A 66,729-nucleotide genomic window follows, 5' to 3' on the forward strand; every position below is an offset into this window, starting at 1 on the left:
CAAGAGAGGCACTGAGTGGCAATCATGTTTGGTCTATAGATTACTTTTAGCAAAGCATGCTTAATAAATTCTTACATTTCAAAATTTCTTCAGATGGCTGGAGCAGTAGCACAGTGGGTAGGGCATCTGCCTTGCACGCAGCCAACCTGGGTTTGATTCCTCTGCCCCTTTCGGAGAGCCCGGCAAACTTCCGAGAGTATCCCACCTGCACAGCAGAGCCTGGCAAGCTACCCATGGCGAATTCGATATGCCAAAAACAGTAACAACAAAGTCTCATAATTTGTTGGGAGATGTTACTGGTGCCCACTCCAGTGAGCAAATTGATGAACAATGGAAGGACAGTGCTATAGTACAGTGCTACTTTTGTGTTCTTAGGATGGAACCACTGAGACATACAAAAGGTAACATGGTTACAGTTTTTACTTTTTTTCCACAGGTTTTACTTTTCTGAGATATATCCAAACTCTTTACAATAGTGGCTGAACCAGAAAACATTCCCACCAACACTGAATGAGGTTCCTTATAATTACCATATCACTGACAAATCCTGATGAGCACTAATCTTTTGTTCTAATCTTTGTTATTATGTCCCATTCTCACTTGTATAAGAAATCATCTAATTGTTAATTTGATTTGATTTCCCTGATTAAAAAAAATTTCTTAGAAACACTTTTTAAATTCTTTTTGTTTTTGGTTTTTGGTGCTCAGGGCTTAATCCTGAATCTATGCTCAGGAATCATTCTTGGTGGGCACCATATGTGATGACAGAAATCAAACATGGGTTGGCTGTATGCAAAGCAAGTTCCTTGCCCACTGTACTATCACTCTGGCCCCAAGGAAAAATTTTTTCATATGCTTACTGGCTGTCCATATCTGTACTTTGGGTGAAGTGTCTGTTCATCTCTGTACATTTTGGGGGGAAGTTGGCAGATTTTTTTTTGGTTCAGTTTTATGAGTGCTTTATATATCATAGATTTTCTGTAATTCTTTGTCTAGCTGAATACTTTTTCCCATTACTTAGGGTGTAATACCATTTATTTATTTTTGGTTTTGTTGTCTTTGCTAATGGAGTCAAATCATTAAAGACACCTCTGAGGTTTCTACCCTGGAAAGTTCTCCTTATGATTCCTTTAATATATTTTGAGCTGAATTTCAATCTTTCACTGTTGAGTTTGATGTTAGCTGTGGGACTTTTTTATATGGTCATGACTCAAGATAGGTTCTTTGTATTCCTACTGAGTCTTTCCATCATAAATTTATATTTAATTTTTTTGGTGGGTGTAGAGTTGAGCTACACGCAACTATCCCCAGGGCTTACTCCTGCCTTGGTGTTCAAGGATCACTCCTGATGGTGGTGCTAGGGATCAGATTTGGATCAGTCACATGCAAGACAAGTGCCTTATCCATTGTATTATCTCTCCAGCCTTGATCATTTCAGTTTTATTTTGTTTCTTGTTCATGTGGTACGCTACATTAACTGGTTTGTAAATTTTGAACCATCCTTGCATCCCTGGAGTGAAACCACTAGTAATAGTATATGATTCTTTATTGAATACATTCTTGGATTCAATTTTCTAAGATTTCACTAAAGATCTTTGTATCAATGTCCATCGGGTATATTAGATTGTAATTTATTTTAGTTATGTCTGCATAATTTTGCTATTAGGGTACTATTGGTTTCATAGAAGCTGTTATGAAGGACGCCTGTTTCTTCAATATTTTGAAAGAGTTGAGTACAGTTATTAGTCTTTTCTGAAGGTGAACTCTATAGTGAAACCATCTGGACCTGGGATTTTGTTCTTTGTTCTTTTTCTTTTTGGATCACACCCAGGGTTACTCCTGGCCCTGCACTCAGAAATCACTCCTGGAAGTGCTTGGGGGACCATATGGGATGCCAGGGATTGAATCCAGGTTGGTCTTGTGCAAGGCAAACACCCTACCCACTGTACTATCACTCTGGCCCCATGGGCTTTTGTTCTTGAGAGAGATTTTTAATTACTGTTTCCATTTCCTTACTTGTTATTGGTCAACTCAGGTTTTCTACCTTTCCCCGATTCAGTCTTTGGAGGTTATATTGATTGAAAAATGCATTTGTTTTTTCTAGATTCTCTAGTAAAATAAATGTTTTGTCCCATGACAGAGCAAACATCTAATTACTAAATATTTGCTTTTCCTATCCTGTGAATTGCCCTTCTTGCCATTAAAGTTCTAAGTCCTTGTCCCACTCTTTAAATCAGTATTGTAAATATACCTCAATTTACCTATATTTACCATGTATGTGGGTACTCATACATAAAAATAAAATGTTTCCTCTACTAATGCCTTCCTCAATTTAATTATTAGACCAAAGAAAAATTTTGAAGGCTTTAGGAAAGCTTACCTCCCTGACAGTCTTATAATCACAATCTTATGGAACTAAGTTATTACTTCCAAAGATTTTGTAGTAGGGACCTTTGTTTTGTTTTGTTTTCCACTCCTGACGCTGTGCCCAGAGAGCACTCTTGGTGGACTCAGGGGACCATATGTGGTGCTAGGGATTGAACCTGGGTCAGCCACATCAAGGCTAGCACCTTACGCGCTGTACTATCTGGCTCCTGCAGTAGATTCCTTTGGGGCCAAATAACTTTTAAATATAAGAGGACAATCACCATTATAACGAAAGCAAAGCAATCGAAAGTAAAGTGAGGCAGTCATATCCAATGTTGTCATCTCTACAAACTCAGCCAGAAAAACAAAGTAGGGGTGGAGAGATAGTACAGTGAGTAGGTCATTTGCCTTGCACTCAGCCAATCTGGGTTCAATCCCCAGGACTCCATATAGCCCCCTCAAATCCTGCCAGGAATGATGCATTCTGAGTTCAAAAAGTGGTAAAGAGCCGTCTCCCCATCCGGGTCAGCTGACAGTGATGGGTGCGTGAAGGAGGAAAGTCGGGGGGTAGGTGGTGTGGGTGGGTAGGCTGGTTGGTGATCAGTCACTGTTTATTCCAATCTTCGTCCCCATATCAGACTCATACTGCCCCACCCCCCATTCCAATCTCCCACTGCCCCTCATTCCAGTCTTTCGCACCCAGTCTCACTGCCTCAGTTATATGGCAAATCCTTAGAGTTGGTGGGAGCAATACACATAGGTGTGGTTGTATAATTAACATATGGAAAGCCCTTTTTGGGGAGTGGGGAGAAGTTTCTTTTAGGACAATCTCATCCTGCTAGGAGATCTGCCCAAGGGTAGAATTTCGTCTAAAGGCGTATTTCTGCTTTCCTTAGTCCAGATCCTCTTTTTTTTTTGGTCTTCATCTTTATTGAATCACTGTGAGATACTCAGTTACAAAGGTGTTCATGGTTGGGTTTCAGGCATACAGTGTTTTAACACCAATCCCTCCACCAGTGTACATTTCCCACCAATGAATGTTCCAGGTTTCCCTTCTGATCCCAGCCTACCTCTATGGCAGGATGGCAGGTAATGTCTCTCTCTCTCTCTCTCTCTCTCTCTCTCTCTCAGTCCAGATCCTCTTAAACAGTCATCTGAATGAAGAGGCTGGTTGTGAGTTAAGTGGGGTTTCTTGGGGCCATAAAGATAATACAGTGGGTAAGTTGCTTTACCTCGCTTGTAGCTGACCTAGGTTCGATCTCTGACACTGCATATGGTCCCCTGAGTATCACCAGTATTTGATCCCTGAGCACCACTGAGTATGGGCCCCAAACAAAATAGGATTTCTTGAATTTAAGGAGTAAGTGAGCAGTACCATGTGTGCCTCCCCTGCCCCAAAAAATTATAATGTAATTTTTTTTAAATGCATATGGGGGCTAAAGCAATAGTACAGTGGGTAGGTTCTTGCATTATACGCAGCCAACCCAAATTCAATCCTTGCACCCCATACAGTTCCCTGAGTACCAGCAGAAGTGATCCCTGAATGCAGAGATGGGGTAAGTCCTAAGCACCACTAAAACAAGACAAAGGGAAAAAAAAAGCAGACAGGATACTTGGTGATACTGTGGGGTTATTATTTCATAGGGGAAGGGAATGGCACTGACTCCTGACTTTGTGCTTAGGGATCACTCCCGGGGGAGCTTAGGGGATCATGCAAAGCAAGTGCTTCCCCCACTATACTATCTCTTCAGTCGCTTTTTTCTTTAATTTACAAAAAAAATACTGGGGATCACTCCCTGTACTGCTCAGGGGGTCATTCCTGACAGTGCTCGGGCAGTGCTCTGAAAATTTGTTTTCAGAAAAGCTGGAAGAATTGCTCAATAAACACACACACACATACACACACACACACTTAGTACTTAGTCTTCCTAAGTACTGTACACTCTCTCGCCTTGGGGTGGGGTCACACAGTTTGAAGGATCTAGAGAGCTTTAATTTAATAGCCTTGTGTGCAATAGTGGAATGATTTCTGCTTGACTACTTAAAGAATGTAATTTCCACAGGGTCACAAATGTTGTTTTTGGGTTTTATTTTTTTTTGGTCTGAAAAGGGGACAGTAAGCCAAATAAATTTGAAAGCCTCTTACCTACATTCACTATTTCTTAATAATAATTTGGCTACATTTCCTCTAAACATATTTCTGAGTCATTTGAAAATAAGTTGTAGTTAGGCCTTGTCCTGAAATAGTCTAACACTGATGTCCTAGAAATGAGGAGATTCTTATTGTGTAATCACCGGGTGGTTGGGGAGACTCCCGGCTCTCTCTCACCGCCTGTGTTCGGTGGTCTTGTGCCACTCCGTCACCCAGGAAGGCTGATGCCATGAACGGACGAAGGAAGAAACAAGGGCCAGGCTGATTGGTGATCAGTTTTCCTTTATTCCATTCTCCCCACGTGCCAAGTCCCCCATTCTAGTCTCACACTGCCCCTCATTCCCGTCTCCTTCTGTTTCTCAAGTTCATCTCTCAGGGCTCCATCCAGCCTTGGTCTCTCTCTACTCTCTCTCCGACTCCTCGACTCCTCACATTGGGGGTAGCCACCACACTCAGGTCCAATCAACATATGAGAGCCTTTCTTCTGGTCAAGGGCAAAATACCACTTCAATACCACTACAGGGTGTTTCTCCTCTCCTTAGTTCAATACCTTAATTAACATCTTTTTTTTTTTTTCTGCTTTTTGGGTCACACCCTGCTATGCACTCAGGAATTACTCCTGGCAGTGCTTGGGGGACCATATGGGATGCTGGGACTCAAACCCAGTCGGCCACATGCAAGGCAAACGCCCTACCTGCTGCTGTGCTATTGCTCCAGCCCCCTTAATTATCTTAATTCTACTTCTTAATATTAGCTATTTTGTATGGACACAGTAAGAGATACATTAAACTTGTAGGGTGGCTGTCCTGGCGACATCTCGCTATAGATCTGAGACTACAGTGCTCATGCCAGATTAATCTTTCCTAACCCTAGCAGGGTCCTATCTAGTTGTTATTTTTTGGATCATGACAGAATTTGTCCATGACCATGCTCATAACTCATAGCTAAGTATTATGGCACTTGGGCCTGGCCCATTTTGATGCCAGGGTAGTTCAGTTTGCCCTGGGTCCATCCAGTCCCTCATCAGGACCCCGCTTTTGGGGTGCTAGGAAGTAAGGGCAACTGAGGCGTAAGTTGATAGAAGAGATCCCTGGAGTGAATATTATTTGGAGTCATTTAACTGCCAAGTTACAAAAGCATAGCATTAACTGCCTTCCTGTGTCTGTACAAAAAGGATATTGCTCTGAATTAACTATGCAAAGGACATAAGGAGAAGACAAAAGCAATATTTATAAGTTAACAGAGTCTGATTGGTAGATAAAGGTAACTGACCAGTGGAGAAGCTGAGCACAAAGAAAGAGTTTACGTATAAACACAGAGGAATGGGAGCACAGTGATAGGAGTAAAACAATAAACCTAAGCTCCCTGTGGCAAGGCAGAAAGGACAAACTAATGTTATCCTACACTCATAAATACCCATTGTTGGGGCAAAGAGAAAGCCCAAAAGGCCGAGCACATGCTTTGAATGCTTGATGAGGTCCAGTTTGATCCCAGCACCACAGGATCCCCCAAGCACTGGGCATGGAGAAGTTCCTGAGCACTGTTGGGTATGGCCCCAAATAATATATTGGTATAACCATTGGTGTAACATGTAACCATCATTACATGTTGCCATTGTCAACATGTAATGATGGTTCAATAAACTAATATAGATTCCTCATACAGAGCTGATTGTCTCTTAAATCTCTTTTATAACTTATTTTCTTCAACTTGATCAGTCAACTTGTTCTCTGAGTGTCATTATGGTCTCTGTCATTTGCAATGATTTTACCTTTGTTTTTCTTCATATTGTCTTCAAGTTCAGTGAAGTTGTTTTGTAGAATGCCCCTCAATCTGGCTTTGCCTGATTTCCCCCAGTGAATAATTTCAAACATTTCTGATGCATGTACCTGGAAGATTTAAAACCCCACTTTTGACATTCAGCATGTTACGGAGACACTTAGAGTAGGATTGGTCCTTATGTCCTAGGAGAGTGGTCCTTTCTTTTGTTTGGGCCTCACAGATGCAAGGCAAGTAATCTACAGCTGAGCTATATTCCTGGTCTGTGGATCTTTGTTTTGTTTTTTGTTTTGGGGTCACACTCGTGATATTCAGGTCTTACTACTGGGTCTGAACTCAGGAATCACTTCTGGCAGTGCTCAGGGGACCACAGATGCTGAGAATTGAACTCGGGTTGGCTGCACGCGAGGCAAGCACCCTACTCACTGTATTCTCTTTCCAGCCCCTCCTGTAGATCTTTCTCAGGCAGCAGTCTGCCCTCCCTGACCCTTATTTTCTCAAAGTGCCCAGTGACCATAACCAGAGGCAAAACAGGGATCAGGGCTTCAGTCAGTGGTGGTGGGGCAGGCAGATGACGACCCTTTGGATTTTTGTTTTGTTTCTGGGCCACATCTGCTCCTGGGTGGACAAGGAACCATGAAATGAGAAGGTTCAAACCTGGCCTTTCTACATACACACATGCACATGCTCAAGCCCTTTCAGATCTCCTAGCGCTGAGTTTGAAGGCTTTTGAAAATGGTTCTACTACGGAGAAAGAAAACAGACTACCCGGTGTATTGTGGCTAGAGAGGCCAGGGGTGCTGCCTAATTGTCTGGGATGCTCAGGAAAAGCTCCCTTAAAAAAAAAAATTAAAGGCTCCCTAGGGTGGGTCACCACCAAAAGCCCAAGCACCCACACCTCCAGCAGATCATGACTGGGAGTGGTCCCCTTTAATCAAAAACAATAGTCTGATCCTAAATTTCAACATTGAGCTGGAATTTAGTATGTTTTCTCAGACCATCCCACTCAGCGCAGTCCTGGCATCTGGCTGCTTCTCCACACGGTCATTGTCTGCGCAATAAAAGAGAACCACTTCCCAGTGCTCTTGCACAAGTTAGCAGAGGACACGGAGTTCTCTACACTGGCCCTCCAGTTGGCCTTAAGAACTGCCATGGACTGCCAAGTGTGCCATCCGAGAAGCGCTCTTGGCTTTGTTAGAGCAGGCACCTATCAATCTTACTTGCAGGAGGAGGGAGAGGAGTGGGTGAAGAGCCAGTAAAATCCCAGAGTATCTAGGCGTCTTTTTTGCATGCATGCAAACAACTCTGGTTAAATCCCTGGCACCACAGGGTGCTCGGAGCACCGCCCAAAGCGAAGCCGGGGTAGCGCCAGTTGTGACCCCACTCTCCACTCCTCCTCCTCCTCAAAAAAAAAAAGGTGGGGGGAACCCCCAGCAATTGCGCAGTTTAGTGTGCATTGCTTTCCAATAACATGCTCCGTAATTTGACCTGACTCTTGGGGACACGCGCTTTCGGAGACACGCACCTCCGCTCTCGAGGAACCTGGTCATTCTAGTGACCCGCTGGGACAGCCGGCGAGGGGGTGAGGGTCACAGACCCTGATCTCCGTTGGCTCCTTCTCTCCTCCTCCTGCAACCCCACAAAGCATTCAAAGGCCATCTTGGGTAAGAGAGGAGTGAATTTCGCGACCGCTCGGCCCTGCAAGCGCCAGCGCGGGAGGCACCGCCGGGCCCGCCGCGTCCTGCAGGTGGGGCAGGTGAGCGGGGCGGCTGGCGCGCGCGGCGGTGGCGCAGTGCGGCGTTGGGGGTCCGCGCGGGAAGCGGGCGGGGCGCGGGGCTGGGCACCGCTTTACGGTCACGACGGCGCGTGCCGCAGGCCGGCGAGCTGGTTAAACCGAGAGCAAGGGGTGGGGGGCCGGTCACTCCGCAAAGAAAGTACTCTCCCCGAGTGAAAGGAAACTTCCCAGGATGCCTGACTTCCGGCACGAGCCAGGATCCCGGCGCCCGGACGTCATCGCTCCCTCGCCGCTCGCACCTGGGGCTCACCGGCCTGGCCCCGCCCGCCCGAGCCCGCCGGCAGGTGAGCGCAGCCGGGCCGTGCCCCACCCCGCCCGGGCCTTCCCGCCCCCTGGCCCCGCCCACCAGCCTGGCCCCGCCCACCCCGCCCGCGGGGCCCGCCGGGTGCCGGGGTCAGCCCCGCCGCCAGGTGAGAGCCGAGCCGATCGGCCCCGCCCTCCCCCGCCAGGCCCCGCCCCGCCGAGAGGCCCCGCCCCTCGCCGGGGCGCCTGCGCAGTGCGGCCCGCGGGCCGGGGCCTGGCGGCTCGGCCGGCGCAGAGGGGCGGGAACAGTGCGCGTGCGCCGTGCGGCGGGGGCGGGCGGCGCCGCGGCGCGGGAGCGGGGGCGGGGTGGCGCCGTCTGGCTCGGTTGGGCCGGGGCGGGAGCGCGGCGCGGGACGGCGGCCCTGCGGAGCTGCGGACGGCGGCCGGCAGGTGAGGCGGCGGGGCGGGGAGCGGCGCCGGCCGGGGGGTGGGGGCGGCGGGGCGGCGGCACCCGGGGAGCTGCGGGCCGGGTGCGCATTGTCCGGCGGCGGCGGCGGCGGCGGCGGCGGCGGCGGCTCCCGCACAGCGCCCCCTGCCGGCCGGGCCCCGGGGCTGGGGGGGGGCTCGGGCCCCGCGCCTTTGTTCGCGCCCCCGCCAACATGGCCGCCCCCGCCGCCTGCGCTTTGTTTCGGGCCGGCGGGGGCCGTTGCATAATCGGGGGGTGCAGAGCGGGCTCCCCAGCGGCGAGGGGGCGGCCCGGGCGGGGGTCGGGAGGGATGTCTGCGCGGCCGGGGGAGGGAGCCGGGACCCCAGGTCGGGGGAGGGGAGGGACCCCGGAAGATGGGGCAGTGGAGGCGGGGCGGGCGCGCGGGGCGGGGCGGGGCGCCGGGTCTCCCCGCGTCCCTCGCCGTGGTGGTCGGACGCCGGCCTGGGGGGGCGTGGGGGGTCCGTGTCTGCGCTCCCGCATCCCCTCCGCGCGCGTGGTGACCTTGGCCGCGCGCGCTCGTGCGCGCGCGTGGACGCTCCCGCCGGGAACTGCGCAGCGCCCCGCGGCCTGCGGCGCCGGGGCCCCAGTTTCCCGGGGCTGGGGGCGGGGGTCGCCTGACGCCGGCGGGGGGTCCGGGGAGCGCTGGCGCGGCCCAGCCCCGCGCTCGCGCCCGCGCCGCCGCCGCTACCTGCTGGGGCTCCGGTGTCCGCGGGGACGCCTTTGCGCATGGCCAGCGCGCACGCACGGGGCTTTTTTTTTTTTTTTTTTTTGGGCCATGCTCGCGGTGGACCGCGGGAGGACCGGTGTGTGAAAGGGTTACACTGTGACGTGACCCGTGCCAAGGACGGCAGACATGCCCACATGCCAAGACCTGACAAACTTCCCTGTGCTCGAAGCTTCTGGAAGCAGCGCTTGCAGCCTCCCCCCGGGGTGATGGACGCACCCCACCGACGGCGGCGGTAGCTGCTTCTGCAGGGCGCCGAGGGCAGGACCCCGGCCCCGGCCCGGGGGTGGCGGGGGAGCTGCGGGCACAGGTGGGGCGGGAGCGCGGTGCCAGGGCCCCAGCAGGACACAGGCTTGAGCCGCCGGAATTCGAGGTCTAGGCGACTGGACCGTTCGTTCACCGGGCTCGGGCTTTTCCACCCAGGTGGTGCCATCCCGGTGTGCAGAAGCCGATGCGCGGGGATGAACTTGGTGAGAAATGCCATCCCTGGAGTTGTGGCGGCGGGTTCACTGTTAGGACGCTTGGGAACCGGGCAAGGCCAGATGGCTTCTGTGAAATGCCTCTTAATGTGTTGCCCATTAGTGGCGTTTCCGAAAAAGCACGGACCCGCGTATGGCCCCTGGAGAGCCCCCCAGTATTTACTTTGTTTTGGAGCACGTGAAGCGATGTTGCATAAGGTAGCGGCTGGGTTTCTCCCACCAGTTCTGGAAGGACCGGGCTGAAAAATCGAGGCTTGCTGGCTGGCGCATCTCAGTTTGGGAAGCGGGATGTCCTTGCAGGATGTCACAGGTTAGCGGGGAGAGAGAGACAGAGAAAGCACCCTAGCTCGCCCGCCCCCTCCTTCCCCCCCAAAAAAAGGTCACAGTTTACACGATCACGTTAAAGATGTTCCAAGAGCAGCGCAGTGGTGTTTTCCGTGTGCTGTTATTAGTGCGGTGTCTGGGACTACCAGGTGGTGATACCGGTCAGGGCTTACCCCCTGCACTGTGACTTGTAGGGGACCCTTGGCGCTTCATTGCTAACTGACAGCTTCCGGTCTGCTGGCACGTGATGAGCAGTGTGGCACCTTGGGTTCTTTTGTTTGTGATAGGTGTGAAAACGAATGGGTTTTTCTTTAAAGTGCTGATGTAATGTAAATTGCCTCAGTTGAAAATAGCCTGTGGCATCTAAATTGGAATTTGGGTGCTGGGGTGCTGGGGTGCTGGGGGGCGGGGGTGGGGGGGGAGATGCAGCTGATCAGAATTTTCTGTCCTCACTTGCTTTCTTCCGGCTGACCCTCACCCTTGACTGAGAAGAGGTTTCCTTTTAGGCAAGGATAAGACCCTCCCCCTTTGTTAAAAATGAATTTTTCATTTTCAGAATTTCGGGGTATAGCTTGTGTGGGATTCACCCCACCACCCAAAAGATCCCTCAACCCATTTCCCCGTCCCCTCCCCCTTACCCCTCTTCTCGACCCCCCACTCCCGCTGCCCCCCATTTTTCATAGAGGCCTTTTTAAAAAAATTATCATTACCTGTTTGTTTCACAGCAGTGAAACCATTTCGTACTTCTTAGGCTTCCTTGTTTTACTTAGCATAACCATTAATTTTCATCCATTTTGTCCTAGATGGCAACAACTGAATTTTTACTGGCAGAATGGTATTCTATTGATTCATGCCACAGCTTTACCTTGTCATCAGTTGGTGAGCCTTTGGATAATTCCATGCTTTAGCTATTGTGTGTAATGCTGCTGTGATCTTTGGACAGATATTGGTGCAGATAATCTTCTTGAATTAAGTGTTTCCATGTCCTTCGGACAGGGAATGGTATCCCTGGATTATATGGTATTTCCATTTTGATTTAAGGAATGACAGTTCATTTATCTAATTATAGTGTTTCACTTCCCAGTGACAACTGAACTGTACACACATCTTCTCTGACTGTGCCCTTGTTAGCATTTTTTTCCTGTAACATTAGTGCATGGGAGTGATATTATTGTTTGTGAAGAATTAATCTTATGGGTTATTTCGAGATTAAAAATAGTGCCTTGGAGGAGGTGGCCTCAGTGGTGGAGTCCCAGCCTTGCCTGGCCCTGAGTTCGATAACCCCGCCCCCAAGCACTGTGAGTTGTGGTCCCCTACAACATGCCTTTGGATGTATGTTGCTTTTTGCTCAGTTCTTTGCAGAGACTGAATTTGTTGAGCAGTTAATACAGATCCATGTAAATACTTCAATTTACTAGGTGATCCAGTGTATTTTCTTTCTCTTTCAATGAGAAGAAGTTGGAAGAAAGGCATCAGCTGTTTGCCCAGTACCTTGTTCTGTTTTGGAAGATGTGTTGTGAGGACCCATGAACTCTGGAGTTGGAACTCAGATAGCCTGGCCTTCCAGTCAGCTCATCTGGGTTCAAAGTTACTGGTCCAGAGTTACATGGAACATTCATCATGTAGCCTTGAGAAAATTTGAATGTTTTCAAGTTGTAAACTAGGATGAACTCTTACGAGGATTAAATGAAATAGAATTGTAAGTTCCCAATATAATTCCTGAAACTGCACTTGATGCCAATTACTTCCTCTTCTTGCATTTTTCACTTTGAGTTGCTTCCTCTTCTTGCTTTTTCACTTTGCTAGGTTGTGAGTGCCGTATTTTTTTTTTAGCCTTTTTAAAAAAAATTGACTCCCAATGAGCTGCACTTACAAAGCTTTCATGTTTGAGTTTCAGTCGTACAATGATCGAACACCCATTCCTCCACCAGTGTACGTTTTCCACCACCAATGTCCTCAGTATCCCCCCACCCTCCATCCTACCCAGTCCCCTGTGCCCATGCTTCTATACCAGACAATTTCCTTCTTAGTCTCTCTACTTTGGAGCATTATGGTTTGTGAGTACGGTATTCTTTCAGTGTTACTTAGTTGTGTCCCAGTATTCTGCTTAAAATTTTTTTTTTGGCTGGCAGGGGACACATCTGTCCTGCTCAGGACCTACTCCTGGCTCTGCTCAGGGGTCTTTCCTGGCAGTGCTTGGGGGATGAGGTGTTGTGCTGGGGGATTGACTGCACAACTGGAACTGACTGTACAAGACAAGTACCTGCACCCCTGTACTAGCTTTCCGCCCCTCAATTTAACATTTTATGTTGTTTTTTGTTGCTCTGAACTTATTCCTGGCTCTGCGCTCAGGAATTACTCCTGGTGGAGCTCTGGGAACATGGGATGCCAGGGGTTGGACCCGGGTTGGCCTCGTGCAGACAAGCGCCCTCCCCACTGTACTCTCGCTCTGGCCGTTCAGCATTTGGAGGGAGCGCCAGGGATCAAACCCAGGGCCTTCACGTCTTAAGCATGTACACTACATTCCAGACCAAATTTGCAGTTGAATTTTTTTTTTTTGCTTTTTGGGTCACACCCAGCAATGTTCAGGGGTTACTCCTGGTTCTGCACTCAGGAATTACCCCTGGCGGTGCTCAGGGGACCATATGGGATGCTGGGAATCGAACCTGGGTCGGCCACGTGCAAGGCAAACGCCCTACCCGCTGTGCTATTGCTCCAGCCCCTGCAGTTGAATCTTGATTAGGTGTTTCTGGCATTAGATGAGCCACCATTACTTCCTGCCACAAGTTATGTCAGAGAGTTCCACGTAAAGAGCTAGGACTGTACATGCAGGAAGCCTGGGTTATTCACTCTGCTAAGGCCTGCTGCTCTCAGCCTGACCAGGTGTCCCCCCTCGCCCCCAGATGAGATGATGTTCATTTGGAGCCCTTGTGCCTTACCTGCAGGGGGTCTGGGAGAAGGCACTGAAGGAGGGTGAAGAACCTTAGAGAAAAGTCCTGTTGGATGGGGCAGCTGATCCACAGTGGTTTATATCACTAGCCTTGCAAGTGAAGGTCCAAGCCCCAGTGCCACCCAAGAACTCCGGGGCATTCTGTGGCTCTCCACTGAGAAAGGGCCCAGAAGATGGCTCAGTGGCTTCAATGGCCCATGTCATGGTGTCAGGTTCTGAGTTCTGTGGCACACCTGTGCTGTGCTAGGTGCACGTGCACTCAAGCAATCCCCACAAGAGGAAACTAAAAGAGGTGGGAGAGGTGAAGGTTTGAGATTATCTTGGATTATATTACCCAGTGTAACCCTGGTGTTTTACTCCTGTGAGTGTTGTGTGTATTACGTGAACGAATCCTGGCCGCCTTAGGTAGGCATTCTGAGGGCATGTCAACTAGCTGTGCTTCCATGGGGACGGCCACCGGCATGCTACAGGGAGCGGGTGCCATATTGGAGCTGCTGATGGGTTTTGTTTTGTTTGGCTCTTTCTAGTGGTACTCGGGGAACTTCTGCCTGCCATGCAGGGGATTGAACGCAGCTGAAGCTTGTGCTCCAGTCCTTAGAGCCTTCTTCTCTACCCCAGGTATCATTAGGTGACCAGGGCTGGTCTGTCTCAGCAAGAACTTGGAGCCAGGATTGAAATGAAGTGTGTCAGTGATGTGACTGACGGTAGGCAGGGGAGTGCCATAGAAAGGATTGCCCAAATCCAAAGGAAGGATTGCCCTGTGTTTAGAGCCTTGGAAGGGGACTTACAGGAATCCCCCAGTGGAGGCGCTTGAGTGTCCACAACCAAGTTAGAGAAGGTAGATGGCACATGGATTGAGGCAGGGGGATGGATTTGTAAGCCACAGAATGCTAAATGTGTTGACTTAAGGCATGAGGATTGGAGTGTATTATTTTATTATCTTAGTTTTGGGGCCACACCTGACTGCTCCGGGGCTGCGCCCAGCTCCATGCGTAGGACCTGCACATGCTAGTGCTTTGGAGATCAAACTCAGACCCTCACACGTAAGCAAGGAAAATGCTCTACCGTTCAGTCACATCCCTAGTCCCAGCATGGGTATTATTTTATCTAAATGATGAAAGAATAAATGAAGAAACTAATAACATTTATGCTCTGGTAGATTATTTTTAGGTTATCATAATGTCTGTAAAAAGGTGGATTTGCTATTTTTTAATTTTAATTTTTTAGTACTTTGGCGCCACACCCAAACTTACTCCTTCCTGATTCTTGTGCTGAGGTTTCACTTCTGACTGTTCCCAGAGGACCATATGCAGTGCTGGTGACCAACCTGGGGTTAGCTGCAGAGCAAGAGCCTTAATGCCCCCCTCGAACCCAGGTCAGCCATGGAGCAAGGCAAATGCCCTACCCGCTCATTATCGCTCTGGTCCCCAGTTTTAATTTTTGAACCTGTCTACAAACAATCCAAATATTTATAGTTGATTACTATAGCTGTGAATTGCTTCCCCTTTACTTTCTGTTTTGTTTTTTGGGGCCATACCCGGCAGAACTTTGGGCAGGTTACTTCCTACTGATGGTGCTTGAGGGAGAACCCTGTCATTCTGGTCAGGGATTGAACCCCAGCGGCCCACCTGCGGTGTATGCTTACCTTAAGCCCTGTGAGCGCTCTGTCCCAGCTCTACCCTTTTGAGCCTTCTTCTGCTCAGTATCTCTTTGTTATCTCATCATGTATCAGAATGACTCACTAACCTGAGTTTCTGTCCTGCCATTGGTTAGAGCGCCTTCTTGGGTTGATATTGGTGGTATTTATCTCTGCTTGCTTGCTGGAGACTCACTGGATGGGGGGGTTGGGATGTGTTGTAAATTCAGTGTGTTTTAACTGGAAACTCATCATTCTTTGTCTTGAACTTGACTCAAGTTGGACATGTTATTTTCCTTTCATGTTATTTTCAAGAAATAATTCTCATCTGTGGGATATATCTGGTTCTTGTTCCTTTTTTGTGTGGGTCGAGGCCACCCCCAGCTGTGCTCAGGGTTTGCTCCTTGCTCTGTGCTCACATCACTCCCAGCAGACTCAGAGGTGCTGAGGGTCAAACCTGGGTCTCAGTACATGCATGACAGACGCCCTACCCTCTGCACTATTGCTCCTGTCTCCCTTTTATTTGTTTTTTGACACAGGTCACTTTGTGCTTTCCACACCCATCCTGGTAGCCAGTTCTTTTGTTACTTTTATTTTTGTCTTTTTGGGTCACACCAGGGGATGCTCAGGGGTTACTACAGGCTTTGCACTCAGCCAGTAATCACTCCTAGCGGTGCTTCAGAGACCATATAGGATACCGGGGATCGAACCTGGGTTGCTGGCTTGTGAGGCAGGTGCCCCACCCACTATACTATTGCTTCTGCCTCATGGATTAAAATTTTTGTGCTCTATTTTTTATTTCTCATGATAGTTTGGGAAGACATGCATTCCCAAAGCTAGAGATCTTGCTCTTCTCCTCATTTGTAACAATTTTTTTGTGTGTGTGTGTGGTGGGGGCCCACGCATGGTGGTGCTCAGCGCTTCCTCCAGCCTGTGCGCAGGGATTGTTCCTCTTGGGGTTCTTGGTGCCTGAGACTGAACCTGGGTTTGACTGGGTGTGAGGCGAGTGCTCTGTGCTTTGTACTATTGCTCTCGCTCCTGCAATTTTCAGATTATTGCAGTGTTTTACTTTTGCAGTATAAACAATGTATATCTAGATCTATATTTATTTCCTTTCCTGAGACAATAAAAATGCTCTGCTGTGTTTGTTTCTATTTGTCTGACATACTCAGTGTTTAGTTGTACTAAACTCCTCTCCTTCTCCCCCTCCTCCTTGCTCCCCCATGTTGTTGGGGGGAGGGGCAACCCCCCCCCCCCCCCGCAGCTAGTGGTCCAAGCTAGGCCTCCTGTGGAATGCATGCGACCCAGCCCATTGCGCTCAGCCATCGTTTCATTCCTCGTGGAATCCTTAACTACCACTGGAGATGGTGGTAGTTGTGGTGCCCAGGGTCAGTGGTCTCAAATTTGTTGTGGAGTGAGATGGGGTGGGGGGGTTGCACGCTTGGTGTAGTGAAGGTGGGGGTTGTACACTTGGGTAAGTGGGGAGTTGCACACTCCGTTGCAGTGAGGGGAGGGTTGCACACTTAGGTGTGGTGCTCATGCACAACAGATTGCACTTGGTTGTGACGCTGGAGACCCCAGAGAGCAGGGGCACCAGGATGGAGCTCGGCATGTGAGGCAGTGCTGGTGTTGAGCTTGAGACCTCATGTCTGTAAGGCCCCAGGCTTCCCAGTCTCTTAATCTGAGTTAATAGCAGCAGATTCTGGGCTGGGCTGATGGCTCAAAGGACTGGAGTCTAGGAGCTGAAGCAGTAATACATAGGGTAGTTTTCCTTGCACACATCCAGCCTGGGTTTGATCTCGGCATCCCGTATTGTCCTCAGGGCTGGAGGATTACTCCTGTGGGACTGGTGATCTGGTGATCGAATGGGGTTTCTGGGATTAACCCAGGTGAGCCATGTGCAAGGCAAGCTCCTCTACCTGCTGTCCGGTCGTCTGGCCTCTCATGAGAAGGCCATTATGGGGCTGGGGATATGGCTCAGCCGTCAGTGGCTATTGCCTGCCACTGGGTACCCCTTGGAGTAGCCAAGAAGTGACCCCTGGGCTCTTGAGCACTGCTCGGAAGGCCTGATGGTGAGACCGTGACGTTTCTGCAGATAGTGATTTCTTTGGTGGATGTGAACAGAGTAAACAGGGCTTTTTATGGAAAGGGTTCACCTTTTTTGATTCTTACTATAAGAGTGTTTGAAGAGAGGACTCAATAGGCTGAGCATGTGCTTTGCCTGCAGGAGGCGTGGGTTTGAGTCCCAGGACCACATGCCCCCTCTCATTGCACCAGCAGGAACAACCATCCAAGCACAGAGCTGGGAGTAACCTGAGAACCACCAAATGTGCTCCCGAAACCTAACATATTGAATAAAAAATTCTCAAAGTGAAAATAGTGGCAGGAGTTTGGAAGACATTGATTCCAGTCAATCCCATGATGACTTTAGAAGGGGGCGTATGGTTAGCTCAAGGACTGCTTCATATGTGCAAACCATAGGTCTGAGTCTTAGTACCACATGGTACCCTAAACACACTGTGTGTGCTCCCAGCCCCCCCAAAAGGGAAGGAAAGTGGATTCAAGATAATAGTGGAAGAGGTACTTGCAAATGTAGGAAGACCAAGAGAATGAGAAGGTAGAGTGGAATCTGGATTGGCTTGAGTCATAAAATTTTGATGAATGAAGGGTTGTTTCTTAAAGAAGGGCCCAAACCCTTTCTTGAGATGGCAACTACTCTCGGGGTGCTTTGTCAGAATGGCCACAGGGAATCTGGAGTACTACATAACTTTGTTCGATAGAGCAACAGCAGTTTGAGAAGAAAATTCCTATTTTTTTTTTTCCTATGGAGGCATGGGGAGAGTGCCCGCCGCACATGGCGGTGCGTGCTCAGGGCTTACACCTGGCTCTGCGCTCAGGTGTTATTCCTGGCATATGGGGTGTTGGAGATGGAGCCCAGGTCAGACATGTGCAAGGTAGGTGCCTCCCTGCTGTTCTGTCTCCACCCCTTCCTGTAACTTGTGTGAAGCAAAATAGTTTTTATTGAAAGAAGTTACGCAGGTGCCTTACACCTGGAAGATGTGTGCTGTACCGTGGACGCACAACTCTCTGTTTCATATGCCTGTATTTTTATGAACTGCAAATCTTAGTACAGTTTACCCTTTATCTTCTATTCCTCCCAGCCTCCGGCCCTCACTGTTAAGAACATTCCCCTCCTGGGACTGGAGTGATAGCTCAGTGGGGAGGGCGTTTGCCTTGCACGAGGCCGACCTGGGTTCGATTCCCAGCATCGCATATGGCCTCCCAAGCACCACCAGTAGTAATTCCTGAGTGCAGAGCCAGGAGCAACCCCTGTGCATGGCCCGGTGTGGCCCAAAAAAGCAAAAAAAAAAAAAAAATCCCCTCCTCATCATTCTTTCTGGTTGAAGAATGTCCACTGATGCATCATTACCATCCAAAAATCCACAGTTCACTTTGGTGGGGGCTGGTTGGGAGCTACTCTGGGTTTTTACAAATAAAAGCGACCATTATATCCCTTTGCAGGGTGGCTTCACTGCTTTAAGATTCCTCTATTCTTCTTTGTTTGTGTTATTGTTACTGATTTCTGTCTTAATTCTCAAGCAGTGATAACACTATCCTTAAGTGCTTTTTTTTTTTAATAAAAAGCTTGACTTGTGGCTCTGCTTATCATTAATTTTTGCAATCCCACTGTGTGCTTGGAAATAATGTATTTCTCTTTTTTTCCTTTCATTTTTCAGTTTAACTTGGTTCCTTGTAAGTTGTACTAAATTTTCTATTCTTTTTGTCCTTTTGTTTTGCTGATTATATTGGTTACCAAGAGAAATATGTTCTGATTTTGTTTTTGTCTGTTCCTGTTTTGAAAGTATGTTACTAGCTCTATAATACATGTTAAGAGTCACATCAGTTGTTAAAAAGAGTCCTCATCAGTTGATTTTTTTTTTAAGGGTGTAGTTTGGGCCTCACCCACTGGTACTCAGGCTGCGTCTAGTTTTGCAGAAGAGTGACCCCTGGCGGAGCTCAGGGGACCCCCTGGTGGTGCTGGGAATCCAATCAGGGTTGACTTTCTGCCAGCACTTGCCTAGTGTTCTTTTTAACCCTCAACTGATATGTCAGAATCACTTCCCATCCTCATCCTATCCCATCTTTTCTCCATGCCAAGGCAAAATGATTATTCAAAGTTTTATCTAGCTTAATGTTAATGTAACTGCAGTATCTATTCTTTGCTATGTGCAGTATAAGTATTTTATGTAAATCCTGTTGGAGTCTTTCTAAATACTTGCCTTTTGGATAATTATGTTGTCAGACAATACACAGTGGGAATTTGTGAAGTCCAGTCTGACAGCATGTCTTACTACATTTGATTTATTGCCTTTTAACAGAATAGCTGAGGTAGTTTGTTTATTTTGCTAGTTTTGTGTGCCTTTTTCTCTTCTTCCTGGCCTCATTATTTTAATCGGCCAGCTCTCAGGTTTTTCAGGCTTGTGTCTTTGACTTGAATCTAATATTGTGTAGTTTCTCCCCTTGCTGGGCACTCAACACCCCATTGATCCCAAACTCATTTCCCACTGTTGTGCTATTTTATTTCAGTATACATTTTATCTCAAGACATTTGTACAGTCAATAACCATTTAGTTATTCTTCTCATTGCTTGCCATTCCCTGTTGTAATTCCCCTTCTCTATCTTGAACATTTCCTGTTGCCTAAAGAATACCCCTTCCCACCTATTGTGAGACTACTAAGGATGAGCTCTCTGCATATGTGTTCATGTAAAACTGGCTCAAGTTGATCTTTTCTGACGGATTTTTTTTTTGGTCACACCCAGTGATGCTCAGGGGTTACTCCTGTTATTCCTGGCTCTGCACTCAGGAATTACTCCTGGTGGTGCTTTGGGGGACCATACAGGATGCTGGAGATTGAACCTGGGTCAGCCATGTAAGACAGAGCCCTACTTGCTGTACTGTCTCTGGCCCTTGTTTTCTTTGGGGGAGGGAGGGGCCCGTCTGGCTGTGCTCAGGGCTTACTCCTGGCTTTGTGCTCAGGCAGCACTCCTGATGGGTTCAGGGGACTGTACCCATTACATTGTCTCTTCAGCCCTATTTTATTATTTCTTCTCTTTTTGCTGGCTTTTAATTTCCTTGGGCTACTTTGGGTGTATATATACTCACGTATATATACATGGGCTGGAGCGATAGCACAGCGGTAGGGCGTTCGCCTTACAAGCGGCCAACATGGCCGACCCGAGTTTGATTCCTCCGCCCCTCTCGGAGAGCCCGGCAAGCTACCGAGAGTATTCGATATGCCAGACACAGTAACAACAAAGTCTCCAATGGAGACGTTACTGGGCCCGCTCGAGCAAATCGACGAACAACGGGAGGGCCTTTACTTTACTTACCATATACTTATGTGTGCCGTCATCAAGCATATTTTCTAAATGGACTGGAGTAATTTGTGGTTTGGGACAGTATTTCTGGAGAGCTTTGTGCTTGAGTTAAGACATGGGTAGACTGTGTGGCCATTTTCATGCCGTCCCTCACACCTGAATGCTTGCGATTGTGACTCAGTTGCTAGGTTCTCCAGCCCCAATTCCTGTTCGGCTTTGAGTTCTGGTCTCCAGCTCCATCACTCAGCTGTGGGCCTGTGCGCTGCCCCCTCCGTACCCACTGTTCTCCTGCATCATCCCCCAGGATCCTGCCTCTGCCCTCCTGTCTTTGGTTTTTTGTGTCTGCAGGCAGATGTTTTCTTGTATCAGTGTGTGTATCCCATGTTTAGTCCCCCTACAATTTTTAGTCATACATGTACCAAAAAAAGTCAAGGGAATGAGAAAGAACCCCTTTGTGGTAACTTCTGAATTCTGGTACTGTTGTTCCCAGTTATTTCCTGGGCCGTCCTACAATTAGTCGTTCTGCAAGAAATGGTGGTTCCTGGTCATTTATTTTTAAGGGTGTTCTTTTGGGTTTTAGTTTGATTTTCCAGCTCCCAGGAAAGGGTCTCAATCACTGGTTTTCAGTTGCTAGTCCATGGACTAGCCCTAGTCAGCAGAAATGTCCTGATTGTCTGCGAAAAAGTTGTAGTTGGTACGTTGTCCAGATGTACTATGTGTTAAGAGTTGTAAACTTCACCATTTGGTGGTTTGAAAGTCTCTGATCTAAGTCATCTGTGCAAGGTGGTTGAGAACCGAAAGCCAAAATTACCAATCCATCACTACCAGCAGTTGCCATCCTAAATCCTGATGGCCACCTGATCTTTGTTCTCAAGATGTCAGAGTTGTCTTCTTTGGCTGGGGGTTGCTTAAGGTTTCTTGGAAGGAACCGGGTTCAGCAGAACAGTGTGATGACTTTTTTTTTTTAGCCACAAAGACAATATTTTATTTACAAAATCGCCTCTATAAAAAGTGTATATATAGACATCATAGAGGCAAGTTCTACGTTGCCACTTCATTTGAAAGGAACGCTTCAAAACTACATGACTCAACCGTTACTTCTAATGGCATTTCAGGAGGTGACATGGAAAAGTGCCATAATCTATAGTAATTGATTAAAACATTAAAGAACTCTACAGAAACTGGATTATTAAAATTGTCACAAACTAACCTAGAGTATAGCCACATTTACACTCTCTGGACTAAACGTGACTTTGTAAGTATAAGTGACGAGATGACTTTACCGCAGGATATTTGAAGCATCAACTCCAAGGTGATCCAGACAGGCAGGTCCGTTTCCAGGAAGGATAAGATGCGGCAGAGAAAATATCCTTTGTGGACTCTCTAAAATTGTTGTTGGTAGTGCTTTGTGTGTGGCCCCAAATGATGAGCTGCAAATGGCACATTTCAAAGGTACTTTCTCCAGTAACTCCTTTATGCATTATGTTATAATGGAGATGTGAATAAAAAATCATTCCACACCCTTTGACAGGGTAATTAAACGCATATACCACTTACTTCCATTTTGTTGGTTACCGGACAGCCTACTCCCAGAGAAACTATGTCAGATGCAAAAAGTGAACTTGACCAGTAGATTCAGGCTAAGGAGTACATCTTGTAGCCCCTTGGTCTTGCTCAGAAAAAGCCAGAAGTGTGTGTCGAAGAGACTGGCAGCCCCACAGAATTCTTCATAATGTCAGTTCCAACCAGTGATTTCTGAAAAAATGCAGGTAATGTGTCAGTACAGACCTTTTGACAATTCACTGAAACCTGTGGATATGTTTTCAGGTTATTTCTGAAAATAAAATACACAGGGTCCTAAAAGAAACAGGTTAAGTTACAGTTTTAATGTTTTTATAAGTGATAGGCTAATATTGTTGATCTAATGATAATTAAAAATTTATCTCTGAAGATACTAGAATGAAGGCTTTGTTGTTCATCAAAAAATAAATTGAGGGGGTCGGAGAGGTAGCATTCCAGGCTGAGCTGAGCGCATGCATGTCTACGGGAGGCTAGGATTGTATCCCCAGCACTGCATGGTTCATTGAGTACCAGGAGTAGCCCCTGAGCACTTCTGTGCCCTTCATCCCAACTAAAATAATAGCAAAAATGGTTTGTGACTTAGCTCTTGTTACATGGTGACTGGTACATGACTTGTGGCAGGGATTATTGGGGAGGAGTGCCGGACAGGCTATCAGTATGAGGCCAGTTTCTTAGGCTTCGGACATACAAGGCCCTTGCAGTTTTAATTTAGTTAACCTGCTCAGATGCCGTATATTCTTTGAACTCTTGAACTACTTGTACCAGCAAAAGTTTCAGCTGGAGAAACACCTTATCTTTCTATTACTACAAGATCCCTGGTAACAGGGAACTCTGCTGAAAAAGACCCCCTTTTGCCCAAATTCTTGTCTCAGGATACCATGTTTTAACCTCCCTGCCTTGCTCTATTGCTGCTGATGATAGACAAGGAAGCAGACACCTCATGAAAGTGCTCTTGAAGCTGCTGGTATTGACTGATAGCTTTGGCTCCTTTGCTTAGCTGGTGTACATCATCCTTGTTCTCCCACCTCGGGTCAGTCTCAGTGTGCTGAATGGAATGAACTTCAGGTGCAGCAACTGCAGTGCCCAGGTCAGATGGAATTAGAAAGTAGCCTACTGTTGCCCTTTTATTATTAGAAAGTCAGAGTCTCTGGTCATACTGGGCTGTTGGGTACGCCATGACAGGAGCAAGTGTTGTTTTTAGATTCATGATCCTGGTGACTTTGGTCCATATTTAGGCGCTCGTGTATTAAAACTTGTTAGATGTGTAGTGGTTCATGGTCGCGGAGGGTGGGGGGTGACCCTTTCTTTGTTGATGTATATTCAACGTCCAGACCCCAGTCTGAATCCCTGGCACCTCCTATGGTCCCTCCAAGCTCTGCTAGGGGGTCACTCCTTGAGCACAGCCAGGACTAGCCATGAGCAGTGCCAGGTACGACAACCCCCACTCCCCGAAAACCCATACCAAACCCAAATTTTCCACTTCATACTCTCCAACTTGCTTCTTTTGCTTTTTGTTATCTTTGCCAGTGGACTCAGGTCATTGCAGATACCTTTGGGGTCCAATCCCAGAGAGTTCTCCCTAGTTCTCTGCAATGTATTTTATGATTTTTGACCTAATCTCTAGGTCTTTGAGACACTTTTAATTTGTGTATTGTGTGAGATATTTTCTTTTCTTTTTTTTAACAAGTGGTCATCCAGTTTTCCAGCACCATTTGTGAAGAGGCTTTCCTTGCTCTACTTCACGCAACTCCTTCGTCATGTATTAAATATCCATATATCTGAGGATTTGTCACTGGGATCTCAGTACTGAACCATTCATCTGTCAGCCTGTTTTATTCCAGTACCACATTATTTTGATTACTATGTCTTTTATAATGTAAAGTCAGGAAATGATGTGCTTTCCAACTTCTTTCTTTCAGCATGGCTTTTGACTATTTTTTCTCCCACTTTATTTAAACACCCTGGTTTACAAAGTTGCTCATGATGATTTGTTAGAGGAATTCAGTATTCCAGCACCAATCCCACTACCAGGCACTTTCCCTCCACCATTGTTTTCCCAACCATCCTTCAAGCCTGGCATTGTTTTCCCAACCATCCTTCAGGCTTGCCCTGGTAGCAGCCCAATAGTTCATTTCATATTGCTTGTTAACACTGAATGACTAGTGGAGTGATCAAAAATGCTTAGGTTAAAAAAAAATTGTGAAAATTGTTGTATCTCACTATGGGACATTAAGTCCTTGTCTGAGGGTTTTCTAAGCTTGTAAATTAAGCCTTCTGTGTTAATGGAGATTAGCCGGCTTCTATGTTACTTTCCCATTCAATCTGGTGTGCTCCTACTGAGATGTTAGTATTGTAGAGTTTGGAGATGTCACTCCAGAAAGTCCACAGTATTTAACTGGACCATCTGGCGGGGGCATGGCGGCGGCTGTTGGGGTGTGAGTGCGGTTGCTGGGGTTTTGTAGGGCAGGAACTTGACCTACCCCTCTCTCAGGATCACCCTGGAGATCTCAGCAGCGTCTGGGTATTGGAGAAGAGATTTTTTTTTTTTGTGTGTGTGTGTGTGTATATATATATATATATATGTTTGTTTTTTGCTTTTTGGGTCATACCCGGCGATGCTCAGGGGTTACTCCTGGCTTTGCACTCAGGAATCACTTTGGTGGTGCTCGGTGGAACATATGGGATGCTGGGAATCAAACCCGGGTTGACCGCCTGCAAGGCAAACCCCCTACCCATTGTGCTATTGCTCCAGGCCTAGAATATATATTTTTTGAGATTTTTTTTTTTACATTTTATTTTCATAAAGTAGTTCACAATAGTTCATTACAGAGAATATTCAAACACTCACCCCACCAGCGAACATTTTTCCACCACAATAAGAGGAAAGTGTGGAAGGTTGTTGTATTTCATTCTGGGGCCATGTAAGCCCGTATATACAAGAATACAAGCAAGTGTGTTAAAACCAAACACGTGTGTGCTACTTTAGGTACATCAGTGGGCTAGAGTGTAAGAGGTTGCATGTTCCAGGAAACACCGCATGGCTCTCTTCCCGGAGTTTTATAGTGTCTGGATCTTGGCCATTGGTGAGATTACATTGTGCCTGGGGCAGTTTGTGGGTGTGACTGCCATGCTACTGGGATCTGGGTGGAGGAGGCCCAGTCCCAATCCAAGCAGGCTTAGAGATCTCAGCCACATACCTCATACCTCAGTCCCGCACACTTGGGTTCCTCTGTCCTTTCCCTCATGGGTGAGGCTCATCTGAGCGTGCGGAGTGTGGCCTTGAGCATGGCTGTGGCTGGGTTCTGGAGGTTTTCGGCTGCCGGGGTTCTGCTTGGGGCGGGGAGGGAAGCTCAATCCACCAACCTCTGTTGTGCCCTGGTGAAGACAGCCTGGCACGGGATCAGGAGATTCTACCTTCTGAATATATTTTAATAGTCAAAGGCATGTATACTTTCATACAAAAATTACTTTTTTCTGACAAGTGACAAAGGGACAAGAAATAGAGAGTAATGGGCCCTTTGGTGGTGGGGATGTGTGCTGAATCTTTACACTGAAACCATAAGCTCTGTTGTAACCCTATTAAGATAAAGATTATTTTATTGATCTAGGGAAGCAGCTCAAAGGGCTGGGGTGCGTGTTTTGCATGTGAGACCCGAGGGTTCAGTCCCTCAGCGCTGCATTATCTCCTGAGCACCGAGCCTGAAGAAACCCCAGAGTACCCTTGGGTGTGACCCCAGCCTCCCCCAGTTACTGAAGAATAAGTGTTTTTAGTGTAAATTAGTAAAGACGTGAATGACCACCATTGTAAATTTAGTTAACATTGTCACCATAGCTTCAGGGTATTCTCTCTCTCTCTCTCTCTCTCTCTCTCTCTCTCTCTCTCTCTGTGTGCGTGTGTGTGTGTGTGTGTGTGTGTGTGAGAGTGAGTGAGTGAGTGATGAGAGCTGAGATCTATGCTCAGCAACTTTAGAATATGTAATACAGGATGACATGTCAAGCTGTAAGTTACAGGCTCTGAGCACCTGAACATTAGATCTGAATTCTTACCACCAGATCCAGCTTTGGTTGCTTCCTCCCTCTGGACCACACTTAATAGTGCTCAAACTCAGGAAATGTTCCTCACTCTGTACAGGGAGCACTCCAGATGGTGCTCAGGATTATTTGAGCTGGCAGCATCCTAACCCCTGTGCTCTTGTTTTGTCCCGTTCTCTTCCATCTGGGGACAAAAAATACTTTGTGTATTATGGCATTGAGCTTGCAGGGAAGATGGCTTGTGCCATCATGTCATCTTCTGACTCTCTCACGAGACCATATTCCTAGTAGTCATTTTTTTTTTTTATAATTTTTTGGGAGGTGCTAAGGTTGAAACCGGGGCCTCATATAGATGACACATGTACTATGGAGCTACATCCCCCGCGCCCCCCCCCCCAAATAAAATTTTATACTGTGTACAAGTGTTTAAACTATAGCTGAATTAAATCTCCATACCCCTTCTTAGGAGCAATAGCATAGCAGGTAAGGTGTTTGCCTTGCACGTGGCCAACATGGTGGACCTTGGTTCGATTTCTCTGCCCCTCTTGGAGAGCCCAACAAGCTACTGAGAGTGTATTGCCCGCACGGCAAAGCCTGGCAAGCTCCCTGTGACATATTCAGTATGCCAATAAAATAGTAACAACAAGTCTAACAATTTGTTGTGAGACGTTTCTGGTGCCTGCTCAAGCAAATCGATGAACAACGGGAGGACAGTGACAGTGACCCCTTCTTAAGATTTAGTTATTAATATTTTTGTTGTATGTGTGTGTGTGTTTGTGTGTAGCTGACCAGGAGACCATATAGTGTGTTGGGGACAGAACTTGGCTGCTTTCAGGCACAGGTGTCTTACCTTCTATACTGTCTACTGCCTACTGTCTACTGTCCAGTCCTTTGAGCCTGGTTGATGGCAGAGGAGACTAACACGTAAGAAGTCAATCACACATGGACTGTCCAGGCTTTAGGGTTGCCTAGGCAGCCATGAGTGAGCTCACAGGCTGGCCATATTTTTTCAATACAGTATCACTCCCACAAACTGGTTCCCAAAGTGTAAGCCATTGTTTTAAATTGACAGAGACCTTAAGGAGAGTTAGTATATTGGCAGTCAGTAGGTACGTGAAGAGCAGAAGCTGGGGTATGTCACATAGCTAGTCAGCAAGCACCCCAAAGTTGAGGGTCAGGTTTTGGCAATTTCCTATCATTTTTTTCCCTCCCTGTTTACTCTCTGCGTCGAAAAGACCCTAAACTTTTATTCTGTTCTTTCCTGGGTGCATTTTTGCTTGCCCTGTAATTTATTCTTTCCTGGGCAGATTATATTCTGAAAGATCTAAACTCGCCCAACCTTGGTGTTACTATTAGATTTCCCCGCATTATCTCATTTACGTCAGTGTCTTCATTTTTCCCTTTTAAAGCATCCGTTCAGGGCTTACCTGATGCATTTGCTTTTATCCCTTTAGTCTCTTACAATTTAGAGTATCGTGTCTACCTTTTTTCTTTAAGGTGGATTATTTTTAGTGCGATCTATTTGTCTTGTGGAGTCTCCACCTTTCTGAAGTGTTTTCTTTGTTCTGTGGCCTGCCTGGCAGTGCTCGAGTGCTAGTCCCGAGTATGTTCTTGGACGTTAATCCTGGCCGTGTGCAGGGAGGCACATGCAAAGTGTGTGCTAAGACTGTTGAGCTATTTCTGTGACCTGGATTTGTTTTCTTTTCTGGGGGGAGTTGGGGCCACACCCAGCTGTGCTGAGGACTTACTCCTGGCTCTGTGCTCAGGGATCACCACCTTGTGAGGCTTGGGGAATCATGTGGGGTGCCAGGGATCAAGCCGGATCAGCTGTGTTCGAGGCCAATGCCCTACCCACTGTGACGTTTCTCTCGCCCATCGATAGGTTTCTTCGTGGTCTTCTCACTTGTTCCTTATCTAAACCCCTATTTCCTATGAACTGGATTCAGGCTTGAAGGTTGAATGAGATTTTGGTTTTTTGGGTGTTTGGGTCACATCTGGCAGTGCTTGGGGGCTATTCCGGTCTCTGTGCTCAGAATTTACCCTTCTGTGCTGGCAGACGGTCTATAATGCCAGGGATTCAAACCCGTGTCAGCTGTATTCAAGGCATGACCCTACATTCTGTACTTCCTCTCCGGCTCTCAATGAGATTTTGGTAACGGGTTGTTGACAGAACTTAATTAGTGGCATCTCACATCATGTCAGGAGCCAGTAAGTGGTGCTGACTGTAAGTCACTCACTGCCGTGGTGCTGGTTGTGGAATCACCTGCATGGAAAAGAGCTTTTCTGTCTGGCAGGAGGGTGGGGTGTGTGTGTGTGCGCACGTGCACTCGTGTTTACTGTCACTTACCCTCTGGTAACTTTCACTTGTGATTTCCACCTCTTTGGACCTCTGGGCACTGCTCTGAGTGACCCCTTCGCATAGTGCCAGAAGTAGCCCTGGGTACTGTTATGTGTGTCCCTAAAACCCAGAGCTGCACCACCTCCCCTAATTTTGTGTTTGATTAAGATAATTTTGCTCTTTTGATACTCTAGTAATAAATTGTTATTTCACTTTTACAGAGTGCTTGTGATTTTATCTTTTTTTTCTGAACTTCACCTATTTTTTCTGACTCTTGGATGATGGATTAATAAGAACACTGAATTTCTTCGGCATATTTCAAGTTGGTGACTATTGAATTTTCACCCTAGTCCAGCAGCACTGCTGCTCACTTAAATACAGATGAATGAAGACCCCATTCGGGAAGACCCCTGGCCAGCGATCCAGAGCTGATGCAGGTAGGCAGTCTGTTCTGTAGAAACTCAATTAAAACGGTTCCAAGATTAAACATAGATTGTTATTTGTTCTTGTACTATTTGTGATTTGTACTATTTCACATGTGATATGCATGTCAAAAAACAGACTTAGGGTTTTGAATGTCAGATATTATTAAATTTTGTGTGTGTGTGATTTACAAATGTCTGTCAAATTCAGTAAGTGAGGATTTAAGAAGCTTGTAAAGGATTTATCATTTCTGTTTGAAAGAATCGAAAGGGATTTCAATTTGGTGAGATTGAGATATTATAGTGGTTCTTAGAAAAACAGGTGTTTTGAAGGATATTTGGAGGAAGTGAGTATTTAATAGAAAACACGTTGATTCTTGTTTTTATGGTTGGCAGCTAATACAACTTGAATAGAAATTTGGACCACCAGATGTTTATCAGTTCCCCAAACAATGAAATGTTACAGGCTATGCTCTTAAAATGGTATGTGGTGTTTCTTTAGGACTGAGATTCTTCCAGAAATCCATTCTGGCCTTGGGAAGCATTTATTATAACCCCTAAGATTGAGAAATGAGTCAAAAAATTTTTTTTTCTTTACATTAATTCTGACTCATTTCTCAGTTTAGGGGTTGCCACGCCTGGCAGTGCTTAGGGATTACTGTGACCTTGCACTCAGGAATCACTCCTGGCTCAGGTGACCATATGGGATTCCTGGTATGGAACCTGGATCAGCTGTGTGCAAGGCAAAACACCCTACCTGCCGTACTATTGCCTCCCCTCAAAATATTTTAACCTTACAGAAATGTTATATGTATGATTTGGGACTGGGGGAGGGGAGGGTGGGTCTTCTATAGCAGGGTTTAGGGGACCCAGGGCCTCTCCTAGTAATTCTTGCCCATCTGGGTCAGCAGTTGGATGCAGTGGTGCTGGGGCCCCATGTGCCAGTTCCCACCCTGGCTCCCCTGGTAGTGCTTGGGAGGCTGCATGGTGCCAGGAATTGCAACGGGGTCTGGGGCATGCAAGGCTCCTGTACTGTCTCCCCAGCCCTAGAACTGGTGTTTCCATTTGTTTCTGTGGTGCTTGGGGGTCTTTTTTAGAGGACCCTACAAGACTTGAATGTTTTGTTCTGTTTTTGAACCGTACCCATTGGGGTTTGGGCCCTGCTCCTGGCTCATTGCTCAGGGGAGCTAACCTGGAGTTAGGTGCAAATCCTGTACTCCAGTTCTTGGAGCTCTCTCCCTGATGGTGAGGTTAATTTTTTTATTTTTATTTTTTAAGATCTCTTTCAGTTCTTCCTCTTGAAAGGCAATCAAGATTTAACTGTGGAAAGATTGTAGTGAGATTAGAGTTGGGATGTGATGACGGAAACTCTTGAGAGAGTTGACCTAACTCAGCTTTCTCTGGACTGTCCTGCTTTGTTCCGTGTCTCTGAGTTTGCTTTATGGGCTTTACACATTTTTATGATTTAAAAAACAAGTATAACTGATAAAGTATTAAGTTAGTTTCCGGCATAGAACATCGTGGTTTGACAGCATAATCCCATTTGTTTTTCCTGTAGTTTTTCTTGCCTTTGTGGTCTAAACCACAAAACCATAACTAAGACCTATGCAGGAATCTTACGGTCTAGGTTCTTCTCCTAGGGATTTATGACTTTATGTCTAATAGTCACATGGTGTTTTATTTTGTGTGTTTTTGTTTTTTATGGTGTAGGATAGTGGTATAGTTTAATTCTTTTTCTTGTGGCTGTGCAGTTTTCATAAGTCTGTTCATTAATTCTTTTCTAATTGTGTGCTCTTGACTGTTCTTTTGGTTCGTGAATTGGACCTCTCTGGGCAGTGCTCGGGAGTCACTCCTGGCATTGCTTGCAAGACCATGCAGTGTCAGGGATCGAATCATGCTTGACTTCCCACAAGGCACCTGCCTTAGCTCCCGTGCTGTCTCACCGGCCCTATTATTGACATTTTTGTCATAAGGTAATTGACCATATATGCCTGGGCAGATTACTGGGCTCTGTTCTGTTCCGTTAATCTCTGTGTCTTAACTCCAGATCCACACAGTTTTGATTATTAGTCCTTTGCAGTATAATTTGAAATCAGAACATGTGATACCTCCAGTTTGGTTGTTGTTTGGCTTTGGCTTTTTGGCCTTTTGTTATTTCACTCTTTTTGTAGCCATAATAGTGGCACATTTCAGTCTTTGTTTTGGTCTTGGGGGCCACATCCACTGGTGCTCAGGCTTCTTTGCGGTATGTTTTGAGCTTTAGTTTCTCTCATGCAAACTGTGGATTGTTGTAGCGTACCTGTCAGGGTCGCTGTAAGTATGAAATGCATTTGGGTGTGTCGAATGCTGAGCTGGGGGCCTGCCCAATGTGGGATTTTGTAGAGGCATTCTTGTTAGTCTTGGCGCTTGCTGTGAAATCTTTTATAGCATCTCATAATTGCAGGAGCTGCTTCCACTCAATTGCTGACCAGTGAAACTACCCAGGTTTCTGTCATGATAGAATAATTTATTTCCCAGAGTATATTTTATGTGTCATTCTAAACTCACTCCCCCCCATTGTTTCTAAAGTCATCCTCCTTTTAAGAGAGATGATAGTTTATCGAAGTGGTATGCAATTTGATATTAATTGAGTATCAAACTAAATGGAACTAAATCAGAAAGAGAGAAAGAGTACCTTTTTATTTGATTGTTTGGGTTTTTTTCTTTTCTTTTTTCTTTTTTTAATACGTGATTTCAGGAATTGAACCCAGGGTCTCCCCAGGATGTCACATGTTCTGCCCTAGTCACGGCCGTGTGCAGCGCTGGAGCAGTGAGCCCTGCTGTGTGGCCTCCTCCAGGGGAGTTGAGCCTCTTATACTAGTCTTTATTTTTCTTTCTTCAGTTACATTTTTTCATTCTTTCTGAGGGAATGTTGTTTTGCAATCCTTAAAAAATAATTCCTGTGAACATTTAAAATTTCTAGTAGCCACCCCTGCCAGCTACTTCCTTGTTATTTTTTGTTTCCTAAATACAAGTAGCTTATAGCTTAGGTTATGCCTTTCATTGAGGAGAAGCTTTTCTTGGGGCCAGAAGATAGCTCAAAAGTCTGAAAACATGCTTTGCCTGCAGGAGGCCTGAATTCCCCTGCACTGCTCAGCTCCCCCCAGGAATAGCCCCAGAACATGGTAGGGTTTGACACCTCTCTCCCCAAAAAACAGACTTAGTAACAAAAACCTTTCTGTGGTGATGGCGGTGGTGTGTGTGTGTGTGTGTGTCAGGGGACCATATGTATTCAAACCTGGGTTGGTCACATGCAAGGAAAGTGCCTTATCTGATGTACTTTCTCTCTGGCTCCCTATACGTTCTTGGAGCACAGGAATAACTCAGCAGTAGAACATCTGCCTTATAATGTGACATCCATGAAGCTGCAGTTAGACTTCCCCCCCTCCCTGAGACTTTTTTTTTTTGGGTGGGGGACCCCCAGCAGTGCTCAGGTTGGCTGAGTGCAAGGCTAGCGCCTTCCCCGCTGTACCATCTCTCTAGCCCCACCCCTTATACCATGAGTATATTCCCCGTGGTGCTGTTAATGAGTCCTGGTGTAAGAACAGTGTGGAACAGTGTGCAGTCTGTGGTACACCATGACTAAGTGTGTGCCAGCTCTGCAGTTCAGTGTGCTGACTTTCAACAAGCACCACAACCAAAAGTATGTAACCCCCAGCAGGACCACAACAAAAAATTGCGTGAGTACTGCCACTAAGTGAGCATTCCTAGCAAACTTTACAACCAGGGCGCAATCTGTCGGCACTGCAGACACCAGAAATCAGACCAGAAAAACCTTTTCTGAATGTGTTTGCTGTAGGTGTCTGTTTCTAGTGTTTGTTTCAGCTGGAAGTTTCCTGGCCTCTAGTTGATCCTCTAATCTAGGGAGGCACAGAAGGTTGCTTGGGGCTGTGTGTGGGGTTTTGTGATCTGGTGGATAGACTTTGGAGACTCCCATGTGTCAGTATTTGGGAGTGTGTATTTCTCTAGGGAGAGATTTTTTTCAGGTTTCCTGTTACTGTGGTGAGAATACTCATCTCATGTGGATGGAGTTTTCCAGAAGCCGCCCTTTTGGATGTCAGTGCTGCTCTTAGGACCACAGACTGGATTTAGGAACTTGGCTGAGTCTTGGCACTCTCCCGGGGAAGCTTGCTGGGAGGGAGTGACCCAAGGGTGAGCTCGCACAGAAGGCTGAAGGGTGTTGAATGTTGCAGTGTGAGTGGCATTGGTGAAGATTCGAATAGAAATGAGTTGCTGGAACAGACTCTCTGGGCCATCTTTAAGTCCGTGCAAAATTAAGTTAAAAGTTGGCTATTTGGCAATGTACGAGACTGCCAATGTACGAGAGACTGAGCAGTTAGAGCAGCTTGAGTGCGTGTAATTTTTCATGCCCTTTGTGATTTTCTTTAGTTTAAATAACTGCTTTGTGAATTATGGAAGTAGTTTTTTTTTTAATTTTCAATTTTTTTCATGGAATAGTTTTTAAAAAATTTTCCTTCTATTTATTTATTTATTTTCCCTTTTTGGGGGGCGGGGACACACCCAGCAATGCTCAGGAGTTACTCCTGGCTTTGCATTCAGGAATTACTCCTGGCAGTGCTTGGGGGACCATATGGGATGCCGGGGATCAAACCCGGGTCGGCCGCGTGCAAGGCAAACGCCCTACCCGCTGTGCTATCTCTCCGGCCCCTCATGGAATAGTTTTTAAATTTTGATTTAAAATTATGATTCTTTTCTCTGCAGCCAGTTTGACTCAACAAAGCGATGTATAGGTAAATCTTAGTAAAGTGTTGTGAGTTCCTCATGTGAGTCATTCCCTTTCAGTGACTTCCTGCCATCAGTACGCAGTGATTCATGCATGTCCTGCTAGTGTCTTTTCAACTACTCACGTTGGTGACCAGTCCTTGACACTCGGTAGGAGTACCTCAGGGCTCTACAGTAGAAGAGGCTACTTGTGGATGTGCCACATTCGGTTATTTTGGCATTTGGTGGTTTCTGCTCTCCTCTTGGAAACGATAACTGCAACCACTGGATTTGTCTATTTTTCTTTTCAGTATCATTGGGATAGATTTATAGAAGCAGAACTTAGATTTTAAATGCTTGTTGATGGGCCAGAGCGATAGCTCAGTGGGTAGGGTGCTTGCCTTGCATGCTGCCAACCCTGGTTTGACCCAGCCTGGCAGCATATGTCGTCCCCTGAACCCCACCAAGAGGAGTGGTCTCTGAGCATGCATACGCGCGCGCGCGCACACACACACACCACACACACACGCACACACACACACACACACACCAAAAGTGTATTGAATTTTGTGTGGTATGTGATATGTGAAATCTGTGCCACTTTGCATTTTTTGTTTTTGGACCGCACCTGCCCATGCCCTGGGGCGTTCAGGGGACCTGAGGTGCCAGAGATAACCAAACCATGACCCTGTGGGCTCTCCCTGCTTTTGGCGGTTTGCATTCTTGCCCTCAGTTGCCAAACCCTCTGCGTGGTGTGCATGGGCCCTGGGTTCAGTTCCTGGTACTGCATGACTCCTGGATTACTCCGATAGTACACATGACGTGACTTGCTTATAATGGTCCCTGTGGCCTTCCTGGTTTTAGTCTTTATTGCATCTATTTTCTTTGCAATTTAGAGAAGCTCATTGTAACGCTGGAGCTGTGGCCTTTGTCTTTGTGTTATATACATATGTGTACCCTCCCTGATCGCCCTTCTCTCTCCTGCTGAATGTCCTGTCGGCTTCCTGGAGGTCCCTTTGGAGTCCTGCTCTCTCTTTATACTGTCATTTCTTGGTGACACCGTATTTGTATGATGTTCTTACTCTTTTCCTGAAGAATGTCTCTCCTTCAGGGAAGTTTTGCGTCATGTAAATTCTGGCTCCTCATGCGTTTAAAAGTATATTCTCGGTTTCTAGTGCAACTGGGCCTGGAATTCAGTGCTCAGAATCCTTTTGCTCTCTAGCTCAGCGCTAACGGGGAAAGAAATATCGCACCTCTTCTTTCTGTTTAAAAGGATTTTCATCTTGGATCTTGGTTGTTATTATGGTACCCTACATTCATTAAGGTTTACAGAATTCCTGTCTCTGAGCTCTGGGAAGGTTAGGTATTAGGAGGAGAAACCCAGTCAACAGGTGTGAATCAGGGACACCGTCAAGGATTAAGAGACAAGACAGAAATAAGCAAGTATGGGATCGGGGGGGCTCAGAGACTGAGAAACCCGGCTGGCCTCATGTACAGTGTTTGTCAGCAGAGAACCAGGAATCCTCAGGAGAGTAACATTCTTTGGTCAAATGCCTAAGTCTCAATCTCTCCCGGCTAGACTTTTACACATCTGAAGGCCTTACTATATCAGGCTAAATATCCTTGTAATGGGCTTTCTTGGGGGAGATTCTTCTGGGAGGAGGAGCACGGTTACAGGACCCCCGCCAGGGCAGCGTTCCACCCTGATGCCGCCTCCTGGATCAAGAGGTCCCATAAGCCACGCCTCCCAACCTTCTCCTCTAGCTTACCCTTAGTTCCCAGCACCTCACAGTACTTGGGGTCTGCTCCCAGCCCTGTCCTTAGTGGGGTGTTCCTTGAATCACCCAGTGGGCCATTTGGAACTGGGCCTCACCAGGATAGGTAGCCCACAGGGCAAGTACTTTAATCCCTCTGTTCTCTCTCTGACACCTAGTTTAGGTATCTTACTTAGCAAAGAGATTCTGGGGAGGAAAAGTGAACTTAATACCTGTAATTCTTTCTGTTGTTTATTTTGGGGTCCCACCAGTGGTACTCAGGCTCAGTCCTGGCTGGGCTTGGGGGACCATATGGGGTTCTGGGATCAAATCTGGGGATCAAATCAGGGCTGGCTGAATGCAAAGTGAGCGTGCCCTACCCACTCTCTACTATATTTTCAGCCCAAAAACCTATAATTCTTCATTTCTGTTACAATAATAACAGTGTATTGTCTAATTCGGGGGTTCTTAAACTTTTCCCACTTGAGATTCTTTTTCATCTGAGAATTTTTACGCAATACTGGGTAAAAAAAATAGTTATATAAGGAAAACATTTATTTGATAATGAGTTGTACATTTATCTTAATCCATTTTTTGCCATCCCCCATATTTGGTTCTTTGACCCCCCCCATATGGTTTTAAGACCCACAGCATATTGAATTTTTAGGGGTTCAGTACCAGAAACTGAACCTAGGTTGCCGCAAGTGTAGCAGGCATGCCAGCTCTCCGAGCCGTCTTCCCCCTCCCCAGAAGTATCGCTCTGTTCTCTAGCAGTACCAGACTTCATAAGGCCTTCCTCCCTGGGGCTTCCCTGGAGGTACACAGGTTGAGGCCACAGCTTAACTAGGGGCCTTCCAATAGGCTGAGGCAAGGCAGGAAATGAGGTCAGAAGGGGATGCCTTACTCCTTGGCCAGGTGATTTTATCCTGTCTTCTGTAGCTTGATTACAGTATACATATGCAGTGTTAGTTGTTTTAATTGTTTTATTTTTTAACAACACAGCGCAGTGATGTGCTCAGGGCTTCCTCCTGGCTCTGTGCTAAGATAACTCTTGGTGGGCTCAGGAGACCATATGGGATGCTGAGGATTAAACGTTTCGGTAGGGTACAAGACTAGTGCCCTACCTACCATACTGTCTCTCTGACTCCTGACCGCTCAGTGTAATTTTAGAATCTGTTCTATTTGGTTTTATACTATTCTGTTTTAGAAATCTTTATTGTTTCATCTTTTTTTTTTTTTTTTTGCCTATTGTCTGTTAATGAGGACATGATAGGGATTCTTCATTTCTGTTGCAGTGTTTTTAATCGCTGCCACTTTTGTAGTTTTTCTAAGGATTTCTATTTCTCCACTTAAATTAACCGTCTGTCCTTGCTGGTGGTCTGTCCTCATCATTCTCATAATTTTTCCCTTAGCATATTAATCACTTACCAACCTTTTGATCTGAATGATTCCGAATTCTCTGCCAAGTCTGAGTCTGTTCTGAGGTTTGCCCTGTCTCTTCTAATTGTAGATATTTGGGGTTTGTCTGGGGGCCCCACCTGGAGGTGCTCCAGGGCTTTTCCTGGCTCTGTGCAGGGCTGACCTGCAGTGGTGCTGGGGCAAGCTGTACCTCCTGCTCCCTCTGTTCCCTCAGATCGTTTCTTGTCTCTCATATGCCTTACATTGTTTCAGAACTCCAGTAAATAAACTAGTGTAGAGTGTAGACGCATGGCTTGAGGAGAAGGGGGTGTATTCAAGAGGGTCTGACTGGGCCTCAGAGCTTCAAAGACTGGCCTGGGCGGTGGCCTCCTCCCTCGGTGATGGACGCTGCCCCTTGACTATGCCCTCTCGCACATGCTCCAGTAGCTTAACTCTGATGACATGGTTTCCTCTGAGAGCAAACAAAAGCATCGAAAGGGGGGGTCTACGTTGTCCTACTGCTGGAAGCGGGGTGGCAGGGGTGGTGGTCGATTTTCCTTGATGGTCACTGAAAATCTGGTGAGCTCCTGGAGGCGAGGCCCCCTTCTCTTCCTCCCCTTCTCTTCCTCCCCGGTGACTCAGCGGGCTCCTGGAGTTTGTAATTCTGGGACTTGTCCACACAGACTCAGCAGTTCACTATAGGTTCATAGTTCTCACTGAGAACTGGTAGAGACGTTTCTTTCTCTGAGGAGTTGAGATTCCTGGTGTGGTCTGTCTCCAATTTCAGGTATAACCCTTTGTGCTGTGAGCTCACCTCTCAGCCACTTTTTTTTTTTTTAACAGTGACCTGGATCGAACCCAGGACCTCATATGCCAGGCAAGAGCTCTGCCCCGAGCCATACCCCTGACCTGTGACCTTCCTTCCTGGACCAGTTGAGAAAGTTACAGATTTACCACCATTTTTTCCGTAGTTAAAACAAGGATGATGGCTTTTTTTTTTAAATTTTATTTTTATAAGGGTGATGACTTTCAAACTCCTTACATGCCAGACTAGAAATAGCTTTATCCTTTTTTAAAAACTATTTTTTAATTTTTAAGCACTCTCTTTGTCATGTCCATTGTTTCTATGTAGTTTTTGTTTTGGGGCCACGTCTCTGGTGTTTGGGGGCTGCTTGTGGTGCAGTGTTCATGGGGGACAGTGCAGTGCTGGAGGTGGAACCAAGGAGCCGGCCTGCAATGCCTCAGGGCTGCGCCTGTGCTCAGCTCCCGGGCCTGGGTATAATACCTTCAATGCCATTGAGGATACTTACTCTTTTATGTGGTCTTTGGAACATGCAGATTATTTGTAAACAAGTGCTACTTGTTTTCATTTTTCTGTCACTGTCAAATATAATTTAAATAAACACCTAATAGGATTCCTAATAAAGAATCATGAATTGAAATTTTTTTAAAAAGAATCATGGATTATTTTTTGATCACTTAGCTTTTCCTTGTTTTATTTATTTATTTCGAATGCCCATCCCTCCACCAGTGCCCATTTCCCACCACCACGGATCCCAGCATCCCTCCCACCCCCTCCATCCCACCCTGCCTCTGTGGCAGGGCATTCCCCTCTGTTCTCTCTCTCCTTTTGTGTGTTGTGGTTTGCAAAAGAGTTAATCCTGATTTTCAGGGAGAAACATTGGATGATTTACTTTCCATTGATCACTTTGTGTAAAAAGAGATGTCCTGGTGATATCGGCTCTGTTTGGGACCTGGAGCATTCTCCCGGAGCTGTGGGGCCCTCCACCCGCTTTTCTTCTTTGTTGCTGTGTGCTGTAAGATGGCGCTGGGGGGCATCCTTGTTATAGTTTTTGGTTTTCATCACCCCGGCAATGCTGGTGGTGTTTGGGGGACCATATGGGATACTGAGGAACAAACCCAGGTTGACTGCATGCAAGGCAAGCTTCTTATGTGCTATTGTATCTGTCCGGTCCAAAATTCTTACCTTTTCTTGGGTGGTGAAAGGAGTTTTTGTTTCTGTCATGGTGTTCTCCTAATTGGGCAAGGTGACCCGGGGGTGGGGGGTGGGTGCATGTGATTTGGCAGGGCATGGCGGATGCTAATGCCAGGTGACCTTTCCTGTGAAGTGGAGCAGTGAGTCTTGGGGCATGGGGTGGGTGAGGTGCTGTAGGCTCCAGGTGCCTACAACATCAGTTTTAGTAAGGCTTGATTTTTGTTTTGTGGCTTTTCTTGTCCTTTCCTTGTGTTGTTTTATTGGGCCACACTCAGCGATGCTCAGGGTTTACTCCTAAGGGATCACTGCTGGTAGGGCTCGGGGGACCATATGGGGTGTCAGGGATTGAACTGGGTTGGCTATGTGCAAAGCAAGTGCCCTACCCTCTGTACTATTGTCCCCCTTGAGTTTTTTCCCCTTTTTTCCCCCCTTGTTTTTGGGCAACTTAGCTTGGGGTACCATATAGTGCTGGAATTGTCCTTTGGGCTTCCAGTATAAGCAAGAACTCAGTCCCACCCTATTACTGTTTTTATTGTATGACTGTGAGATATACGGTTGCAAAATTGCTCATGATAGAGTTTCAGTAGTAAAATATTCCAGCACCCGGCTTCATCAGGGTCTCCAGCTCCCCGCCCGCCCTCTTTATGCAGACACTTTCTCTTATTTTCCTTTTCGGCACCTGTGGTTTGCACTAAATACTGAATGGGTATCATGTATGTCCTTCACCTCCTTTCAGCAGCCAGTTCTTGACTGTATTCGTTTCCGACTGTCATTGTCATAGTGGTGCCTTCTCTGTCCTGATTGCGCCAACCCCCTGTGACAAGCTTCCTGCCATGGCCCTGTCCTCCTGGCCCTCGTTTCTATTGTCTTTGGAAATTATTCTCGTACTACGCTTTTTTTATATATCCCACAAATAAGTGTGATTGTTCTGTTTGTCTCTCTCCCTCTGACTCATTTCACTTAGCATGATATTATCCGTGTCATCCATGTATCAGCAGAATTTCACAACTTCATTTCTGTATCTAACGCCTGCATAATAACCCCTTGTGTAGCTGTGCCATAGCTTCTGGGCACTCAGGTTGTTTCCAGATTCTGGCTGTTGTGAATAGTGCTGCAATGAACTTGGAGTGCAGATGGTGTGTCTGCTGTGTCTTTGGGCCCCTGGGGCATATTCTGAGGAACCATATTGCTAGGTCCTATAGGAGCGCAATTCCTAGTTCCTTGGAGGAATGTTCATACTGTTTTCCACAAAGGTTGGACCAGCCAACATTCCTGCCTTGTACCCACACTCCTGCCAGCATTGGTTATTGTTCTTTGTGATGAGTGCACGTTTCTTTGGTTATTGCCCTATCCTGTCTAACCCAAGCCTAGAGATGTTCCAGGGATGTTGGAGATGGATTTGCCCTCTTTCCAGTCTGTTTCATCTTGCCTGTTTCTCTGATGCACTTGAATTTGGTGCATGATAGTCCTTACCACTTAAGGCCATCTTCTCTTATGAACTGCTGTAGGTGATCTATTTTGTTGTTGTTGTTGTTTTTCTTGGGCTGTACCTGGTGATGCTCAGGGCTTACTCTTTGGCTCCACACTCAGGGATCACTCTTAGTGGCTCTCCTCCTCCTTAGTGGAGGGCCCATGTGGTGCTGGGGGATCACACGCAGTTTGTCCATGTATAAGCAGGCATCCTACCCTGTGTGCTATTGCTCCAGCCAGTCCTGCAGTGGATGATCGTACATGGGCCAATTGGCCATATATCTATTTTCAGCTAACTTAAAAAAAAAGAAACCAACAACTGTGATTGGTTTTGTGATTGTAACATCAGTACAGAAATCTGTATTTTATCTCTTTGGGAGTTTTGGTGCCCCACCTGTGGTGTTGGGAGGCAGTTCCCAGCTCTGTGTATCCCAGCACTGTGGGTGACTCCTCACCCCCTTTAAAAAAAAACATGCCTTTGGGGGCTAGAGCCATAGTATAGCGGATAGGGTGCTTGCCCCGCATTTGACCAAACTGGGTTTGATCTCCAACAACACATATGGTTCCCTGACCACCACCAGCAGTGATTTCTAAATGCAGAGCCAGGAGTAATTCCTAAACACTGCCAGATGTGGCCTCAAAACAAAAGTCTAAAAAAGGAAAAAAGCGTATTATAGGGAATGTCAGTCAACCTCAAGGGGTGACGTAGAAACCTTGATTCAGGGGCCCATTGTTCTCAGAGGTTATACTGGTCTTTGTTGTCCTGTGTTCCATTAACCTGAATTGCAATCAGTATTATAACTACATTTGCTTCATCCCATGAGGTTTGGTGCATTGTGTCTTCTGTTCATAAGAGTTGAATTTTTGTTGTGGTTTTTGCCTTCAAACAGAGAGGATTGTTTAATTTTCAAATAGTGGAGGATTTCCAGGTTTTTTTTAAGGGAGAGGAGGGAAGAATTTCATTTGTACTGTATTAACAATATTAAAATAGAGACCCATTCCTGCATTTTTACCAATAAAGTTCTGTTTCTTGGTTTTGGGCCATACCCTGTGGTGCTTAGGACACACCCCTCGCTCTGCACTCAGGAATCTCTTGACTCTGCTGCAAACATATTTGGAAAGCTTACCTGGTGCTTATCTTTTCTTTCACTTGCTGCTCTGTCATGCAGTTCTGTTTCTTTGACATTAGGCCACGGGGTAATGCCTTGAAGGTTACCCTGAGCAACTCTGACTTCCCTTGTGGTCTCCCTGATGAACTACTTTGGAACCCTTTGTGTTGTAGGGTCTCAGTTTTTGTTTGGGGGCTGCATCTGACAGTATTCGGATCACTCCTAGTGGGGCTTGAGGGGATGCAGCGTGCAAGGCAGGTGCCAGTCCCTCAGTCCATGGATCTTTAATCTCTCTGGGGTGTCTAACTTGATAGCATCAGAATTCTTTTTTCCATTTTATGTCATATATTTTTTGCAAGTTTAGTTGTGTTTTTTTTAATTTATTTTAATGTCTTTATTTATATACTTATTAGGATTTTTGTATGGTTTTGGTTTGGTTTGGGAGCCATACTCAGGACTTTTCCGGACTGTTTCTGACTCTGCTTAGAAGTGATCCCTGGGGATCCAACCAGGGATGGGCTCTTGCATCTCACTAGACTCTCTTCTGCCCAGGGTTATGATTTTTTAAAAACAGTTTTGTTCTATTGCTTGACATACAATTCTGTTACGGGTTTGCAGTCTGCCTTTTTTCCTGGTTAATGTTTGTGGCTGTGCAGGGTGTGGGCAGTGCAGGCAGTGCTGGGCTGGGTGACCGGAACCTCCTACACGCCAGCGAGGTGGTCGTTCACTTGACCCACATTCCAGCACTTGCATCACTTTGGTTGGGATGATAAGCATTTGAAATGCTTTCTTATTTTTTAAAGATTTCTTTAAGGAATGTGTTTCGCAGGCAGTTCCTAGTTTGGGTTTCTGGCAGTTTTTATTCCAAGGGCTGCTTTCGCCATCCTACAGGAAGCCCTTTTGTGACTTTCACTACCTTTGTTGAAATAGGTGACTGGGTGGAACTTGAAAGCCTTCCATGCCTCAGGTTCTCATGTAGCCCGAGACTTGGGACACCCTCTGCATTCCAGTACTCTCAACATGACTACAGTGCTCTCCTGCTGATGGGCGAGGGCAGGCCGTGTGCGGGGTATGGTCTCTCTCGGCAGGCCAGATGGCCTGTGCTGCCTGCCCTCGAGTCTGGATCCAGGTGTTGCATGTCTTGTTCCCAACCGAATGGTTTCAAAAGGAATTCTATTCATGGCTGACATGGTCACAAGATTTGAGTTTCCTCTTTATGCCTTATTTGGGGAGGGGATATGTTGTTATGCCTATACTTCTGTCTTCCCAGAACTCCTTTTCAGAAACTAAGTAAACAGAAGACTTAATTGTGGCGAAGGTGGGGGACCAGAGAGATAGTACCAGGGTTAGGGCGTTTGTCTTGCACAATCCTAACCCGGGTTCGACCCCCGGCATCCCATATGGTCCCCTGTGTACTGCCAGGAGTAATTCCTGTGTGCAGAGCCAGGAGTAACCCTTGAGCATCACAGGGTATGACCCAAAAACTAAACATGGGTGGGGGGAGGACATGATGGAGGTTTCTGTTTGTTTCATCTCATGCTTCCTGCAGCAGGTTTTCAGAAGTTGCTTCCTAAGTTCTGAAGGTATTCATTTCGAATGATCTGTTTCTCTTTTCCACTTGATTCTCTTTTAGGCCATGCTGGTGTGTCTGCAAACATGATGAAGAAAAGGACGTCCCACAAGTAAGCACTTCTTGGCATTTGCTGTTGGGTGACAGGTTGTGGCCGTTGCTGGTGGAATGTGTGGTGTCCTGGGTGGCCTTGCCCTGACCCTGTAGTGAATGGCGAGTGTGTGGCACTGCCTCTGCCAGTTGGGGGTGTAGTGTGCAGCGGTGTCCCTGCCCATCTCTTGCCTTGTGACCTGACCTGGTCTAAGTGTCCTGCTCTGTCCTTACTCTTTGACTGCCTGTGGGACGGCTGTAGCAGTGTTGGCAGTGGTGTGGGTAGTGGGGAACCCCTCCCTCTTCTCCCCTTGGCGAGGTGGCATGTGCTGGCATTGGCTGGCTCCCTCGCCTTCCCTGACAGAGGCAGAGGCTCCTGCTGGAGGGCTGGGCTGGCACGTGCCTGGGCATCCTCCTGCTGCTTTATCAAGTTTCAATGGAATGGAAGCTTGTACTTGAGAGGAAATACATGCACAGTGAAAGATGGCCATGTATTTTGACTGACAGATGTGCTGTAGTCTAGAACTACCAGAGTACAGAAACCATTGTTTCCTCTTCCTGAAACTACTTAGATTGTGACTGGTTATGTCCTTAGTGGAAGATGGGGTACCAGCTTAAGTATCCTCGTGTGCTTTGTTCTTACTTGATAGATTTTACTAGTTACCTGCCCAAGCCAGTGGCCGCTGCTGTCCCGGGGAATATGGCTCTGGCAGATCACCGTGGGTCTGTCTTACTGAGAAATTCTGCTACAGGAAAGCCCCTGGTGGGACTCGAGGCCTCCGATGGCAGTGACCTCTAAGTTGCTCCTGTGCACAGATTGATGCCCCGCGTCTCTGGCCTCTAGACACTGAGGGGGGTCCTCCTCCCTTTCTGATTCTTAATGGCAGCCCCAGATAATGTTCTTGTGTAAACGGATGCTTGGGCCATTCGTAGATAATTGTAATGTCTAGTTTGTGAAATTCCCTGGAAAGTAAAAATGTGAAGGTAGGTAAATAAATTCTTGTGTCTTTGAAGATTTCATGAGTTTCTCAAACTTTATTTACTTTTAGGGTTCTGCCATACCCGGTGATATAATTTATGCAATATGATATACCTATTCACTACCACATTGTTCTCATAAATAAAAGCTTTGTCTTCCCACACGTAGAAATAGCAATCAAAACATTTATAATATGTCATAAATATCAGCTGCTTTTAAAATTTTAACTGTAGTGGTGAGTCAGAAGTAAGTTACACATGAACTTTGCAGAGCAGAAGTTCATGCAAAGTAGGTTTGTGAAAGTTTTTAGTGTATAAGTTTGGGAAAAAGGGACACTCATTTACTAGAGGTGAGAATTCACTGTAATTTGACCTAGAAGTCAATATAGTGATGACTCAAAAAAACTAGCAACCGAACTTCCATATGACCCAGCAATCCCACACCAGGAATCCCAGTCCTCGGAATATACCCAAAGGACCCAAACACACTGCAGAAAAGCCATCTGCACTCCTGTGTTGACTGCAGCACAGTCACAATAGCCGAATCTGGAAGCAGCCCAAGTGCCCAAGAACAGACGACTGGATAAAGAAGCTATGGCACATCTACACAGTGGAGCACTACTTGACAATATGAAAAGATGAAGTCATGCAGTTGAATGCTATGTGGATGGATCTGGAGGGTATCGTGTTGAGTGAAGTTAGAGAGGAGGGACAGACAGGATGATCTTGCTCATATGTAGGCTGTAAGGAAACTTCTTCATAAGGGAATAATGGCCCCAAAGGCAGTAGAAACTGGGAGCAGGAGAACTGGTCTTCAGAAGGAAGCTTGGTGCTGGGGCGGGGGTTGGGCGGGAGTGATAAATGATGACAGGGAACACCAGGACAATGGAGAAGGGATTGCTGTTGGAATATTGTATGCCTGAAACGTCATAATGAATGACTTTGTAATTCTGTCCTTCATGGGGATTAAAAATTTAAAAATCATAAATGAAATATGCCTTTGAGAATGCAGTGTTGGTGCTAGAGTGATAGTACAGCAGGTAAGGCACTTCCCTTACGTGCAACTGATCTGAATTTGATCCCAACACTCATGTGGTCTCCCCAAGCCAGCCAGGCATGATTCCTGATTGTAGGGCCAGAACCAGGATTAAGCCCTGAGCACTGCCGAATGTGTACCTTCACCAAGCCTCCTCCCCCCCCCCCCCAAAAAAAAAAAAACAACAAAAACAAACTCAGTGTCTGTGTGTGTAGGGCTGGGGGCTGGGAGGGCCCTCTCTCTCTCCTTCCAGGTTGAGCATGTGCACATTGACCTAGTGACTTACATGGAAACATGTTTAGCTCACCTCCATTCCATCCACAGCCTTGAATATGTTGGTATAGAGTGAAAAGCAGAAGTTGAAATGAAAAGTGAGGGATCTTGTTTTCCTAGTGCAAATTCTGGAAAAAGCATAGAATTTTTCCAGTAATGGCTGTAAATGGTTCTTGGGAAGGGGAGCAGGGCTGCTGGCGGTGACGAGGTCACGCATGCTTAACCTTTGAGTCAGGAGCAAGTACCTTCATCCACCTGCTTCCAGCTCTGCATTGCACCCGCTCAAATAGTGGGTGCTTCTCAGCATGGGGTCCTTCCTACAAATGAAAACCAAGGAGAAGAACAGCCAGAGCCTCTCTCTCCTGCCTGCCCGCAGTGTTGCCCTCGAGGGAGTGGGTTCAGAGGGGGCAGCGTCCAGCACTGACATACTCCAAAAACCATGGCAGGACATCCTCTCGTCTCGGTACCCAAAGCCGCTGAGAAGGAACCCAAATCCAGATGTCTCTGTTTGCCAGGGGGCACTGTGGGCACTTGCAGGGGGTGTGTGCTGACAGCGGGCAGAAAGGAGTCTGTGCTGGGTGTGTGTCTGGGCTCTGGGATAGGCCGAAGGGTTTGGGGTGGCCACCCTGGACCCAGAAGCCTTACCTATTACCTGTTGGGTCTTGTTTTGCAAATGGAAACAAAATGCTTTCTGCAGGCTCCCCGCCCTGCTGTGTGGGGACATAGTAGTCTCTGACAAGGCTTGCCAGGCTTCCAAAGAATTTGTTTTCAGATGTCTTTCTGTTTAATTTGGTTTAATACAGTGGACAGATTTCCATGTCAGGGCACTGAAGGGAAGACAGCTACTTAGGTATGTTTCTCCCTAAAGCAGTTAGGATGAGCAGGGCCTGTGGCACTGCAGTCTCCCTCCTAATTGCCCAGATCATACCAGCCACAGACAGGCATTGCCACTGCCGCTTCTGCCTGGTGTGGGCCCAGGTCACTCGGGACTCCTGCCTAGGAGGAATACGAGCCTGTTGGTCCTCTGAGTCCGCACCGCTCTGAAGTGATAGAACCTGGAGAGACCTCGTGGAGCAGTGTGAGGTGTCTAACTCCAGATCAGAATTTAGAATCAGGACAGTGATCTTAGGAGTGACTGTGCTTTATTTTCTGAACGGCCTGCTTTGTTGTCACATCTGGAGAAAATAAAAATATTTCCCTCATAAATGCCTTAGTCTGCTGTTGGTGCCGGTGTCTAATAAAGCCTGGGTGTTGGCAGTCTTGCTGTGCCAGTCAAGGTGCAGTGATTTCTCACGCAGCAGCGACTCCTGTGAATTCGCACTGTGAAGGTCACTCTTTACCCCTGTGACCTCAGGACTGGTGCCTACAGGAAAGCTGAATACTCTAGTTGCTTTGGAGCACCCCCACGCCTGCCCCTTCAGGCATTTTGCTCTTAGCTGTGGACATCTCTGGTATTCTCAGGGTGAGAGAGACGTAAAAGATGGTGGAATCAGATTTCTTTCTCCATCTGGTTTTACATTGTCATGTTAAATTGGCTGTAGAACTCTACTCAAACTGCAAGTACTGAAAAGCAGTTCTTTTTTCCCCCTCTGCTTGCTGCTTGCCTCTCACGAAAACAGTGGAATTGATTTAATTAATTTGATTTAATTAATGGTTTAATTAATTAATCTTTTAAAAAGTCTGCTGAAGCATAAATAAGGGCACATTTTTTATGCCACAGTACTAAATAGGAACAAGGAAAGTGTCAATAGTGAATCATACACAACGTGTACAGTGAGCAGCCGGTGTTTGTTTCCTGGTGGAATTGTGATCATTTAAAATTAATCCTTTAATATGTGAATCCCTGGGTTTGATCCCCAGCATCACCAAAATATGTATTTTTTAAGTTAAAAAAAAAACTTTGAAAGTGTGTTGCCTTTAAATGTTGACTACGAAGAACAAGGCCCTTGACTGAGAAGTGGTGAGCGAGTAATGTCACAGCACAGGGTTTGAAAATCTCTTCCGCTTGCGGCTCCTTTTCGTCCAAGAAATGCAGGTGAGTGCTGCCAGAAATACCTTGGACTCAAAAACGTGTTAGATCTTGAATGGATTTTTGGTCAAGAATAATGTGTCGTGCAGTAAGAGTGTGGACTTTTAAGCTCAGTCCCGTTTTCTGAGTTGGTGCCGTCCACGGTGTGGCCCTAGAATCACAGCACTGGGGGCTTGGTGGCTCCTTTGTCCCTCTCTAACCTTGTAGGTTGCAGGAGTCTCTTCATAAACTTTTTGGTGACACCAGTTAGAATAGACTGGACCTGACCTGTCATTAGCGGCAGTGCCTCCTAGGCCAAGGCTGCAGAAGTTAGACCCAGTCACAACAGTGGAAGGTGGTCTGTTGTGGTGGTCACTCTTGGCTCCTGGATACTTGGGGACTGATACATACAGCTGAATACTTTAATCGCTTTTTTCCTCTGGAGTTATTCTGGAAATAATCTCTTGAGATAAGACACCCGGAAAAGAGATAGCCACTTAATTCTGATATATCTTTTTTTTCCCTACTTGAGCTTTTTATGGGGGGATCCTGACAGGACAACTTTTTGCTTTTAGTTATAATTCTGGCTATACTGGCATTGAGTGGAGTTTGTTTACGGTATGGCTGCTTACTACTTATTAAATGGTAGTTAGACTCCTCGAGAGATTGAGAATTATTAATAATTAATAATTATTAATAATTATAATAATTAATAATTCTCAATTCTGTGGGTACTTTTCCTGTGTGGTGATGGGGATCAAACCCAGGTCTCATGCATCCAAGGTCCACTCTGTCCTCGAGCCACATGGCTGCCCTGAGAATTACTCTTTTGGGGGCAGTTGCTCAAGTGTTCAGTGTTCAAGATGCATATCAGACAGGGTGTGTGTGTGTGTGTGTGTGTGTGTGTGTGTGTGTGTGTGGTGTATGTCAGACTTGTGGTGCTCTTTTTTTCCTCCCTTTTTGGGTCATACCCGGCGATGCACAGGGGTCACTCCTTCCTCTGTACTCGGGAATTACCCCTGGCGGTGCTCAGGGAACCATATGGGATGCTGGGAATCAAACCTGGGTCAACTGCGTGCAAGACAAACGCCCTACCCGCTCTGCTATCGCTCCAGCACATGACAAGGGGTACTTTGGAGCTCCTCCCAGCTTGGTGCTCCAGGGATCCCTCCCTGTGGTTGGTGGGGGCACTAGCAATTAAATTGATGCCTCCCGCATGCAAGGCATGCTCTCTGGCCTGTTGAGTGGCCTCTGGCTTCCATTCCGAGTTTTATTGGGTACAGACGATTCTCGGTCATCCACATTGCACAGAGGAAGGTGACTGTAAAACAAGCCTTGCACACAGAGGCAGTTTTAAGCATAAGACCAGAATGAAAGGATGCATGATCCATTTTCAAAAGGGACAGCAGTCAGCCAGCTGTGGGTCGCTGACCCCTGGCCCGAGAGAAGCAGTAGCGTGTGCTTCTGGGCACCGGGAGGAAGGCTGTGGCTTCTCTCCATACGTAAGCGCACTGCTGAGGAATGCCACCCACAGCTTCGGCCCGTTTCCTTTCGGTGATGTTGAGAAATGAGATAATAGAAATTACTTTCCTTTGAGTCTGAGGTAGACTTTTTGTGGTTGTAGTCAGTTCTCCAGAGAAAAGAAACCAATGCTGTAGGGAGTAAGGACACAGCCATAGGCTGATGCTAAAACTCAAATTTTCTTTCTTTTTTTTTTTTTTTTTCTTGTTGTTTTGTTTGTTTGGGTGCCACACTCTGCTCAGGGATCAGTCTCAGTGGGGCTCAGAGTATGTGGTACCAGGTATTGAACCTGGGTTTGGTCTATACAAAGCAAGAGTCCTACTTGCTGTACTCTCTTCAGCCCTGGGGAAGGTTGTGTGTGTGTGTTTTTAAATTTAATATCTGTGTTTTGTTTTTTAGTTTTGGGTAGTTCTGGTATATGGAAGTTGATCAGTTTCTCTTCCTTGCCATCTGTCTCCATGCACCACTAACTTCTCTGGTTCCTGGGGTTGTTTCGGTTTGAGGGCCACATCTCGTGCTCGGGACATACTCCTGACTCTGTGCCCAGGGACGACTCCTGTGGTGAGGGGGGTGGGGGTCGAAGCAGGGTTGGCATTGTGCAAGGCAAATGCCCTACCCTTCTGTTGCTCAGTGCCCCTCACCTCCACAACTCCAGCTATCTGTCCAACTGTGCAGGTTCAGATAGTATAGCCTTGGGCCAGAGAGGGCGTGAAAGCTTGGGGTGTGAGGGTTCTAAGAAGTCCCTGTACCAGGTAGCTCCCAAGCACCAAGCTGAGTGCCACCAAAACCCCAAAAAATATTTTTAAAAAATTAAGTTTATGTTCATGATATACCAAATGAGAGCTTCCTTTATGTTGATGAAATTGTGAAAAGAAATTGTTTTCTCTTCATTTTTCCTTCTTGGCATATAGTAGTAGCTTTAAGAGCTCATGTAGTGCTGGCCTTTGTCAAGCTTGCTTCAAGCCAAATTTTGTCCCTTGTCTTTGGATTTCTAGGTGATCGAGGATTTTTTTTTTCCTGACATCAAGATCCTGATGTATTATTTGTAAACATTGTATGTAGGTTTTAATTGTTAATATTCCAGAAAGAATGTAGTTGTTGTGATTTACATAATTCTTAATGTGTTAAATACTTGTTATGAATTTTTAGTTTTAAGATTTTGTATTTTCTAGAGAAGTAAAGATAATGCATGGATAGAAGCCAGCATAGATTCCAGGTTAAGTAAAAGCTAATTGTCCAGTTGATTTTTACTACTTGAGCCATGGGAAAGAATGGGCAAAATCATGCTACACATTATTTATTTTTGCTTTTTGGGTCACACCCGGCGATGCACAGGGGTTTACTCCTGGCTCTGCACTCAGGAATTACCCCTGGCGGTGCTCAGGGGACCATATGGGATGCTGGAAATCGAACCCAGGTCGGCCACGTGCAAGGCAAACACCCTACCTGCTGTGCTATTGCTTCAGCCCCCTACACATTTTTTTTAAAACCTAATCTGTGTTCGTGGTATATAAAGCCACATGCGTGTATAACACGGTCCTGTGATCAGGTTTGATTAATGTGTATAATCGAAAATTTATTGAATTAGAGAAAAGTGAAAATCGATGCTTAATATTCGGACTTCAGCTTGGGATGCACAGGAATCCCTTGTTGCTAACAGCGTGTCCATATGTGTACACGCACGAGCAGTGGGGCAGGCTGTGTGACCGCACTTCAGGCTGTGGAACGGCCCCTGCCCTGGGAGCCCTTTGGTGGGATGACAGGGGCTGGGCTGGGGGCCGGGGGGGGGGGGGGGGGAGTAAGCCCGGGGCTTAGGCTCACTGGTGGTGAGACGCCAGTGAGCTGTGGTGTGTGGAATCTGAAATGCATATTTACACGTGTGTCTGTGTGAACGCAGAAAACATCGGAGCAGTGTGGGGCCCAACAAGCCCGTCTCCCAGCCCCGGCGGAACATCGTAGGCTGCAGGATTCAGCATGGGTGGAAGGAGGGGAATGGCCCTGTCACCCAGTGGAAAGGAACCGTGCTGGACCAGGTGCCTGTAAATCCTTCTTTGTACCTTATAAAGTACGATGGATTTGACTGTGTTTATGGACTGGAACTCAATAAAGATGAAAGAGTTTCTGCGCTTGAAGTACTCCCTGATAGAGTTGGTAAGTTCTTTATTTGTGTGTTTATATGCTTTTACCGTGATTATTGAAATGGGCCCTTTTTGATTATTTTGTATTGCTAGTGTTTAAATTTTTATTAGTTTGTAAGCACTTCGGTACATAACACAGTCACTTAAAGGCACAAAACTTGATAACATTCTAGTTCAAGAAATGGTGAGGGATCAAAATAAGTATTAAAAAGTTTCTGTTTTAATAACTTCCAACATTTGGCTCACTCTTTGGACTCTTAATTTGAATATCATGTACTAAGTTTTATCTCAGTATATTAGAAAAGTCTACACTTCCTTTAGAATACGTATATAAATTGCATCTTTTATTGTATATTGTTACATGAAAGGTAGTTGTACTTTCAGCCAAAATAGAAGCAGAATGTGTCAGCTTTAGTACAGATTCCTCTGGTTCTGCTTGCACATTTGTGGGAATGAGTGGCTGGGCTTTGGGGGGTAGGGTGGGAGCTCATACATGGCAGAGGGGGTAGCCGTACAGTGCCGTGAACCTGGGGCTCCCTCATGCCAAGCACTTGGATCGGCCCTTTGAGCTGTCTTCTGTTCCCAGCTGTACGTACCTGATAGTGTAATGCTTCCATTAGATAGGAAAGACATGTAATAAGAATGTTTTATTTTTAAGGTTAAAAAAAATTTAACATCGGTAAGGATATATGTAAAATGATGTAATTTTATCTTCAGAAGACTGAAGTGTTTGGTTACCCTCGTGATGGCCTGTGGCTTGGGTCCCAGGTTACAATGTGGAGCTGACTCTGCAGCTGTGCCACCAATAAATAAGGGCAACCTCTGGGCTCTCAACTCAAGGAGTCAGCTTATCAGGAGAGGAAATTCAATTCTTCCCCAAGCCCAATACCTTTGTTTTTGCCCTGTGTTCTTGGGACATGTACTTCTCAGAAGGTTGAGTCTTTCTGTTGCGTCTTGCTTCGCACCCTGTAGTGCTCAGGGCTTACTCCTGGTTCTGCACTCGGGGATCACTTCTTGCAAATAGGCTATGGGATGCCAGGGATTGAACCCCGGTGGGCCAAGCACAGGGCAAGCTCTCCAGCTCTCAGAAGGTTCTTTGCTAGGGCAGCACTTTGGTCACTGTTCTTTTAAACTATCAGTGATTGAAATCTGTATTCATCCTTTATAACCCTAGTGGGATTTTCACAAAAATCTTCTTTAAATTCCAATTTTGACTGTTACTCTCAAAGGTAGCTAACTGTCAAAGGTAGCTAATGGTATAGTGTTAATCTTGAACATTTCATCCATTTTCATCTCCCGTGAATGAACCAAGCACCTCATTCTTCTTAATGCACTTTTTGTTTTCTCTTGACCTTGACATCAGTTGATTTTCATCACAAGAAACTAATACTTCAGAATTCTGAGTCAGGAAAAATAGTGCTCAAACCTTGTAGCGATTATTTGTGCTAAATAAATTTGTGCTAAATAATCATGCTTTCTCTTTCTGACTCGGCACACCTTCTGGGATAAGGATAAAACTAGTAGCTCATGTTGCTACTTTTGTGCAACAGGGAACAGTAGTGTGTTCTTTTTGTCTTCAAAAGACCAAAAAACCCCTTCATCTTGATTAGAAAAAATATTTGACCAAACAAAAATAACCAAAAACACAGCTATCTCTAGGGATGGAAGTACGTGTGCAGGTGTGTGTTCGTTCACTCGTTTTCACTTGTGCTTGCTGTGTTCTTTCCTCCCTAGTATTGGGCATCTTCCTTTCCAGAGTAGAAATCATTGCTATTGCTAGTGGTGAAGTAGGACGCTTTTTTGCAGATTTGGGGGTAGGAACATCCACTGGTGCTTAGGACTTACTCCTGGGATCACATTTGGTGGCACTTAGGAAATTTGTGTGGTCATGGGGATCAAATCGGGATCATCCACATGCAAGGCAAATGCCTTAATCCTACTGTTACTTCTCTAGTCCGACCATTCAGTTTGATGTAGTTTCAGAAAAGATTGAGGAGGACTCGTGGGTACTCCTTTTCTCACAAGAAGACTGCTCATTTTTGTGAGATGGGGTTTTAGACATCAAACAAAAGAATATAGCTGATAAAATACTAAAACATCTAGTTATTCTTTTGAAAAGTCACATGTTAGTGGATTTACAAGACAATCAACTGAAGTTTCTTAGAAGTTATTTTTTATTAAATATGTGTTTTTTTAAGATATATTAAATTTTAATTTCTGAAGTAGTTGATACTGATAATTATAATCTGTGTAAGCAGTGTAAAGAGTGCTGAGATGAAAAAGCTTGAGAGCTGCTGGTTGTTGAGTGTTAGGAATAGGGTGGAGTTGTATGTTGCTTGTTGGTACTTAACTGCACAGACAGAAGTACCATATCTTTTGAGTCTCATAAAGTTGCTTAGCAGGATCTTGACGAAGACTTTTCCATCTTCGCTCGTTTGATTTTTTTTTTTTCTTTTTGGGTCACACCTGGCGATGCATAGGGATTACTCCTGGTTCTGCACTCAGGAATTACCCCTGGCAGTGATCAGGGAACCATATGGGATGCCGGGAATCAAACCCTGGTCAGCCGCGTGCAAGGCAAATGCCCTACCTACTGTGCTATTGCTCCAGCCCCTAAATTTTTTTTTTAACAGGAATAGAAATGATTTTGAATGAATAAAATAGAAGTGCTAATTTTTTTTTAAGTTGGATATCTAAAACGGGAAGACATGAAGCGTTAAGGATATGTAGGATCCTCCGCAATTTTTCCACTGTTGAATATACAAAGGAAGGTTGTAACTTTCCACCTGCTCAAAGGGTAGGGTCCCGTACTGCAGCCAAGGACTCTGGGTAGTTCCTGGGCAGTGGGGAGGCCTCAAGCCTTCTTGGGCAGTTGCTGCAGCTCCAGAAGGTTCCTACAGCCTTGTACATGTTGAGGTGGAGAATTCTCTGCTTCTTCTCCCAGTAGGCAAGTGAATGCAAGTAGAGAAGCCAGGGAGAGCCCGAAAGGCCAATGCATGTCCTTTATGTGCAGGGACCTGGGCTTACCTGACACCTCAGGATTCCTTGAGCCCTACTGGGAGTGATCCTGAAGTACTGGGGCAGGAGTAGCTCTTGAGCACTACAAGGTGTGGCCCCCAAAATAAAGCACTCAGAACAGTCTTGCTACAGGTAATATAAGTGTCAGTTAGACATCCTGTGAGGCCAATAGGTTTGTGGTGTCTCTGGCCTTGGGTGACCTGCAGGAGCTTCTTCTGATGTTGCAGGGCCCGGGACAGCTGGGAAGAAGCAAGATGTTGCAGGGCTCAAAGGACACCTATGTGTGAGGACTAGGTAGCAAGGAAGAGACAATAACAAGGCCACCCACGTGTGGCAGATGCCGGTGAAGGGCAGTTTATTGTTCTGAGGGTGGAAGGAAAGCCCTGAGCACGGTGTGACTGCACAAATACTCCATCAGTGGTGTGACTGCAGTAAGGGTGCTGGGGTCCAACCCAGGTTGGCCACCAGCAAGACCGGTGCCCACCCAGTGTCTCCTTTCAGTTAGCCTTCACAGCTGTTCGGTGGAACTGTTGTAGACCGCTGTTTGTCTTCTACCCTCAGCAACATCACGAATCAGCGACGCACACCTAGCAGACACGATGATCGGCAAGGCGGTGGAGCACATGTTTGAGACTGAAGACGGTTCTAAAGACGAGTGGAGGGGCATGGTGCTGGCGCGAGCACCAATCATGAACACATGGTTTTACATAACGTATGAGAAAGATCCTGTCTTGTACATGTACCAGCTCTTAGACGATTATAAAGAAGGCGACCTTCGCATTATGCCCGATTCTAGTAAGTATTTTGTGACAGCTTTTGTTTGTGCTAACACAAACGAAAGTTAAAATTTAGAATATTATTTTTCAGGCATGCATCAAGCATTAGGCTAAGGAATCTTTTTTTTTTTTTTTTGGCCCCTTTGCAAAAAAGATAATTTCTTCCTGCGTAGATTTCCCTATTCAGGACTGTGGCTTTGACATGGATAGCTTGTATAAATCACATGAACCCTTTTACCCAACGTCATACTTTCAAGATTACTCAGTTGTGGCGTGTGCCTGTATTTCATTCCTTTTGATAGCAAGCCGCAAACTGTTGGGTGTCCACAGTGTATTTGTCGGCTCATCCCCAGGTGGATAGGTGCATTTTCTCCCTTTCAGCTGCAGTATTTGTCAGGGTCCACACACACTTGTGCTTTCACCATGCTTCCTGGTGGCTGCACACCAGCCTCAGCACTTGCACACTTGAGTGTGGTGGACTAGAAGAAACCCATTCTGGTGTGGTAGCAAAGATCTCCGGTGGTGATGGATCCACTCTCGTTGCATGTGGAGCCGTGCCTGGGATCATGCTTCAGCCTTGCAGGACAGGCAGGCATTTTACCATGCAGCTGGCCCTGGGGCATTTGTTTCTATTGCCAGTTCTTTGGGCATCGTTTATTGAAAATTCCTTTTGCCCTATTGACCTACTGAAGTTTCGGTACCTGTGTTAAAAGTTAGTGAGACTCCAGTGTCTGGGCATATTTATGGCCTTTCTCTTCTGTTGTTTTAGTCCCCTTTGCCCGTAGTCACCCGTGGCCAGGCCAGTGCCATAGTCTGTGTAGTAAGTTCTGAAATTAGGAAGTGTGAATTCTGTGTTCCTTTTTTGAGTTGGATCAATCTTCGGCGTCTTTTTTGTAAGCATTTCTACAAAGCCACTGGCTGGGCCCCCAGGCCACTGTGGGATGGATTGCATGCCGAGCTTGAGCAGGGGGTGTGTTTCCACTTACCAAGATTTTTTTTCTTTCAATAATACATATTTCAGAGTGCAAGTTTTATATTTATTTTATTAAAACCTTCTTCCTAAGGTTTAAAATTTTTTCTTCTATTGAGTGGAATAATTAATTTCATATTAGGTTAGCGTCTTTTTTTAAACCGCCCTGTAATCTTTCTACGCCTCACAGGTGCTTGATCCTGAGGATATCTGTCATGTGTGTGGGCACTGGAATGAAAATACGTTCAAGCATGTGTCACAAAAACAGCAAGGAAGGGATGGGGGGGAAACAGAATAAAACATACATTTTACTTTCTTTCTGTGTAGATGGGGTCATTAGATCAGCTGGTGTGCTTGTCATATGCTTTCCCCCCCTACTTTCCAAACTGTTTTTGTGTTTCAGTTTTTTTTTTTTTTACCATTTGTTGTACATCTGTTAAAAGGACATGATAGAAATAATGACTGTGGAAGGGGGTTCAGTCATTGCAGTGCTTGAAAGGATTCCTTCAGCCTGTATGAAACAAATTTGTTTTTCGGTGGGGAAAAACCCAAAGTCGTGCCCTGCTGATTGGGTCATTGTGACACTTTTGTGTTTTGAGGACTCCTTAGCAAACAGGGCCGTGATGGGGGGTCTGGTGTAGACCACTGCCCTTGGCATAAGAGAGGCACAGGCAAAGTAGAGGAAAAGAATCAGACTCGTCTCTCCTTCACTCACTCTAAGGCACAGTTGTTGGCCTGCTGGGCATCATGTGTGTTGTGTTACATATATGTTGTGTGTTCCTGTTATAGGGAGATCAGATGGGCAGCCTTTGCACTTTGCCCTTCAGGGAGGGACTGTTTTGTAATATAAACGCAATCCATGTCCTACTCCAGGCTGCGTTAAGAATGAGGTGGAGGCTTACCTGTCATCAGTGAGATGTTCCAGGAGAAACAGCACCCTGATGTCAGGATAAGGTCACCCTTCCTCAGGCCCTCGCGCCTTTGAGCACATCCAGGAGAATCATAGCCACCTTCCCACCTCCCTCCTCCCCTTCCTAGCCTCTGTGTCTAATGGTGCTGATGGTTTACTGGGACTTCATGAGCCATATAAGCATTACTTGTACTCTACAGAGTATAAGTAATGCTCTCCAGCCAGCCTGGAAATGATCTGGGGCGCACACACAGGACCTTCCTCTGTGATGCAGTCCATTTAGTGTCTGCTCCTGCTTTTCTAGAGGGGAGGTTGAGAGGCCAGATCCGGTGGTTCTCAGAGCTGCCCCTAACTCCATATCTTCGGATTGCTAACGATCGTGTCGGGGGCCTTGTTGTACTGGGAATCAAACGCAGGTCTCCTGCAGGCAACGCCTACACTCAGCTCTTTGAACTCTCCATCCTTCGCACCCATTTATAAAGCGTGGGAGATCTTTAATGTGGAACTGGGTGAGGAGGATTAGATGGAATGCAATCAAGGGAATTTCATGTTTTACAGAGTAAGACCAGGCATTCCAGTCGGAATTACTTGCTTTAAAATTCTGTTCTAGAGTAATTCAGACTGTTTTGTAATGGCTGCAGACAGAGCTCAGTAGACCCCTGACACGGCAATGTGTCATTGGTTTTTTTTTTTGTTGTTGTTGTTTTTTGTTTGTTTGTTTTGCGTTGCTTCTTTTAGTTCTGTTTGGCTTGGTGTGGTCACACCAGCATTGCTCAGGGGGCTGTTCCTGGCAGTGTGCTTGGGGAAGAAATCGCTGCCCTTGGCAGTACCCAGGGGACCATATGGGATGCCGGAGAGAGAAGGCCTTGGCCTCCTGTGTGCAATGCATGGGCCCACCCAGCCCCTTGAACTACCGCTGTAACCCTTCTTTTAGTTCTCTCAGGTAATTACACCTATAAAATGTAATGTTAAATAATATCACAGCTTAAAACAAGATAAGGCAAAGGAATTGATGGTTATGGTGTTCAGAACGGTTTACATGTGTAGATGGTGAAGGTTGGTACACAGTTTCTGTAAATAGAATTGTTAGCACCCAGCGTGTGTGATTCCTGCATGCGTGTCTGAGCTGCTTTCGCTGTGGCAGGGCCTCATTGCCTAACATTCCCAAGCTTGTCATGTCTCCCCATTGAAGAAAAAAATCTTGCTGAGTCTTGATCTAGAGTAGCATTTGCCAAAGCAGGCAGTGTACTTTCCTACCCTTGGGGATACTGGCATGATCCAGGGGTTAGGAGTGGCCTTGAGTGCAGTTTAGGGAATACATTCTATTGGTGTGTTTAAAAATGGTAGGGGCCACAGGAACGGTATAGTGGATCGGGCATTTGCCTTGCATGTGGCCAACCCAGATTCCATCTCCAGCTTTCCATACTGGTCTCCAAGCAATGCCAGGAGTAATTTCTGAGTGTAGAGCTAGGAGTAACCCTAGAACATTGCCTGGTGTGGTCCACAAACAAAGAAATAGATGGCAAGGTGTGTGTGTATGGGGGGGGGGGGGGGGGAACGGGGGCGTTGCATGGCCGGCGCTGCTGAGGTGTGTTTTCTCAGAAGGGGGAAGACAGAAGTTTGGGAAACTGGTTTAGAAAATCAAGATGAATTCAGGATATTAGATTTTTTTTTATTTGATCATTCTTCTTTTACAGTTTTTAAAAAATTGAGTAAAATTCATCTTAACATAGACATGTGAGCCGGTGTGTACCTAAACATTGACTTGAAATCTCACCCCACCCTCAAATACAGATGATTCGCCTCCAGCAGAAAGGGAACCGGGAGAAGTTGTGGACAGCCTGGTAGGCAAACAAGTGGAATATGCCAAAGAAGACGGCTCTAAAAGGACTGGCATGGTCATCCATCAAGTGGAAGCCAAACCGTCTGTCTACTTCATCAAGTTTGATGATGATTTCCATATCTATGTCTACGATTTGGTGAAAACATCCTAGATGTCATCATGAACTTGGCCAAATTTGTGGAACTATTAAATGTATAATTTGTAGACATAAAGACTTGATTGCTTTCCAGTTTAATGAAAGCTTAAATGTCCCTGCGAACCCACAATCTCTGCAGCAGAACTGGTTTTGTTCTGAGTAGTACAGATTTATGTGAACACAGAGCATTTTGTGTCAGGAACTCCTTCCTCTTAAAAGAAGTCTGTCTGTTCGGAGGGGAGTTACAGGCAAGTTTGGTAAAGTTCAGCTGGTATCATACATTTAAACTGACAGATCTTCTCCATCTCCCCCTTCACTCTGATGAACTCTCTTACTCTGCTGCCACAATGCAAGCATAGTTTGGTATTTTTGTTACTGCCTTTTTTGAGATATATATGTATCTATATCTACCTATCTATATATCTGTGTGTATACATATGTAATATATCTATACACACACACAAATCTGTACTCACACACACGCACACGCACACACGTCATTTGGCAGTCCTTTGTGGATTGGGACAGAGTTTAAATAATTTTCTCCAGTTTAACAGGAGTGCTTGACCCAAGTCAGTCATATTTACTATATTACTGCTATTTATTTAAGAAGAATTTGGGCACATAAGGATGGTCAGCTTGTTCTGAAAGCCAAGATCAGAGCACGTTTTCAATCTGGAGGCTTTAAACTGTAGGTCCAGATATGAATCACTTGTGAATAGATACCGACCCACGTCAGAACTTAACAAAACAGAAATCTGCATTAAAGGCTGCCTGTAATTAGAAACTTTGTAAATTTTTTTTTTGTTTACTTCGTTTTAATCATCAATACTTTTTTTTTTTAAAGCCCAGGTACTTGGTTCACACAGTATAGTATGGACAGCACACTGGCCCACTCTTTGTACAAACCAGCCCTGGATTTTAGTCCATGGGTTTCAAAGGCAGCAGTACATCAGTGGCTTGTGTGCATGTGGTAAGTTCTTGGAAGAGCATAGTGCTGTTATGTTACAAACATAAGTTGCAGAAGGGTGACGTTGCCTTCTTGTTCCCTGGGACGCTTACTACTCTTATGACAGATGTGTGCTTCTGGTCAGAAGACTCGCGCCCTCACTCCCCTCCCTAGCTGTTCCCCACAAAAAAATGACAGCTGAAATCTCTTGACACCTTTTTGCGGTGCTGTTTGTTCTTGCTCATGGTGTGCTGTCAACGTAGCTTCATTGCATCAGTGGACTCTGCCACATTAGGGTCACCCGCCCACCATAAGTTGTTGGGTATAACCAAAATAGTGAGCCTTAGCCACAGAATCCTGTTGTGGCTTATTCCTGCCTGCACACGGTAGTGTTTAGTTTCATTTTGTTTTGTAACCAAAATACGACTCCCAAAATGGTTGATTTAGTCGCCAAACACAGCAACTGTGTTTTGGAGGACCCTGGCAGTTGGAGAGTTAGGAGGAAGGTGAAAGCAGTCTCTTGTGGAGATGAGAATCACCTGACCCGGGATTGGATGGAGCAGGGGGCTGTGAGAAGCTCTGCATGGCTGTGTGCTGTCAGGGCTGTGGTTTCAGGGCTTCACTCCCAGTGTTCCTCTGGCTGCTCTTTCCCCCTCCAAGAAGGCATGTGCCTCACCCACCTGGAGGCAGCTTCTCCTGGCCGCACACAGCAGCACCTTGTCCTCAGCGGTGTGTGGCCGGATAGGCTGTCCCAGACGGTGGGTCCCTGGGTCGAGGCACCCTGCCCTAAGCCCTGCACTTGAGCAGGTGGCACCTGTTACACTGGTGGGCCCTGGGAGAGTCTGCACTGAGTCCAGGCCACGCTCGGCCACCCCAGCTCCAGTGGACTGTGTGTCTAGCTCAGACACAGCACGGTGACTCGGGGCCAGAAGGCAGAGTCCTTCGGGAGCGTCCTGCGGAGATGGGGCAGGTGGGGCAGTCAGATCATTTCCAGAACCCGTGACTTGCATTGTGGTTCTGCAAGTACCTTGACCAACTTTTAATACCACATGGTCTACCACTCTCTAGATGAATGTGACGTGATTATTATTTCAGTCATTATTCCATTTATTGCCTTCAGGGCTGAAGGAAGGGGAAGGGGCTTTGTTTGTTTGTTTTCTGTTTCTCCTCACCCCCCTCCCCCCCCCCCATCTTTTCTTTCCCTGTCCTCGCTGGCTCACACCACACTTGATGGCGCTGTGACTTCTCTGCTCCCTAGCCGAGTGTTTCAGGCTTCATTTTCGGCTCATGTTTCCGATCTGCATGCACTGCTTGCCTCTTCCTGGTACCTGAGTGTTGGTTCCTGACTCTCCGAGTCCAACACGAATCTCCAAAACTCTCATGGGACTTGTGACACCACAAGACATGACTCTGTATAAAATGTATCGGCCTTCCTCATTGACCTGCTATAGTATTAATCGTGTTGTGTGTGCGCGTGTGCGATGGTGTCCGGCTGCCACGGGACGCTTCAAAGGAAAACCTTCAAAGCAGACCATCCTTTTTTGCATGCTCTATTCTAAGTAGAATGTTCCGTGTAACTAACTAAAACTGCATGTGGAAGATACTTAGGTTTTTTCGTTTCGTTTTGTTTTCTTTGTTTTTCTTTGTTTTCTGTTCTCTGTATATTTGCTTACTGTGCCGTTTTAGTGATTGTAAGATAAAAATGCACTGGTAAAGCAAACGTAGTGCCGGCAGAAGGTGATTTCCAGTCGTGTATCACGCAGCATTCGAAGGGACTGTGCATTCTGCGAACAATCACAGTTCTGAACCAGATTTCATTTCTAGTCTCGTTTTTCGTGCCAAACCCCAAAGTGCATTGGGCCTGAATCTCAGAACGCTGCAGACCCATTCGAAGACGGTTTTGATTGTCACAAATTGTAGTGCCTGAAAACATTCTCTAACGGATTGTCTGTTTAAAAAGGAAAGAAAGTTCTCCAAAGACAAATAGGAACAATTATTAGAACAGAAAAATAATTATCGTCCAAATGTCTGTGGTTCCTTGGATATGCTGCGCTCTTCGTATTTCCCATCTTTGGTGCAGTTTGAATGAATGTGTAGACTTCAGAGGTCTTCGTGTTCGCATTTAAACTTAGGTAAATGACCTCATCATTCAAGCTTGAATTCATTTTTTTATTTTCATTTTATTTTATACAATGTGTAGACAGTTCCCTGTTCTCTGCATTTAGAAGTATAAACTATAAATCTGTTAATTCTGTAAGTAATTTTTATAATTATGATGTAACTCTATCCTATCCTTAAAACATTTAAAATAAACCCTTTATGTGCAACTTTTGACTGTAAATTTTGTGCTCATGAGCAATGGGATGTGTTAAATCTGCTTGTGGAAAAAAATTTTTTTTTAAGTTTTACTTTAAGTTAACTTTTCTCCCTTTTGTCACATGTAAATGTCAGGTATATTTAGGAACAGAAGGGAATAGAAGTTTTATTTGAACAATAATGCTTATTAATACTTGAAGGAGAGGGACAATAACATATGTCATCCAAAATATTAAAGTTTGTGATTTACCACTAACGAGAGCTTCTAATTTATCGTAAGACTTCAAACTCAAAGCAGTCGTTTGAAACAGAGTTGAGCAGTGTGTGTTTTCTGATGTCGTACCTATTCCTACTGAGCATGCATCTCTGAGCTTCCGTTTGAACTCCAGGTAGGTTCTGTGTTGACAGGTCTCCTTTTCCCGTGGTCTGGGTGGATAGATAAGTGCTCTGTTTTCTCTTTCTGGCACTTTTAATTGGTTGGGAGCAGGGTTTATCACATGCCTTTAGTTAAATGAGGTGGGGGGAGCGTTGCCGGCTGTGCTCAGGCTCTGGCTCTGCTCAGGGAATCAGAGTTTGTGATCTGTCAATGCTGGGGCCCGTGTGGTGCTGGGATCAGACCCACGTGTCCGGATGGCTGGTGAGGCAAGCTCCTTACCCGCCACACTTTCTCTCAGCATCTTTAATTCGGTCTTTTTGTTGGTTTTGGCCCAAGGATTTGCTGGTCAGGACAGAGTAAGCCATCCCCCACTTTCTCGAAGCAGCTTATCATACCTCTGGGGAGCTGGGGTGTCCCAGGGACTGCGGGGTGGGAGGCAGGTGGCACACAGCCAGGTGGGCCGCATCCAGTGGTGCTCAGGATCACTCCTGGCTGTGGTCTGGGGTCCGGGTGCAGTGTGGGAGTTCCAGCTAGACTCAGTCCCCTGCCAGGTCAGCAACTTTCTCTCTGGCCTGGCCCCAGTGATTGGAGGCCAGTTCGGGGCACCGCTGTGTCCTGGCGGAGCCAGGTTGTCTGGAGCAGACAACACTGCCACAGCGGAGTGTGTGGCACCACGTCATGATGCCAAGGAGCGGCTTACTAGCCTGTCCCTGCAGCTAACACATCTGAAGAAAATAGCCTCTCTGCGGGAGGTCCTGGCGCAGGCTTGGCTGCTGGCTTCTTGCAGGATGGCTCTGCCACAGGATGCCAGTGTCCAGCACTCAGACTCTCAAGCCCTGGGTACTTTGCCAGCCACCCCCGTCTGAGTTCTTACCCTGTGAGGAGATGCAGCTTCCCCTGCTGCACAAATAAGCGCTGGAGGATTGTCTCCCAGGGCAGGCGTTGCCAAGACCCAGCACCCAGCTCTCGCAGGTTCCTGGCTGCTGTGCTACGTGGCAGGGCCAGTTCCTTGAGTGAGGGACAGTCGCCCTGGGCCAGTGATTTCTAGGCATGGTTTTTGTATAACGTCATTCTGTACACCCATAGCGGAGAAATCCATGCGCTGAGAATCAGGACCCAGTTTTTTTCTGGAAAGATACATGGTATCTTTTATTTTGGAGATGAATTAATTATACTGGGGAAGTATATATAATTTTTCATAATAAGAATGGAGACACTGTCTTGCTGGGGGTGGGGCTGGAGCAATAGCATAATGGGTAGGGCATTTGACTTGCCAGGTTCAATTCCTCCATCCCTCTCAAAGAGCACGGCAAGCTACCAAGAGTATCCTGTCTGCCCGCACAGCAGAGCCTGGCAAGCTCCCCATTGTGTATTCGATATGCCAAGAACAGTAACAACAAGTCTCACAATGGAGACGTTACTGGTACCCGCTCAAGCAAATCAATGAACCACAGGAGGACAGTGCTACAGTGCAGTGGTGTTTTTTAGGGGGAGGGGAGCGGTGGGCCACATCTGACAGCTCTCAGGGACAATTCCTGGCTTTGTACTCAGGAATGAACCTTGGCACCCGGTTCAGGGGTGGCATGCCATGTTGGGATCTGAATCAGGGTTGCGACCACCACAGCCACATGCAGGGCTAGTGTCATACCTCCTGCACTAGCTTTCTGTCCTCTGTTGATGTTGTATTTCAAAGACACAACATGTCATTAAGATTGATATTGATAGTCTAGATTTCTTATCAGTAGAAAACCTAACTTAGGTGATTATAGGTGCTATATCTTCTTATCAGTGCTATGTCTGACTTATGTGATAATTGTTGTATGTCACATTTGGGATTCTTGTTTTGGGTGGGAAATGGGATTGGAGTTCCCCCTCCCCCGTCCCCAGCAGTGCTCAGGACTCTACCACTGCTTTGAGATGGGGACCTGTCCTGGCTGATCTCTGGAGACCTTAAGTGTTGTCAGGAGTATGGTGCAAGGCAAGTGCCTTAACCGCTGTGTTTTCTCCACCCCTGCTTGTTTTTTTTTCAGGTTGCTGCATTTGAGAATTAGGTGAGTATGTGTGCAGGGGTTGGAGAGATAGAACACAGGGTGAAATGCTTGCCTTTGCATGCTGTGGACCCAAGGTTCAATCCCTGGCATGATTGTTCTCCTGATCTTTTCTGACTGCAGACCCAGGAGTAACCCCTGAGCACTGCTGGGTGTGGCTTAACATCCCCCCAACCCCCTTAACCAAAGTTTTGATAATAAAACACTGTTTGAGGGTATTGCCTCAGCACTTTGCTTAAAATCAAGTGTGTTCTTTCTGCTTTGTTTTCACAATGAGAACCCAGGACAGGTGGCATAGTCACCCTGGCAGATCTTTGTGTTGGTGCCATGCAGTGCAGACCAGTTCCACAGGTCTTTTTTGGCAAGCCTGGTGACAGATGCAAGCTTGAGATTTGTGTCTGCATCCTGCATCTGCTTAATCTCCCCTCCCCCCTCCACCCTCCGACTTTTTGTGCTTTAAAAAGTCACGGTTTGCAAGAGCAGCAGATTGGTTTAAAGTTCTCTGAATACTGTTTGTAAGAATTGGCACATGCTTGTGCTTTCAAATTGGTTTCTTGGTGTGGCAGGGAGAGCGGGTGATGACGTGAAAGTCAAGAAGGATGCCTCCTAGAAAGCCTTGCGGTGTTGGGGCCAGAGAAAGAGCACAGGAGTAAAGTGCTCGCTTAGCATGCAGCCACCCTGGTCCCTGCTCCCTGCCACATAGCATCCCTCGAGCACTGAGAGCAGTGGCCCCTGAGCACCAGGTGTGGCCTTAATACTGACCTAAAGAGTCATCAACACTCGAGGTTGCAAGTCTGTTTTGGATTATCCTCAACTACAGGTATGAAACTGGTATTAAAACTTTTGCCTCGGATTTGCCTCCTAAAGAAATTGTGGGAAGTATGATAGCTGCTCTGTGTTGTGTGTTTACACCTGTAATGGGTTATACGATGGGCCGTGAGCGTTTCCACTAGGAAAACAACAAGTAGCCCACGGCCCTGAAGGGTATGTCATGGCTCTGTTCTTACTCTGTTTGCATATGTACTTAATTAACTGCACAAACCTAATGGGAGCAGTGTTGTTTTGAGTTGCCCTGCAGTACCATGGTAAAGGTAAACCATGGGATTGACTGCTAAATTGATTGAAGACCTGACTTGCCACACTTAGGAGGGACTAGATCATGCTGTTCTCAGTCCCGCGGAGAAGCGCTGAGAACCCCCTGGAGCATCTTGCATCCACTTCCTGTTTCGTGTTTGACTGGAAGCATCATACCAGCTGCTCTGCAGGGAAGCAAGCCCCATCGCTGCACCAGAAAGTCAGAACTCCTGGTGAAAGTCACGTTTTACTACCAGAATGGTAAAATTCAGATTGCTCATGCCCGAGGAGGAGGAAACATCTCAAGAAGCAGTGTTTCTTTAAAAGAGGTTTGCTGTGACTAATGTGCGTGATTGCTGGGGTAGTTTTGTGACAAGACTCTGGGGACTCGGGGGATTGTTCTGCTCAGGCTGTAGGACACGTGGGTGGCATGGTCTGAGCCCCTGAGAGTTGGCGCTTCCCCTTCTGGAAGTTGGCAGTCAGCCAGGTCAAGGGGTGGATAGGACAGCGTCACTAGGCCTGTCCTGGAGTGGTACTGGTGCCTGTGTCCTAATCTCTTCCAGGGAGAGTACCAGTTGATTGGATCAGGCTCCATCCCTGTGATTTCGTTGAACTCACCTTTTAAACCCTGCTTGCCAACAACTACATTCTGATGTAGTAGGCAGTTGACTTGAAACACTTGGCTTAAGGCAGAGGTGGGCACTATTCAGTGTATATCTTTGAATTGCGCTTATTAACCAATAACAATGAAAAGAAGTTTATTATTTTTTTTTAATTTGGGGGCCTCACCCAGTGCTGTTTGGGGCTTTCTCCTGGTTCTGCACTTAGGAATCACTCCTGCTCCCCTCGGGGGGACCATGTGGTGTTGCGGGTAGAATCCAGGTAGGCCGTGTGTAAGACAGTTGCGCTATTCATTGTACTATAGCGCTCTTGCGAAAAAGATCTTATTGGTGAAGTGTTATTTTGGCAGTTTTTTTTAAACACTGCCGTCCAGTTGTAGAAAAGAGTGGGTATGGTCAGTGCATTAGAAAGAGCACTGAAAGGAGTGCCAGTAACTGGACTGTGGGTCTAGGCCACAGTCTGCTGCTGTGATTGAATCCACATCATTGAGCTTTCTAACTTGTTTCCTATGTCTGCAATATGTGGTAGTTTCCCTTTCTGCCTGCACCGAGCGGATGAGCGTGCCTTAGAGCCCCAACCTTACCTGGGCCTTGGCACCACACACCAGCTTTTCGGCAGGCACAGTTGCTGCACTGATGTTCAGGGTCACGCGTATTCTTTGATTTGCTGATCTTGGTATTGACACTCCTCGTTCTGCAGTTGTCAGTTTCATTTATCATCCAGTGTCAGGACGGCATGTGGGTGTTTTTAGAACACTGGCCTGTCCCAGCACACGTTCAGATTGTAATAGCCATGTGAGCGCGTCGGTGCTGTTGCGGTTTTTCTGTCTCATTGTGACTTGAGTCGATTTCTACCTGGTGTTTATGAAGGTGAACATCTTTTTTGTTTTTGTTTTTGTTTT

At 46.3% G+C, this 66,729-nt stretch overlaps 1 protein-coding gene across 1 annotated transcript; it reads left to right on the forward strand.

The window, feature by feature from the left end:
• Positions 1 to 8,653: 8,653 nt before the first annotated feature.
• On the forward strand, positions 8,654 to 59,293 carry SPIN1 (spindlin 1). The gene is made up of 6 exons (XM_056127044.1): positions 8,654 to 8,786; positions 28,489 to 28,704; positions 42,811 to 42,859; positions 50,551 to 50,804; positions 54,371 to 54,604; positions 58,260 to 59,293. The coding sequence occupies exons 2-6, from the start codon at positions 28,653 to 28,655 to the stop codon at positions 58,457 to 58,459; spliced, it is 789 nt and encodes a 262-aa protein (XP_055983019.1). The 5' UTR covers positions 8,654 to 8,786; positions 28,489 to 28,652; the 3' UTR covers positions 58,460 to 59,293.
• Positions 59,294 to 66,729: the final 7,436 nt, after the last annotated feature.

This window comes from Sorex fumeus, unplaced genomic scaffold (genome assembly GCF_029834395.1).
Source record: "Sorex fumeus unplaced genomic scaffold, SorFum_2.1 ptg000063l, whole genome shotgun sequence".
NCBI classification, from domain to species: Eukaryota; Metazoa; Chordata; class Mammalia; order Eulipotyphla; family Soricidae; genus Sorex; species Sorex fumeus.

What these genes read in the sequence shown, in the direction of transcription:
- SPIN1 (XM_056127044.1), top strand. Translation starts at nt 28,653, where the DNA reads ATGAAGACCCCATTCGGGAAGACCCCTGGCCAGCGATCCAGAGCTGAT. An exon ending in AAGAAAAGGACGTCCCACAA is followed by an intron (nt 42,860 to 50,550) that starts GTAAGCACTTCT and finishes GTGTGAACGCAG; the next exon opens with AAAACATCGGAGCAGTGTGG. An exon ending in TCGCATTATGCCCGATTCTA is followed by an intron (nt 54,605 to 58,259) that starts GTAAGTATTTTG and finishes CCTCAAATACAG; the next exon opens with ATGATTCGCCTCCAGCAGAA.